Raw genomic sequence first — 72,089 nt, forward strand, 5'->3', positions numbered from 1 at the left:
ATTATTAATGATCAAACTATCAACTCATAAAACATACAATCAATAAAATCATATTAATATACATATATAGTTAATAAATCAATTAAAACAAAAATTAGAAAAAAAATATGCTTCATTAACTTAATTATAATTATCTTTAATGAATTTATTTATCACTATAAACTATATGTGTAATTGTTTTTACAACAATAAAAAAATAAACTCTATATAATTGTCTTATTCCAATGCTCGCTAATAAATTTTAATTTTGTTATATTTTTATTTTTATTTGATGTGAAAATTATATTTTGTTTTTTAATATGAGTCTAATTATAACAATTAAAAAATTTATTTAAATAAAAATTTATAAAAAACTTACTAATAATATTTTAATCGATCACTTGTAACATTTTTAAAATTAAAATTTTATTAAATATATTTTAATCAATCATTTTTACCGCTTTTGAATATAATTGTAAAAGAAAATTCATTTAAATTAAAATTTATTTAGATATTTTATTCAATTACTTTTAACACTTTTTTATTTAAGTAATTTAATTTTATATAAACTCCATTTTTAATTTTAATTGATTTCACGTAAACTTAAATAAATTAATAAAAATTATATATTTAAGAATAAATTTGTTAATATAAAAATTTATAAAAATATTTTAGCCAATCATTTTTAATGCTTTTTGAAATTTACATTTTTATATATGGATAGATAGATGATGAATACATATATATATATATATATTTATTTATTTATTTATTTATTTATTGGACGCGGTGAACTGTATTTGAAATGCTGAATTGTCCTCTTGCTAGTTGGCGTACTTGGCTCAACTAGCTACATTCTTTGAACCCCAACCACATCGACATCCAGCAGCTGAATTCCATTCTGCCCATAATGGAAAACTCTATGCCATATAAGTTCTGATTTGCCAGTTCCTGTTGAAGTTAGAGGGTTATAGCTGCTTTATTATGGTCTCAAAACCTACATTCAATCAATCTCTTGCTGGTGGGTAGGATAAACAAGACCCACTGGCAGCTTTGATTAGATCCCCAAATGGGAGAAAAGATATGCGAGGAAGATCCACATTTCTAGAAAAATTCATGCACATTATGGATTATCATATTCTCCAATTTTCTGGATCAGTTTTTCCAGGGTATATATATTGAGAAAAAAAGACAATCTGATCAGTTGGTACAGAGAAATTTAGAAATGCTGGAAAAGACCATACAAATCTACATGCTTTGGTCTTGTCACAATTCAGAAGGACCTCAAAGTGTCAAGATTCATCGCACCCCCCCCCCCTCCCCTGGAGAATGTCCAGCAGACTTCATAAAAATGGATGGGCAGCTGCAAAAGAACAAAGCTTTATTAGGCGGTTGGTTGGTCGATAATATCTGAATTGAGGCTAAACCGGCCCTTTTTGCTGAGGAAAGGAACCTGAAGTACATCACAGAATATGAGAAATGAGACGAGGGGATAAGGACTATAGACAAATTCATGCCTACTAGGCCACTAGTTAGACATAATGTGGTCCTGGCCACACAAGGTTGACATCATTTCCTCATCCTGCAAAAGCTGTTGTATCACATTTGCAATCTCATGTAATACACATAATTACAAGATTATAACTTGTAAGTACTTGGGCTTTATCAACTATACAGATGATTCTGTTAACAAAAGGATCTATTTATAATACAAATTCCAAAATATAAATGCAGATTTGCTAAAGGTATTAATTTGCAATTCACGAGAAACAAAAGGAGGGGTCTTTTTTTTCATTGACGGAAGGGAAAATGGTGGATTCATCAGTCGATTATAACAATGCTGAAGTGACTTCTTAATCACTTTGGTCGCAGGAAGCAATTTAAACTGTCTAGGTATTATATTTGGAAGCAAAATATATAGAATTTGAACTTAAACATTTGATCCAATGATTTAAGTAACTTTTTCGATTTATTTATCTCTAACTAATGAGTTACATATACATATACAATTATGTATCTGTTATATTTCTTTTATCTTATAATTTTTGTTTCTTGGGTCAAGGGCTGCGGTGTCGAAATTAAAATGGGTTTTTTGAAAGGAAACATTTATACTGTCTTAAGGTAGTGCACCATGCTTTATTGTCTATTGAATTCACTTCCAAAAACATACCCTGAGGCTAGTTCCAGGCTTCCAGCTTCTTGTGTTCCTTGTGATTTTATTGCTCCTCTTTAATTGTATATAACTTTATATGATGCTGTCAGGGTGCAGCTATGTAAGCCTAATGGGGCTTAAATGAGAAAAAAATTATTAAATTATGTGCATTCTAGATAAACTTAAAGAAAACGTCTTTGATCTTATTTATTTATTATTGAAACTAACGTTGATTTTATCGATTATTGCTGTCACAGCAAAGAGAGTATCTTCAGCAATAAATATTTTGAAGTCATTTGCGTAAGCAAATGAAAGATTAATGGTTGTACGATAATTTAGTTTAAAGATATGTTCAAAAGTATTAATAAAGAAGTTATAATGCAATGTTTTCAAAATATAAAATCGCGTGAAAGATGAATAGAAATTTTTTAACAATTATGATTGGATATATGAAAGTTATTTTTTTTTTCTTACTATTATATTATTATTATTATTATTATTATTTTATAATTTAACATATTTGAATTAAAACTCTACTAAATAAAATTCTTGATTCTGCTTCTCCATTCTGTCAGCTGAGCTGAAATTAGAGCGTAGTATTAAAACTGTGTAAATGTAGATGTAGTGATGTTCACTAGGTGACAGAAAAAGGCCTCTAACAGCAAATTGCTCCATATCTCCCCCATCTTGAGCTTTAAAACTTGAAGTATTAAATGAACCCAAGCAAGAGAAAACATATAAATCTATAAACTCCTTTGGCAAACATCCAATTTACAAGCTCCAAAATTTTTCTTGCACTTACCATGAGAAAAGCTTGCTTCTTGTCCAGGAATCAAAGAAGCCAAAGGACAAGGATGTTCTGCCTATTGTTGAGAAAAAAAGTGAAGTTTGTAAAAATTTCAGTGCATAGAAATCTTTGTACTCTGTGAAGGATCGTGCCAGAATGCGAGGAGGCCAATTTAGAAACCCTGTTTCAGTGGTCTATTGAGCTCATTATCAATTTTAAAATCACTAGTTTTTGTTCTCAGATGCCTTGCAAACTCCTATGTATGACTGGAATTATATTCCTAGTATTAACTACAATTTCATCAACAGTAAGTTTTGATTTCTTGTAACATAGGGATGACCAAGTAGACTATTATTTCTGAAAAATTAAGCATGCTAAATGTCTAGGCATGTTATCATTTGTCATTCAAAACCCTAAGAATTTTCATGCTATTACTCTTTCTGCATTTGGTTTTAAAGGATTATACTTTATTCAGATTGATTGTCTGCTCTAAAATGTTTCTAGTACAGTAAATGACTGCTAAGTGTGAGGGATCTTGTTTATGTCATTTAATTACCCTTTGATGGTCTTGAACTCTTGATTAATGATTGCCAATTCCTTTAAAACTATAATAAACAACCAATATTTTACTGTTTGCTGTAAGAAGTAGTTAATATCAATTCCCCCTTTCTTACTAGTCTAAAGAGTAAAGATATGATTACTAACAACAACAGATGATTGGCTCAAGCGGTAAAGAGACTGTGATCCTCTTTTTGTTGCTTGAATTCGAATCTGTTTGTAAATCTATTTGGACCAGTCTGGAGAAGGAATGTATTGGGTAAAGCTCTGGAATCCCTTTCCGCTTGATAAAACAAGATATGATTACTATCTAGGTTTGATCAATTCTTGTTACTGACAGCTTGAGGTAGTGCTTAGTGTTAATAAAATCTTGCTACTCTTTCAAGATCTAACAAGAAAATTCCATATACTTATGTCCAACAAGAGTTATTACAATGTAAATCAATATACAATACTATAACAAATGTCCAAAATAGATCGATGCAGCACATCACCAAAAACACACAGTTACTTCAATTTCTGTAGAATTGAAGTTCATATTTGGTAAAAGAAGTGGAAAGCATGAGCAAGTGATTAATGGTTGTTGCCCATGTCTTATAACGCTGGTAATCATCTACCATGTCTAGCTTAATTGTCCCCAAATTTGTTGTCAAGACGATTAGGTAACATGTATCAGTAGTCTCATCGGCTTCAGGATCTCTATACAACTCAGCATGCAGGTCCAGTACAATGCCTAAATTGCAGAATCCAGATTTTTATCAAATCCCATGTGATCTTAATCTTTAAAAAACTTCTTTTGTAAAAAACAAAATAAAGGAGTGCTAAATGAAAAGAAAAGGGGAGAAATGATGATGAAAATGTAAGGCTCACATTCTTTCTTGCTTTTCAACAGGCTGAGCTTCCTTAGTTTAAGAATAACCTGTAAATAGTATGAATGAAAAAAAATTATTAAGATTTGCACGCCAAGAAAGCATTCGATTAAATGCATTTAATTATTGTCAACTTTCAAAGTATGCTTGATCAGCTGACCTTTGATTCCTCATCGAGGACTATGGACACCGACCTGATCATGTATTTCCCTGTTCAGAATCAAAGCTTCAGATAAGTAAATTATGTTCTCAGATGATCTTTATGTCTGACTAGTTGAACCAAGTTCAAATGTTCAATTTTGAGATATTTGGCTTTTTTTTTTTTTTTTGTTTGGAAAAGACTAAAAAATCTACTAACCGTCTGGTGTTTCAACACCTAGCTCAGCGCCCTTTGCTAGCATTGACCTGCACTTCTGAAACTCGAATGGAAAATCATTGCTGTCCTCAATTGGCAGGACGGGGGCGCTACCATTGATTCTGTTCTTGCATCCTGTTCTTGCTTTAAGAGTAGCGGCTCCTCTTAATGCTACAACAATTATTACAAGAAAAACAGAAGTGAAAAACAAAAAAAATGATAAAAAGAAATGGTATGGCTTAGGTTTTGAAACTACAAAAAGCCTTAAGCACTACGGAAATGGTTGAGACCAGCCATCTGATGAGGTGAGCCCAATTTACCAATTTAAGATGATGGATCAATCTCCGTTGCGAAAATTGCAGAAGATGAGACATAACATGCACGTTTATACTTACATGTATTAGCTGCAGCAGTAAGTGTAAAGATATCGGCTTCACTTGTACCACTCATGGCCGAACCTATAACACTGCCAAGCTGCTCCTTCTTTGCTCCCATTGCTTCTGCCACTTTGGCGCATTGTGCTGCAACCAGGGCAGCTGCTGAGGCTACTGCAGCCTCCTTGGTTGGATTACAATCATCCCTTTTGGAGTTCTCAGCCGCAATTGCAGCCAATGCAGCTGCTAACCCTGCCACTGACATTGCTGCGTGCACTTCAGCTCTTTGTAATCTCTCTTCTTCCTTTCGCTTTGCTTTCATCTCCTTCAGCCATTTCTTTATTGAAATACCCTTAAAGGGAACTATCTTCCAGGGCATCTGAGCATATACATGAGAGTTGTGGTAAAAATTTCTCTGAATTTTAGGGTTCTTATTCTAAATTAAACAATTATAAAGACACCACCTACCCATTTCTTTCGAAAACAGCTGTTGTAGTTCAGTTCTGGATGCATTGCTTGCTGCATCCATATCCACGACTGAAAATAAAATGCAAAATTAATAATTTTAGTTCAAGATTAAGGATAATTAAAACAAGTATAGTGACTTTAACAATGCCAGTGCGTAGCATTAATGGAACAGAATGATATATGTGATTACCTTCACATCATTGGATTTCCATGGTGGCAAAGACGACTTGAAATCAGTAGCATCAATCTTTGTGCTTTTCTCCATCTTCTGCCAGTTACAAAAGCTTTAATTTAATTTTTTTTGGTCTTTAGCATATAAATTACGATATGTACGAGAATCATGATAACATCTTATAGTAGTTTGATACTCACTGGAAAAGACATTGGGGTATCACTCTCAAATTTCTTGATTGAATTGTCTAAGACAACAATCGATTGATCATGAAACTCAGGTTGGAGAGCTTGAACTGCGAAGTTACACCATGCACGCGAAAGAAAATCCATTGACTCGGGACATGCCTCGGAAGGGGATGGTTTGGAATTCAAATCCATGCAATTTGGAGGAAAGGTTTGAGGAATATCTTAGGAATGACGAAAGAGCTTAAGAGAATGATAAAAGCCTACCCTGATTCAGATATAAATAACTGTCTTAGCCAATCAACTATGCAGACTGTCAGTAGAGTGTTAAATTCTAGCGATCAAAATTTAAATCTCGATAACCTCAAATATACCGTCTTAATGTTAAGCAAATATAGGCTAAAACAGCTTCACCATAATGCTATGATGTGGCCTCATTAAACGTGGTTCGTGTGCCTCCTTATATCATAACCGTTAGTGGTGGGCTTGATTAATTTAACAGATTAAAATCAAATCAACCAAGTACATCATACGTGTTTAATACTGGTGTGAAAGGTGGCAAGGGGGTTAGGAAGTACAGCTTGTTTCTGCCCTCTCCTGCAGGCGGAAAAGTTTCTGAAAAAGAAAATCAGACAGATGGGATGTTACAGTTGGAAAGTTTATCTAAATGTTCACAAATATATAAACATTGAAGAGTTACAAACAAACTGGGACCTACTTGGAATTATAGGAGTTTTTACAGAAAATCAGATTGTGATTGGGTGGGACTGAGTTCCTCGAAAAGATTTAACGAGAGACTACACATGCTAAGCACTGTAGAGGCAGAGTAGTTATAGAAAATCATACAGGGGAATCAATTATCCCCTCCTCTTTTTCATCTTTAAATAAAAACCATATACTCAAGCCAAGTATGATTAAGTTTTAGATTGAAGTGATAGATTACTTAGCTACAGCTGTCTTGCTAGGGACATGGAATTAGGCCTCTAGGTTTAAAAAGGAAGGAGAAATTGAACCCGGAATTAGCTCATAACTGTCTTTAAAAAGATCGGATTCAATAAATTTAAAATTTAATATTTATAATATTTTTTTTTAACTCAGTCTATGGACTTTTTTTTTTTAATAATAAAAAGAAGGGGATATTAAAAAGAGATAGAAGAATGGTGAGACATTATAACCTAGGCATGCACACTCGGGCCAACATTGAGAAAAAGGAAGTAGACATGTATCATTGAAGTTAACATAGATAAAAGTAAAGCAGTAGACAAGTATCATTGAACTTTAAGCATTTGTTTGATTAGAATAAAGCTTGTGTGATTAGCAACAATGCAAATGATCTTTCTAAAGATTAACTTTTTGTATTAAATTGCGGTATGGGTGTTTGTTGGGTGGCTTTTCTATACAAAAATGTATTAAGGGGGTCACCGTTACTCCATTTCATTGAAGAAAAATTGTTAACTTTTGGAGATTTGGTTAAAGGTGTTTTCATTAGACTCATGTGACAGCATAATTCTTTATGATGAGCTATTGGATGCTTGTTTATTGTAACAAACAGAATCAGCCGACGAGTCTAGTGCCAATTCACCGGTCATCCCTTTGCTTTGCGAGGTAGCAAAGCTCAGAGAGGTTTGCTTGATATATAATGTTACAGGTTCAAACGAGTTCATGCATGAAATGTTTTTTTCATCAAATATAAAGGGTAGAAAGGTTAGACGTAGATTAGGAAATTCAGAAAATATACTTTTGTTATTAATCGTGATATCTTGATTGAGTACTAAACTTTTCGTATGAAAATGAAATCACCATTTAATATGTAAACCAAATAATGATGTTAAAAATGTTAAATAAAATTTGTTTCAATAAGAGGTGAATTAGATTGAACGAACCAACAAGTCAAATACTAGTTGACTCCCCACAAATTCTTTTGTATATCATATCTATCTATTTTGTTGTTATAGATGAATGTTTTATATATTTTTTCTTAGAGGAGTCACTTGATAATGGTTTTATGATCCAGAAACAAATTAAGCATAAGAATTGAATTAGGATTTATTCAATTAATTTATATAATTATTTTCAAAAAATAGTATTCAATAAATTTAAAATTTAAATTCTAACACTTAGTAATATTTTTTTTATTCTTGTATTGTGACTTGATCATTTGTACCGAAAGAAAATTAAGCATAAGCATTAATGGTTAAGCATCAATAATGGTTTAACTTACTCTTTTAATGCTTAATTTGTCTCTTGATAATGCTTATGCCATGCTCCATCAAAGCCTAAAAATAAAGTACTTTGATGGACTCCAGATGTTCGCATCCTATATTAGTTTCCTTCTTAAGCGGCCTCTAGCACCTTGAACGGTGGGCGGGGTGCTAGTCAAAATTTTATCAACTGGTGCATTTGTCACGGGCTCTAGGCTTTAAGCTTGAATCCGTGTGGTCTTAAGGTTTGGAATTAATTCTATATGCCTAAGTTCAGTCTTTGTAACTAGCATGTGGGCAAACAAGAACAAGAAATGGTGAAATGTGCAAGTTGGAGAACACAACAGAATGCTAGAATATGCTCTGTGTATTACAGAGATAGAATGTGTGATGCTGTACAAATGAGGGTAGGGCGACCCTCTATTTATAGTTGAGGCCCCTAGCTCTACTTATGGCTATCTCTTAAAATAAAGAAATTTATAAGATTCCTAAAAATCAAGGATTACACATTAATACATAAGGCTCATCTTGATTTTTAGGATCAACTAGATCCTGCTACTAAATGCTGCAGATCCTGGATGCTCCTAGAAGATTCTGGATCAGCCCAGCTCTCCTAGGTCCACCTAGGTGCGGTGTAGACATGTTGCGGGCCTAGTCTTGGCTGTGCGGACATGCTTGCATGTTGTATGAGTGGTCTGGACTTGCCTCCCACGCATATCGTGCCAACCTCTGCCACTGTCCCTGGTGCTCAAGCCTTGGCTCTTAGTGCTTGAGCCTGTGCACTTGGTGCGCCTACCCAGGGTGTGACATTTTTTCCCACCTGATTGTGCGATGCCCTCGTCACGTCTTTTATGTGGAACTGCTTGATCTGGTCCTGAAACTACCATAAGTCTTCTGTTGGCTCCCAGCTTGCTTCACTGTTTGAAAGTTCCTTCTAGTGTACCAAGTACTCCTGCCTTGGCTGGTAGTTCTTCTATCTCACCTCTCGATTAGCAATAATGCTATGGACCTCCTTCTTATATGAGGCCTTAGCTATCAACGGTGCATGCTTCGACTCTGCCCATCTTGGATCTCCCTCATCCTCATGAAACGGTTTGAGCATGCTAACATGGAACATCAGATGTACCTTCAACTTGGGTGGTATATCTAGCTTGTAGGCAACCTTGCCTACCCTCTTTAAAACTCTGAGAGGTCCCTTATACCTTCGGACTAGGCCTTTGTATAGCCTTTTGTGGCATACAATGGGATGTAGCTTCACCAATACCAAGTCTTCTACTTGAAACTGCACATTACTTGTATTCTGGTCTACCCACTTCTTCGACCTTTTTGTAGCTATATGTAGACAGACTCTGGCCAAGTCGACTTGCTTTTGCCAAGCCTTGACAAATTTGTATGCTGCTGGATTAGGCCCTGTATAACCTACAGTAATCAAATCGGGTGTTAGCAGTTGCTAACCTATCACAATCTCAAATGGACTATAGTTTGTTGTTTCACTTCTTTGTAAGTTGTATGAAAACTAGACGATATCTAATAGCTTTGGCCAGTCCCTTTGCGTGGCACTCATACAGTGCCTGAGGTAGACCTCTAACAGTTTATTCACTTGCTTAGTCTGCTTGTCAGTCTACAGATGCATACTAATAGAAAAGTTCAAGTCTGACCCCAATAGCTTAAACAACTCAGTCCAAAACCTACCTGTAAAATGACCATCCCAATCACTAACAATGGTATTTGGTATTCCCCAGTACTTCACCACGTTTTGCAAGAACAATCAAGCTGCCTCTTCGGCTGGGCACTATTTGGTTATAGGAATAAAAATCCCACACTTAGAAAGCCTGTCCACCACTACCATGATGCTTCTGAACCCCTTTGTCTTATGTAAACTGACTATAAAGTCCAGAGTGACACTCTCTCATGGTCACTTTGGCACGGGTAATGGCTCCAAGAGACCTCTTGGTTTCTTGAGCTCCACTTTGTCCTATTGACACGTAAGATAAGTCTTCACATATAATTTCATATCATCTTTTATGTGTGGCCAGTAATATTGGTCCTTTAACAAAACCAAAGTGCAACTCATTCCCAGATGTCTAGCCCATCTCGAATCATGGTACTCTTACAAAATTTCCCTGCGAAGCTTCCCATACTGTGGCACAAATAGCCAATTGCCCTTGGTGTACAACAAGCCATGCAGCAATCAAAATTGCCTAGTTTTACCTTGTTAAGGGTACTAGATGAGAGCCTTGGCTGTAAGATCATATGCGAGCCTTTCCTTGATGCGCAACACCAAAGACCCCTCTGGTTGGCTAATGGTAATAAGGTTCACCCTCTTACTCAGGGCATCCACCACTATGTTTGCTCACCCTGGCTTGTACTTCAACCTGTAATCAAATTTTACAAGAAAATTCTGCCAACAAGCCTGCTTAGGGGATAACTTTTTTTACGTTTAAAAGTAGATAGTTACCATATTGTCCATTTTAACCACGAACCTTGACCCCAACAGGTAATGCAGCTAAATGCGCAAGTAGTGCACCACTGCTGTTATCTTTTTCTCTTGGATCGTGTACTTGCACTCGATTTCGTTTAGCTTTTTGTTCTCAAATGAGATTGGATGGTTCTCATATATTAGCACTTCCTCTATATTAAAGTTTGATGCATCCGTATACACTTTATATGGCTTGGCATGGTCTGACAAAGCCAACACTGGTTTTTCAATGCTTAAAAGCCTTTTTAACTTATCAAAGGCCTCTTAGCACTTGGTGCTCCACTCCCACAGTCTCTCTTTCTTGAGCAAATCTGTTAAGGGTATGGCTATAGCTAAGTGGCCTTTGATAAAACGCCTATAGTAATTGACCAGCCCAAGGAATGACCTCAACTCAGTTACCTTGGCTGGTGGCTCCCACTCTAGGATGGCACAGACTTTACCTACATCTATGCGTATCTTGCCACCTTCTACTATGTGGCCTAAAAACGGTATCTCTCGCTAGGTAAATAAGCACTTCTCCTTCTTGATATACAGTTCATGAGCCTGTAACACCTAGAACACCTTATTCATTAAAGTATAAAATGTTGCTGGGACATTGGTGAGTTCGAATGGCATGACCAAAAACTCATAAGATCCATAATGCGTGACACACATTATCTTGGGCTCATCTTTTTCTGCGATCCTGACTTAGTAATAACCTAACCTCAAATCCAGTTTGGTGAACCACCTTATTCATCCAAGTTGATCGAACAAATCCACAATAAATGGGATATGATACTTGTTCTTGATGGTCAGCTTGTTTAGTGCCTTATAATCCACACACAATCGCAAGGAACCATTATGCTTGCATTGGAACAAAACCAGGGCACCGTAGGGGCTCTTCAATGACTTGATGTAGCTCGCCTCAATTAACTCCCTAAGCTACTTCCTCAACTCCTCCAATTCTGGGTATGACATTCGATAAGAGGCCTTGGCTAGTGGCTTGGCCTCAGGCACCAGCTTGATCTTGTGGTCACTTCTCTCTTTAGTGGTAGTTTGCTAGGCAGCTGTGTTAGTATTACATCGTTAAAAGTTTTCAACACCTCTAACACCTCTAAAGGGGTGTCGGTCTCTTTCTCTCTTGGTACATCATACTTTAAGGTAACCAAGAAGATGTCTTCATCTGTGCTCATCAGCTTGGCAAACTGAATGGCTGATAACACTTTGGATCCAATCTTAGACCTCACCTCAATGGTATAAGTGATTGGCATTGCTTATCCAAAATACAAATACAATTGAAAAAAGGCACAAGGAGGACATTAATCTGAATAAGAAAATCTAAACCAATCACAAACTCATAGTCATCTAAGGATATTACCTCAAAGGTTTTTTTGCCCTTTCAGCTTTCGAGTTGTAGCTCTACCCTATGAGTTACTCCAATGGTTGGCATCTCCTTGGAATTCACCATCTTAATGGTAACAATCCCTTTTTGTACCTTCAGTCTAAGCTTTTAGATTCCATCATCTGAGATAAACAAGTGTGGGGCTTTTGTGTCCATAAAGCACTCACCTTCTATCTCGTAACTAATAGATCCATATATATCAAGCCTTTTGGCTTGCGACTTCCCTTACTTTGGACAACATTGAGCATTAACAACATAAGCTTTGTTGTCCCCTGCTTTGGCTCCTCATTTGATTCCTTATCTAAAGCAGCCAGCTTGCCCCTCTATGGGTAATTTTGCATTATGTGGTATCTTCCACATAAGTAGCATGTGACTGGCTATTGGTCTTTTTTTGCCTTTCATTTCCCTACTAATGGCTTGGCTTAGACTTCTTTGTCTGAATGGTCTCAATCTCTATCATTGGACTGCTAGTCATGGTCCTTTCTTATGGACTGCTTTTCCTAGTCCCTTTTGTTCTTACCTTTCCCCTTAGGCTTGGAAGACTCAAAATTGTTTTACGACTTGAACTCCATTAAGGACTCTATTATGGTCATGGCTTTGGCCAACTCACGAACTCCACTCCTTTGTAGCTCATGCTTTACCCATGGTTTAAGCCCATCCATGAAGGCAAATAGATCATCGATCTCGCTTAGATTTGAAATTTGAAGCATTAATTTAGAGAACTTATGGACATACTTTTTTATGTCCCTCCTTTGAGTAAGTCGATGTAACTTTGCCTGTGCCTTATCATTGGCATACTTTGGGTAAAACTGTTCTCTGAACTCTTTTTGAAATGCATCATAGGTTCCAATCATGGCACCCCTATGCTTAACATCATCACACATGCGCCTCTACCATAATAAGGTGACATCAGTAAGATACATAGAAGCAGTGCTTACCTTAGTGGCATCGTCTTACATGCCTACGGCTTGGAAGTATTACTCCATCCCCCATAGAAAGTTGTCCACTTCCTTGGTAGCCCTAGTCCTCATGAACTCCTTGGGCTTGGAGATCTTTACATGAGACTTAGACATTTTCAGCGAACATGCCATTCTCAATGGCTATTTTGTAAACAGTGAGCTGTTCTTCAAACTCCTTGCGTATGGTCTTCGCATGGTTTCCACATGGCCTCCAAGGCTTCATTCGTCTAGGTGAGTATGTAAATTATCTCATTCAGGGCAGCCTGCATCTCGCTTTTGAGCTCTTCTTCCTTAGAGTCCATATCCTCAATGCGAGCCGTAATCTCGTCAAGATTGTCCCTCACTTTGGCCATGGTCACATTTATCTTGGCTAGCCTCCCATCTATGGTAGATCAGATATCTCTCGAACTGGCTTTCTTCCCCTTTCCATGACCTTGCTCTTGGGCCTCTAGTTGTTGACTAGCAACATCGCTCTAGGATACCATCTCTTCGACTGCGATCTAGCAACCTACACACAAAACACGCAAACAACACCTGCACCGAACTTGCTCTGATACCTATTGTCACGAGCTCTGAACTTAAGCTTGAATTTGTGCGGCCTTAGGGCTTGGAATTAATTTCGTATGCCTAAGTTTAGCTTTTACAATTAGTGTATAGGCAAACAAGAACAAGAAATGGTGAAATATGCAAGTTAGAGAACATAACAAAATGCTATAATATATTCTATGTATTATTAAGATAGAATGTGTAATGCTGTACAAATGAGGGTAGGGCGACCCTCTATTTATAGTTGAGGTCGACAGCTTTATTTATGGTTATCTCTTAAAATAAAGGGATTTACAAGATTATTAAAAATCAAAGATTACATAGATTATACATTAATACAAAAGGCTCATCCTGATTTTTAAGATTAACTAGATCCTGCTATGAATGCTACTGATCCTAGATGTTTTTAGAAGATTCTAGATCATCTTAACTCTCTTGAGTCCACCTAAGTGTGGTATAGGCATGTTGTGGGCCTGGTCTTGGCTGTGTAGGTAAATTTACATGCTGTGCGGGCGGTTTGGACTTGTCTCCCATGCATATTGCACTAACCCCCACCGCTATCCCTGGTGCTTGAGCCTTGACTCTTGATGCTCAGGCCTGTGTGCTTGGTGCACCCGGTCAGGGCGTAACACATGCACCTGACTTAACATGAATCACTCGTTTAAAAGCCGTACAAGTACGAATTCAAAGTGTTGAATTCAGCTTGGAAACCACGATAAACCCGCTTTCAGCTCCAAGATTGGGCCTAACTTGTAGTGAGAAAATGGATTGCCTATTTGCCTGGACGATTTAATTCCTCCAACTCCGCCCAGAACTAACCTTAGTTAATGGACCTTGAGTGACGCTATTGGATGTTTAAAAAATCCTGACCATGGGTGCGTGGCACTAAACTTTTAATGTTGGGCCTAACTTGTTACTATTCACTTTTAATTCTATTTTATATCTTTTTCTCTTTTTATCATGCAAATTTTGTTCAACGCAAAAGTCAGATTGAAACATTTTATAAAAGGTTAGCTTTTAATCTCAAAGTTTTAACTTTATTTTTAATGATATATTTTATTTTTCTTGTATTGATGAAAATATATATATATATATATATTGTTTAACAATTGATTTAATCACAATTTTAATTAAGATTATTTATTTAATGTACTATGTTTTTGTATAAACTATTTTGTGATTCATGTGATATACAGATTAATTTTACATATTTAAATATATCTATAAATACACATAAATTGACATTTTTTTTTCAAAATTATATTCAAATTTCAAAATTTATAACATATATAAAATTTATATATCTAACATCATGTTATAAGCAAATAAAACTTTTTGAATAAACTGGCAAACTTTTAAATAAATAATAAACAATATTACTTATAAATAAGAAACTAATAAAATAAGAAAAAAAATTTATTGAGTAAAATTAAAAAATTTCAATTGTAAAATTAAATTTTTTTAATTTTCATTATCTTTATTTATAACAATATTTATACACTTGCAAGTATATATAAAATAAAGTTAAGTTATTTGTATTTGAAAAAACTATGAATTTTCAATCTTCTTATACTTCCATCTCTTTTATATAAAAAACTACGAATTGATATATTCAAATAATGTAAGTGAATTTTTTTCTCCCAATATATGTATTCCGTTTGAAACTTACATCTTTGCTTATATATGGTTATGATCATTTTATCGTGCATGATTACAGGTCATGCTTTTATTAGAAAATGAATAGCTATTGATTTGTGCTAAATCAATCATATTTGAAAATATATATTGGCTTCTTAAATGATGACACATTTTAGATATTTAAGATCAAATGAATTCGTTGCATTTTATCCAAATAAAAAAGAATTGATTTAAAACTTTATAATTAACTTAATTTTGGATTGATGTTGCATAAGAATTGGGTGGTTAAGCTGTCTATTAAAAAATTGATAAAAATGTTTTTATAAGAAGAAAATTACAACAGTAATATAATATACTTTAAAAATGAAATTTTTTGAATTGTCAAAATCCTACATAAAGTTGCTTGAATTTTTAATATCTTACGTAAATTTTTTAAAACGATAAATTTTTAAATCAAGATAAAAAAGACTGTTGAAATATTTGGATAAACTTAATTTTTGTAATTTTTAAATATAGTTGAAAGATTTTGATAATTAAATAATTTTTTAAATAAGGTTATTTAGTAAACAACAAAAATTATTTATTAAAAAAATAAAATACATATTATATATTTTTAATTTAAAAAAATAAATATCTAAATTGATTTGATTTTCAGTTATAATTTGAATAATTTTGATATTTGAATAAATTTAAAATTATCTAATTTGTAATTAAAAAAACTATTTTTTTAAACTATCTTATATGTCATTTAAAAGAGTAATTCACATAAATGTTGATGTGATAAACTTGTTTATGTATGTTGTTATATATAATATATATTAGATTTGTATATCTTTATTTGGTTTGAGGGCTAAACTAATTGGGCTAGACCCAATTCAGGTCCAATTATCTAATTTTTTGTTTTTTTTTTTATGTTTGTATTTTATATTTATTATTTGTATATATTATTTATCTTACTTATCTATTTATTTATTTTTATTTTTAGTTTCTTTATCTGGTTTTAATTTTATTGTGATATAACTTTAGTTTGAATTTCATTTATCTTATTTAATTATCTGGTTATTTAAAAAAAAAAAACCTTTTTTTTTAAGAATGTCTTTTACTCTCTATTTCTCCTCTTTTTTGCTTCTTTCTCTAAAGAAAAAAAAATGGTGGTAGGACTTCAAAGCTTCGTCAGGATTTGGGTTTTGCCACCGGTTGTTGGAGTTTGGCTAAAATCTGGGTTTGGTCATTGGATTTGGAAATGATTGGAAAATTTGAATTTCGTTAAAAAATTTAAAAAAACCCGAAAGTTCATATAAAATTGCAAAAAAAAAAAATTTCTTGTTGCAAAATTAATTCTTTCAATGTTGTTTCTTCTTCTAATTCTCTCTAATTTAAAAAAAAAAAAAAACACTTCCACAGCTAAAAATCTCAACTGTATTTGTACTGTTTTATTTTCGTTCTTCTTGTCTCATCTCTTCTCCACTCAATTTGGATTAAAAAATTAAAAAAAAAAAAAACTAAGAATTGTCACAGAATCCTAAACTTTTTAGCATAAAGATTATCACTAAGCCAAATTTCAAACTTCAAGCTCTTTTGGTTTTTTCCTTTTTTTTTTTGAAATAATCAAATAATTGATTAAAAAAAAAAGCGATAAACAAAATTGAGTTAAATGAATAGATATGGTTGAGGATAATCAACAATAAAAAATAAAAAAGTAAAATAAAATAAAAGTAAATAGGATTTAAAAGAAATATTTATATAGATAAATTCAATAAAAGTAAAAATAAAAGGATAAAATAAGAAATAAACATAAAATTATAAAATATATAAAAATCTAATATTCAACAATTAGGCTTGAATCGAGTTTGAGTTTAATTAGTTTAGGCTTTAGACAAAATATGATGTCTATAATATAGATTACTTAATACATAACATAACACATATTGCACAAGCCAAACCTTCCACATTACAATAAATGATAATTATCAAAATTGTAAGAATAAAACAACAACTCCAACTTTAACATGAGAGGGAAAATTAAAATTGAAGGATTGAATATCTTAGTTATTTTTAGCATTATTTTAATTATTTTTTAATCATTATTGAAATCATGCTTTTTTTTAGTAGATTTAATTTGTAGTCTAGCAAGTAGAAAATGGTCTACCCATCCTTGATATTAAAAAAAAAATTATTGAGTTTATTTTCTTGGTTAGTTGTGTATCATAATAAAAAAATATATTATTATAGGTGGGTTATAATTAAGTAGATTTACAAAGATTGGAAAAAAAAAAAAGGTAAAAAGTTAAAGCTCAATTGATCTGATTGAATGAAAAGTGACAGGTCAAGATAAAAGCTTATGTACAGTACTTACAAAATATAAGAATAAATGTTACCATAACTCTATACTTTATAATTAAAAAAAAAATCAAAGTTAAAGACAAATGACCAATCGTAAACACTTACAAAAAAAAAAATACTTATATAACTTATATTTGTATTACATGAAGAAAAATAGGTGCAAATAAATGCGGAGAACTAAATATCAAATAAAACTTATGTTAAATAATGACTTATTTTTAAAGATATATATTTATAAATTATCAAGAGATTAAATTTGTCTTTTTGAATAATACAAGATTATTGTGAAATCTATTAAGATAAAACTAAATTTGATATTTTTAAATTTAAAAAGATAGATATCAAAATTATTAAAATATTAATTTTAATAGATAAAAAGATTTATATTTAAATTATATATATTAGAAAATTAATTTTGGATAACTAATAATTTTTTAATACTTTTATTTATTTATAAATACCATAAAATTATTAGTAAATTAATTTTAGAAGATAAAAATATATATAGTTAAATTATATATAAATTATTAGAAAATTATTAAAAAATTAATTTTGGATAACTTACAATTTTTAAATATTTTTATTTTTTGATTAATTTTAAAAGATAAAAAGATATACATATATATATTTAAATTATATATAAATTATTAAAAAATTAATTTTAGATAACTAATAATTTTAAAATATTTTTATTTATTTGATAAATTCCATAAAATTATTAGTAAATTAATTTTATGTGATAAAAAATATATTAGATTATAAGTATAAATTATTAAAAAATTAATTTTGAATAACTAGTCATTTTTAAATATTTTTATTTAGTTGATAAATACTATAAAATTAGAAATTGTCCATTACTAGAAGTGTAGTACCAGAAAATATGATTATATCTTATCAAAAAATTTAGGCATGTATGTGGTCTAAATAGTGTGTTTATGGAACTTTACCCAATAGATTTTTCATAATAATTAATTTTTGTTTGTTTTTAGTCACAATAAAAAAGACATTACCCATGGGTTATAAGTAGATTTAAAATGATTATAAAAAAAAAAAAGGTAAAAGCTAAAGCTAAATTGAGAGAAAAAATTATCTTGAGTGAAAAGTTAAAGGTAAAGATAAAAGGGCTATATACAATACCCACAAAATATAAAATAAATGTTATTATAACTTTGCACTTTATAATATATCAAAAAAGAATCAAAGCTAAAGACAAATGACTTACCGTAAAGACATTCAAAAGAAAAAAAAGGAATTAAAGTTAAAGATAAATGATCTACCCTAAAAACCTACCAAAGAAAAAAAAATACTTATGTAACTTATACTTTGTAATACAAGAAGAATAGGAGGTGCAAACAAGGTGGAGAACAAAACATCGAATAAAATCTATGTTAAAGAATGAGTTATTTTTAAAAGATATATATAAATTATCAAGAAATTAAATTTGGTCTTTTTGAATAATAAAAGATTATTCTGAAATCTATTAAGATAAAACGAAATTTGATATTTTTAAATTTAAAAAGATATATATCTAAATTATTAAAAAATAATTTTAAAAAATAGAAAGATATTATTTAAATTATATATATCTAAATTATTAGAAAATTAATTTTGGATAACTGATAATTTTTAAATACTTTTATTTATTTGATAAATACAATAAAATTATTAGAAAATTAATTTTAGAAGATAAAAAGATATATATTTAATTATATATATATATATAAATTATTAGAAAAGTAATTTTGGATAACTAATAATTTTTAAATATGTTTATCATTTGATTAATTTTAAAAGATAAAAAGATATATATTTACATTATATATCTGCTTATTAAAAATTAATTTTGGTTAATATTTTTCAGATTTTTTATTTAAAAAAAAATCTCTAGATTGATTTGATTTGCAATTATATTTTGAATAATTTTGATATTTGAAAAAAATTTAAAATTATCCAATTTGTGACTAAAAAAACCTATACTCTTTAAAAATCTATCTTATATGTCATCTAAAAGGTATCCATATAAATGTTCATATGACAAACCTTATCTGATATTTATATAAGTTGTAGTATAATATATATGATTAATGTATGAATAATAAAATTTATACGTTTTAAAGTTTATATATTTTATTTGTATTTTACTTACATATATACATATTAATAATATAAATAAATATATTATATAAAAATATTAAAATCCAATATAATAGTAAATAATTCTCTCAAAATCAATTGTGAAGATCCACCATTATATACATTAGAAAGCCTCTCAAAATTGTCTCTTCTCCATCAATATATTTCTTTCCGAAAGATGCGCAGATACCTCGAGTTTTTTTTTTTTTTGTTAGAAGAAACCTTGATTTTCCAAAAAATAAAGTACTCTCAAGACTCAGCTCTTAATTGAATTAATTTATCGAGCATTTCACTTGATTTACAATATTGGGACAGATGATCGTTGTTGGATTCTGTGAAATTTCGCAATCAAATAAGGAAAATGATTTAATAAAAGCTTTAGAGGGGCGTGGGAGGCCCCCATGGGCCTTGACAATTCTAAATTATATGTTTCAAGAAGTGGGAAATGGGGAAGAGGTAACTATAGAAGAAATGCAACAGCTAGCTCAGTCAACATGAATGATTTAAAAGAACTTTTTATCTTTAGACGAGTAGAAGAAAATTAGATGGCGAGCATAATATGAGATTAAGAAAGAAAATTTCATGAAATGAGCTAGGCTTTGTCATGATGCCAAGCCCCACATTAAGGAAAGCAAAATTATTATCATTTGCGAAAAGCGGCATCCAATCAAATGGACTGAAAGAACACAATCCGATTAAACTAGTTCTATATTTTCAACTATACATAACAGCTGTAATTTGAATCAGCTAATCAAATGCGACTACATACATGAAATCAGATCAATGTTCATGTTATGATGATGGAAATGACGTATTGAATCTGTTTTATATTAGTTTGTGTCTCATGATTTTGTCTCAAAACCCAGCATTTGAAAAGAGAAGTATTCCTCAAGCTTAAGAGTTAAAGGGTGTGATGTTGCTTAAAATTGAATTCAACATTTTCTATTTATAGTTTTGCACTAGTACTCAGCTTTATAAATTATGAATCAGTAGCTAAGAATTGTGATATTCGTGTTGTCATGGACTAGTACTCATGAGTAGAAACCTTCTCTCCATCAATCTTGTCTCGATTTTATTAAATTAATTAGTGTTTGGAAATAATAATAAATTTGGTTAATGTCTTAAATAGTTTTTAAACTATAATAAAATATTTAATATAGTATTTGAATTTAAAAACTTTTAACATGATATTTAAATTATTAATCTGTTAACATATATATTACTTGAAAAATTATTTATCTATCATATATTATTATTTGAAATTAAACACATTAAAAATAAGTATTAAATTAGTTAATAAATTTATATTTCAAATATTACATTAAAAATTTTAAAATTTAAATATTATATTAAATATTTTATTTTAATTTAAAACCTATTCATGACATTAAACCTAATAAATTTGATTTGGTAAATCATTGTAATTTATATATAACATTGGATTAAACTAAATAGAGGAATAATATACCGCAAGAGACATGATACATTCTTCTTTTTCAAGCACTTAATTTTGAACTTCATTACTAAAATGTGGTCTCTTTATGTTGACAAATTGGATAAGCAATATAGAATAAATGCGCCTTGCATTGAAGATTACAGAGCGAAGAGTCTTCGAAAATAGGTAAAATTAATGCAGACACCAATCAAATCATGGCGTAGTTGTTGTTCGGTGCACAGATTCTTAGGACAATTTGACATATCAATTACAATTTTACCGTTTCAAGCAAATCATCATTCCGCACTCTTTTCGGTTGCTATAGATGTAGGTTTGCTAGATCATTAACTTCATGAAAAACATGACATCTCATTTTCTTTTCCTCAAGTCCGAGGTGTCTCCATTTCCCTCCAAAATCATATCTCTTTCAACTTACATTCAACAAATCTTGACCGCATTCAAATAATGTAAATTTCAAGGATTAAGTTTAGGATCTAATGATACATACAGTACATATTACCTAGCCAGGTGAGTCCCATATATGTAAGTAACAGCTAGACAAATATAAGATCATAAAGAATAAGAGCAAATTATATATCCTTGCTTTTAAAAAGCAGCTTCGGTTAGATTTTTTTTTTCACAAAAAGAGTTTGAAGCTTAAAATAAGAGAATGTGTTACAAGTACTAAGAATTGAATTATGAATTTATTAAATGTTACTTTTTAAAAATTAAAAAAATAATTATACGAACTAATTAAACTAAACTTTAAATTTTTAATTAGGTGTTTCTTATTACTCCTATAGATTGTATTCTGCGATGGTGATTCGTTATTTAATTCTCAATTAAATGTTTTTTATTGCTTGTATCGGTTGTACTAAAACTCAATGTGTTAGGTTATTGGTAACTTTGTAACCTTTAGATTGATTTAATAAACTTGATTTAGAGAAAAAAAAAAAAAAACAGCAGCTTCGTTTTTTATTTTTTTTTTTTGTCAGAATCATGTCAAACATGCTTTGAAGGTGAAGATGTTGCACGAGCGTGCAGTTTTTATGGCTATCATCTGAAGCATGTCCACAGCAACTTTTTTTTTTTCTTTCTTACATATACGTCAATAATACAAAGCCATATCAGTTTTCTTAGCCAAAATAAGCAGAAAAAAGAATATCACATCTGTTTAAGAAATACTCGAAATGGTAAGCCTTTTTGATTCGAATGCATTCATCGTTTTCTCTCCCTCTCTCTCCACATGCACACCAAACATCAATCGGTTGAGTATCTAAATGTTCTTCTTTCTTATCTACACTTATTCATGATACTAATTAAAACAAATGAAAGCAAATTGCTACTCTTCAAACCATGTTCATTTTTTTCACTCATATGTATGTTTGCTGATCATAATATTTTCTGTAGCTGCTGATAATCAAACCAATCTCATTATTATTTGTCTCCTATGCTCAAGACTTATGGAAAAGTCAATAATTTTTTAAGGAAAAAGGTGAAGTTGATAGAAATTAAAGAAGCAGAAGATATTGAAGTATAATTAGTCGATTTTATTAATTAGTTGATTTTATTAATTGGTTTATTAATTGAAGTATAAAAAGTAGTATTTAATAGCTCTATCTTAGTAACCCCTTTCCTTATCTCTAGCCTCTTTTGTACTAAAAAAAAAGTTGGTTTTAGATTAATTAAGACTTAAGACATAGCAACTATAATATAAGAAATTAACTTATGCTTGGGACTAAAAATTAATGCAAGTCAAACCAACTTAAGTATTATAGAATGGTTGAAATTAAAGCCTTGATTAACTTACATATATATAGTTCATCTGTAAATGCATGCATCAACTGTTCCAGCTTCCACTTTCCTTGCATCTAGCTAGACTAGGGGTTGGGCCGAAAAACAAAAAGGAAATAAACATGTACTAAATAACTGAGAACAATTTACCATTGATGCTCTTAGTTATGATTCATTATCTCCGAAGTACTGGCAAGACTTCGCATTACATCGACCTGAGCTCGGAGAGATATGATATAATCTAGAGTTTCCTCAATCAAACAGACTTCATTCATAAATTCTCCTCCAGGGATTAGACTTTTTAAAACTTTTGTTCTTTTCCTAACCAACCATTTTGCAATAAAGCTTGCTAGAGCCACTTGGGGTGCACATTTTCTTGTTCTTCGGGTTCCCCAACTCCTTTTCAGGATCTTCTTGCTTCTGATCCTGTTGTTGCATAATGCTCCTGTCGACACCTTCTTCGCTATTAGCCTTTCAGACTCCGGACCCAATATTTTCTCAACTAGATGTTTATCACTGCCATGTTTGGAAGCATTGGCAATGATGGCTCGACTCCAACAAGTTTTACCGTTTCTTGCAGAAGCCATGGCTACATCTGCTGACAACTTTATAGCCTTTTTTCTCTCCAAGATGCTCATATTCTTCTTTACAGTGCTACATCTTTGTAGACCCATTATCCATTTCTTGAGAAACTCTTGCTTGAGTGAACTAGGAGGACGCATCCTGCAAAAACGAAATTATCAGTTTCAACGTGGTTTCAAACCATCAATATCCTTGTCATGTATATACAGAGTTCATTACATACAAAACTTTCAAATAATAATTATCTACCGATCGAATAGTCACCTTTCCCAGTTTCTCCTAATGCTTATATATTGAAGTAAAATGGAAAATAAATCCCATGAAGTAAAATTACAGGATGCAAGAGAAGGAGCTAGGGTTTCAAACAAGACAACGGCAGTGCAGACACCATAAAATTAAGAGCAATAGATCAAGATTTCGAGCACACAGTATCACTACTTAGGCTTACTTTAGGTTAAACACTAGTAGTAAAGTAAAACCAGTACGTACCTTGCTAAAACTTCTTGTATGGAAATAGAAAAAGAGTTAAAAATTAATCTTGAGCTGAGATAAGTATCAGAAACAAAGTTGCAGAGAGTGAAGCAGTTCAACAGATCCAAGAAAGTGTATCACAATCCAAGAAAGAGAGGTTCAGAAACACAGATAGAAAGAGAGAGACGGAGAGAGAATGAGAAAGGAACCCCATTTATTTGCTCAAAGGAAAAGAAGTGGTGGACCTACGAGAGAAAGACACAGCACATGCAAGCACATGGAACGCATGGCCCACCGCAGAAACCCTAGAGGACACATTAAAAATTATTATTACTATTATTATTGGATTTGTAAAGCATAATAATAAATAAAATAAAATAAAAGGTCACCTTAATATAATGCAAACCTAACATTTGTAAGTTGCTATGAATACAAACAAAATTCCCAAAATGGCCTCATCATTTCCAGAAGCCCTCTCCTCTTCCTAGCTACCTAGCTTTTCTAGTTTTTCTTGGTGATGAAGGAGAAAGCATACATAAAACTGTGAATCCAAAATTTTAAAAAGACTTTTTTGAAAAAGAAAAGAAAATAGAATATGAAAATTTAATTATTCAGAATGTATATGCCTTTAAGAGGGTATAAATTTCTGCATCAGACATATCTTTTTCCTCTAATGAAAATGAAATATGTTTGCATTGATCTTGCTAGCTGATGGATATATGTGAATTAAGGGTAAGTCTCAAATAATAGTTGGATTCCAAAAAAAAAAAAAAAACACTGTGATCCAAATGAAGGTATAATTATACGTGTGAAAAGTAAAGATTAAGGACTTTTCTTATAAAAGTTATCGAGACCAGAATTAATTAATTTTGATATTAAACTAAATCTTAGTGGAAGTTCAAGACTGAAAAAGAAGAGGGAAAAGCAAAATCGGGGCGTAGAGAAGGGGGGGGGGGGGGGACTATGTTACATTTAAGATTGATCTGCCTTTTTTAGGCTTTTTTATTTTGTGGGAAATAAAATGTATTCCTTGGAAACAAATGTGGATCTCTGTGCCATTCGCTAGTTTAGTAGATAATTTATTTTTTTTAGTTGAAACTGATATCCTTTAATTTATTCATTCATCATTAACTAAACTGTTCATAAATATGTTAAAAATTAAAATTCAACCAATGTTACATCCAAGGTTAAGTTCATGATAACCTCACCAAATCCGTGCAAGTATTTAAGAAAGGCTATAAAATTATGTTTATTAAGGATAATGCTATATATATGTGCAAATATATAAATATATATAAGATCAATTTATATAATATAAAATTAAAAAAAATTTATACATTTTTAATAATTGATTTTAGTAGATACAAGAGATAAGAAAGACAAGTAAAAATAAGAAAAAAAATAGTTTAATCTCATTCATTGGCTTTATTAAAATCAATAGTTAGAAACATGTGTAAAACTTTTTTAATTTTACATTGTGTATGTGGATCCCTTTTCATAAACATATAATTGTTTTGTGATGATATTTTGAAAAATAAAAGAATAAGACAGCTTTTTTAAAAAATTGATTATGTGCACAAAAGTCAGTTATGTGTACAAATGTGTATGTTTTTTAAAATTTATGTTTGATATACTGTCATTTGTTGTTAGTGAATTAGATGATGCTACTTTATTAATGAAGTGAATTAAATGATATCACATCATTAATGAGCAAATTTTTTAAAAAAAAATTAATTTTTTGTATATTTATTTTAAGGGTTTAAATTTATTTATTAATAAGGTAATATAATATGATTCGTTGAAAATATAAAATTTAAATATTGACAGTGCGTCAGATATAAATATTATAATACGTAACTATATAATACGTAATATATTATAATACGTAATAATGGTATCAATAATATTGGCCTTTATCATCTTTTATACATAAATAAACCAAGGCCATAAAATAAAGAAAGGCAAAATGAATGAAAGAGAATTCTTACGAATAGGTCCTTTGAACGATGAACAAATAGAGATGCACTCATTCATAAAAAATAGGATCAACCCCCACTACATATTGATACTTATTAGGTATAAAATATATCTGCTTCTCTTTTTTCTTTTGAGCCAAATTCTTCTCTTATTACTAATAGAATAGAACAAATATTAATCTTTTCTTCAAAAGAATCCACTGAAAAATGGAGGTATTTTAACATAATAAAATTACATAGTGTCTATTTTTGTTGATATTGATAAAAAGGGTATTTCCATGGGTTTGCGTATTTTTTTATAAATATATAACATTTTTTTTAAATTAATAAAAGAATTTATATTTGATGCATTGTTAGTGTATAAATTTTATACATTATCAATGAATCGGATAATATCATCCATTAATGAGGTGAACCAGATGATGCCAATTGCCACCTTATTAATGAGAAATTTTTTTTTTAATTTTTAATTTTTTGTGTATTTATTTTAAGATTTGATATTTATTCATTAATAAAGTGACATAATCTGATTTATTGATAATACATAGAATTTTATATACCAACACTGCATCAAATATAAATTCTAAATAAAAAGGAAAAAATTAAAGTTCTTTTAATGGTGTCGGCAGGCACTAGTTAATGTTAGTTAAAATACTATTTTAGGAAATAATTTTATATTAATACGCTACTATAACAAAATCAAATCATGTCACATAATTACATTATTAGAAAAAGTCAATTATTTATTACACATTACATGTAATAATTAAATGGTGAATATTTATTTTAATAGATTAATTATTGCTTTTATAATAAATAAATAATTTTTTTAATAATGTGATTATGTGGCATGATTTGAATGAAAATGATATATGTTGACATTAACGATGTCAATCATATTTATACCCAATAGATAATTCAAAGTTTTATCCTAATGGGGATGGTGATGGATATTATACTATGGGTATGAGGATAATGATAGGTATGATTTTAAATTTGTATTAGATACAGGACTGGGGATGGGTAATATAGTACCTTCCCCATACTTATACCTTACATATATATTTGTATATATTTAGTAAATAGATTTTTTATTAAATAACATAAATTATTATTTTAGATTAATTAGAATTAATATATTTTTATTGAAAAAATATATTCATACATATTTATAAAAAAAAATTTCAATATACAAGATAAAAATAAAAAAATAAATTAGTTTTTATTTTTTTAAAGCTATGGATATGAAGATTATCCATACCTATTAAATACCTACGAAGATAGGGCTGTGGATAAATTTAAAATATCTGTTAGGTATAAAAAAAAGAGATAAGTATAATATAAAAATTCGGAGATGGAAATGGAAAATGTTTTACTTTACTCATGCTCTACCCATTAATATTCTTGATTGACATGATGTACCAATATGTTTCATACAATTCTTTCTCAAAGACAATGTTGTAATTGAAATTTCTTTCCTTAAATATCTATTAATCAATGTTTAATGGCACTGATTTATATTTTCCTTTTTAAATCATATTTAACTAATTATTAATACATGATCAAATATTTTTTAATATATTACTGGTATTTTTATTATCGGGTTATTTGAAAATTTTCTTATTTTTAAAATATCACTTTTGATGCTTTTGATTCTTTTAAGAAATGACCAAAGAGGTTAAGAACATCTTGAATATTGTGTTGTAGAGTAATGATAGAGAATGACGACCAACATTAATTAATTAATTAAGAAGAGTAGTCAAATCTTAGTTAATAAATTTCAATTCGTGTAAAAGAATAGAACATTAAAAAGAAATAGATTAACCATTGATCATTGTCATTGAAAAGCATATAGATTTCAAATACTAAAAAATAGATCTTTAATTTTTGAGTATAATAAAAATTTATCAAATAAAAATATTTTAACATTGTGATATATATATATATATATATACACTTTTTCTCTTTAAAGAGATTTTATGTATGATTTTGAATTTAATTAGGCATACATGTGTGTATATATATATTCCATTGATGCTTTTTTTAAATGAATTTGCTTTGTCCATTCAACCATAAGCTATAGTGGCAACAATAGATATAATTACTTGTAGAAAATCAGGATAATCCTCTTCCCAATACATTTCTTCATTTATCAATAGTCCATGTATTGCTAATCTATGAGCTACTTAATTCTTTAATCTTGTGATATGATGTATTGTGCAGCTCTTGAAGTCAGCAAGTTTGAGTCTAGCTTCTCTGATTATTATTCCTATAGGAGACATATCTTGGTTCCCTATACAAAGCTTTCTATTAACTGTTAAAGAATCCCCTTCTCTAAAAATTTTTGGAAGCCCATCTCATTAGCAAACACCAGTGCTCGAACAGCTGCAAGGGCTTCATTAGTGAATGGATTAATCACCCATGGCATACTGTCACTATGAGCTCCCATATCTTTGTTTGTTGATAGTTTAGCATATGGTGCATCCCACATTGAAAGAAATTTTTAATTATTGATATATTAATTTTATTCATATTTTAAATAATTATGTTTGAACAGAAACATATCATATGATAAATAGTCATAACTATTTGAATATAGATAGAGTATTATTCATAAAGGTCATGATTATACAGAAGGTCATAACTATTTGAATAAAAGTTTATATTTGTTCATTTATTATAAATAAATCTTTCAATATAATCATTTTTATTACTTCTAATTAGAGAGTTTGAGACTTTATTATATCCTAAAGGCATAATTGTCTTTAAAAAAGTGTTCTTCATGCCTCAAAGCTAAAATTCTTTTCTATTATTTCTTTTCTCTTATTTATTTTTTTAACAATTTAAATGTAATTATGAGAAATTTATATTTCGGATAAGAAAGATACAAGGAAAAGAAATTAGCATGATTTTGATATCAATATTAGAAGAGGCTCAAGTTATCAAATGATTAATGTTTTCATAAACCAAAATGTTAATTTTCAAAAGATCTTCATTATATGGCTTTTAGTGAAAACCAATAATAAATTTTCAAAAGAAACATGAGCAATGTGACATGTATTTTGCTTGCTGGGTGTATAACACTAAAAGTGATTTTACAAAATAAAATTTTATTATGAACAATCACAAAGTGAAAATTATAAATAACCGTCAAAGAGTTAATCAATGATTACACAAAAGCATTGTTGCTTTTTGCATATGAAGATATTTTTGCTTCTTGTACCCAAAAAATTGGTCTTTCGCAAGTTGTTAAAATGAAAAGTGCTAAGTTTCTGAGGTTTTCAATAGTTTAATGACAATGGTAAGGATGTGGTTGGTTATACACCATATTAACATATAGACTTAGATAATAATATTGGTTTGTAAAAGCAATAAACCTTGGAGTTAGCTAATCAATGATTTAACCAACACAAATTCATCACGAGTTTTTTGCATGAAATATAAGTAAAACTCATATTATATTTATTGTTTATGCTAATTTATGAAAATGATTTTTTAGATTCATGTTTTATGACTTACAGTGATATGGTGATCTAGATATGAACATATTGATCACAAAATTATTATGAAAGTATTTAAAATTTGAGTTAAATATACTATAAACTCTTATTATACATAGGCATATTGGTCTTATGAGTAAAGTTTAAATTTATTATATAACCGAAAATGTTATGACCAATTAAAAGTGATAAATAACAAAGATATATAGGCTGCACAATGGTAGAGAAATAAAGTTCTCATAAAATTTTCAAATAAAGTTTAGAGGTTTCAATAGTCATGAACTTGGAATTGGCCATTGTGCAATTAATATATGCATTGAAAACCCATGATAATATTTGAGATAGTTGATTTTCACTAAAAGTCATCACTATAAATGAGATAATTTCAATAGCTAAATCTAAATGATTTATAGGTATGATGTGGGTTATTATGGTTGGCTTAGAATAGCCATAAGCCAAAACTGATGCCACGATCTTGATTATGTTGTGGTAATTTTTTTGTTATGTATATGGTCTAATTAATGGATTGTACAAAGGATTTAATATCCATGGTTTTATATAGTGAAAATTTTAAAGTATATTTACTTTGAAAGCCATGAATAATTCAAAGATCTTTTAAATATAAAAACTTTTATAATAGCAAAAAGAATGCTATTTGATCCATTTGGGTGATGGAAATGGTTTTGTTCATGGTAATAAAAATTATTAATAGCATCTATGATGAAATAGATTCATAATAAGTATTTATGAATTGACATAAAAAGTTTTAAAAAGAGACTATAAAAGCATGATTATATTTGAAATCTGCTCATTAATGTAAACTCTTATATTGAGGTAAAATATAAAAGCTTTGAAACTTTTATAGAAATATTAAGATATATGCTAGTTATCTTTCAATAAAGGTGGACTTGGAGGTTTTCTACTTAAAAAAAAAAAAACCAAATAGTGAAAAGATATATGAAATGACAACTTGATTAAGTATATATGATATCTTGACAACTGAATGAGATATTCTTTAATAAAAGAATGCATACTTACTATCATAGTGTTGTAAGATTTAAGTATACTTTTATAAGCAAATTAATAAGTTTAGACACTTATTAAAGTAAAATCATAAAAAGATCCTTACAAATCTTAAAAAAACTAAAATGGTATGGTTTATTCATTGAGTTTATACAATTATACTAAAAATATAATTGTATTAAAGATGTATAAAAGTATGGAAATAAAATGGTTGAAATTATGAGCATAGAATTGTGGCTACAACCAAAACCAACTATTTTTTAAAATGATAAGAATGAGGCAACAATGTCTAGAGTATATAAATGATATGTAAAATAAAAAGTTTGGATATATTAACTTCAAATCATATTAAAGATTCAATCTCAAGTAGGGGTAATTACCATAAAAAAATTAAATTTCAAGATATTTGATTAGAAATTTAATTTTTTTTTTATGGTAAGTACCTTTGTTAGGATGTTTCCATCGACCATCACCTTTTTCGTTACAATTAGAGTTTTACTGTTGCACTTAATTAAACTCTAATGTATATCTTTTTGCAAAATCAACTGATGCTTTTGGTTTTTTCCTTTGTTCCTAATTGCATTCATGGTTCTTGTCATTCCATATTATCTATATTCCTATCATAAACAACTACACTTGTTCTAGTATAAGTTTCCCAATCACCATAAAAGCTAGTGTAAAGGCTTTAATTGTTAATCACTTTCATCATCCCATCAAGAGTTAAGGTTTTACCATATCACTATCACCTAACAACATTTTTTCACCGTGTGAATCACTGTTTCATCATTGTGTCCACATTTCTAGCACGTTTCGACATTGGAAGTTATCTTTATTCCAAATTTACCATCATTGGCAGAAAACTTTTGCTTACTCTCCACATTAGTTTTTTAAACTTCATTGGTAATGGGACTGCCTATATCCTTGGCCAGACTTATTAACTTTTTTTCATATCTTTGCTATTCCTTTCTTCTACACTATTTTTTTATGATAACTTATAAAGTATTTTATAAACACTCATTACTCTATATATGCCTTTATTGTTAAAGTGCCAAGCTAAAATATTATGCTTGTCTAGCTTACTCAAAGGTAATGCACATATTGCTTCTACTTCATCTTGTGTGAAAGTTTCATGTATAATAAACTACTTCTAGTTACGTGTTTGTTCATTGATTTAACTTTGACACCGACATATTTTCATTATTGTTGTTTCGTGGAGATTATGGTTTAAATGATACAGTAAAAGGAAGTCATTTATTAGTCCAAATTTGAATAGATCTTTCATTGCCCACATACCATCTTAAACCTTGAAGTAATAACGCTTTTTTGCCCAAATGCACTTACACATTAATGAAAGTTATGTTCAAAGAACAAACTTAAAAGAAAGAACCATGTGGAAAATATTTTGCTATTAAGACTCTGTGTACTAGTATGCTTGGATTTGTTAAAATCCTCTTGTTAGGAATAATGACTCAAATCTCATACGAGATTTGTTTAGAATTGGTTAGATATTGCTTGATGGATTAGAAGACTTGTAAAAAAAAAAAAAAAAAAAAAAGAGATTCTTGTAGACACTCAATTTGGTATGGGCCCGGATCAATTGGGCTTGGTCCAAATGGGTAAGCCCAATTTGGTTTTTATTTTGTATTTTTATTTTTATTTATTTTTTTCTTTTGTATTTTATGTATTTATTATTTATTTATTATTACTATGTATTAATATATGTATATCTTTATTTATTTATTTTTTTCTGTTAATATCTATATATGTATTTTATTTATCTAGCTATATATTTATTATTATAATTTATTTATTATTTCTTTATTTATCTTGTAATATTTTTTATTTATCTTATTATTATTTTTAATTATCTGTTATATTTTTTTTTCGTTTATCTAATTTTTTTTTCGTTTATCAGATTTTTTTTTCTTTTTTTTGGGGTTAAGATTGATCTTTGAAGAATCTTACCGTGAATGAGGATTCAATTAAAATTCAGATTGGATTCAAAGATTGAATCTCCATCCAAAAAGGAATAGGGATTGATCAGAAACTTTTCTGATCAATCCCTATAAATAGGTACTGGAACAGAAGAAAGAACACACAGAAAAACAGTGAGCAAAAAGCTACTGATTGAGAGAAAAGGGGCGTGTAGAAAATTTTTGAAGGCTAAAAAAAGGTTTAGAAGTGTTAGAACAGTTGTAAGAATCGAAAAAAAATTTTGGAGATTTTTTGGCGAATTTTTTTTTTGAAAATTTTTGGAAAATTTTTGGAAAATTTTCAGATTCCAATGATTTTTTCGACGAAGGTTGAATTTTTTGACGACAATTTTGGCCAACTTTGAAATTTCCAGCCAGCTGCTCAGTTTTCGGTGAAGAAACCTAGAAACTGATCAACTTTTCGGTGAACTTTCGATGAAAAACTCAAATTCTGACGAAAAATTTTAAAATCCGATGAACATTCAATCGAAGTTCTTCGACCGTTTTAGAGAGAAGCAAGAGAAAAAAAAAAGAGAGAAAGGGGAAAAGGTTTCTATCAAAAAACAAAGGGAAGAGTCTTATATATTCTCCCAAAACGATGTTGTTTTTGCGTTAAACTACTCAGAGGATCCGCGCGTTTTATCGAGATTCGATCCGACCTGAGCATCGACCCATTTTACGACCCGCGCGTGTTCTACCTCCCCGAGCCGTGAGCCGAGTCGAGTCGACGACCCGAGCCACTTCTCCGAGCTATTTTTCTTCTTTGAGCCGAGTCGAGCCATTTTTTGAGCCGCTCCAGGTTTTTTTTTTTAATTTTTATTTATTAAATTAGGTTTATTTAATGTTCTTTTATCTTTATTTTATTTTTATTTTTGTTTTATTTTTTATTTTTTTATTTTTTTTATTTTTATTTCTCACTTTTATTTTGTTTTATTATTTTATTTTCTTTAAATAAAATCCAAAAAAATATTTTTTGGAAAAAGTTGAAAGTATCAATTTTTTTTTTAAATAAAATTTCAAAAAAGGGTTTTTGAGGAAAATTTGAAAGTATCAATTTTCCTTGAAAATCAAAGTTTTCAAAAAAATATTTTTGGGAAAAAGTTGAAAGTATCAATTTTCCTCGAAATTAAAATTTTCAAAAAAAAAAGTTTTTGAGGAAAAGTTGAAATTATCAATTTTCCTTGAAAATCAAAGTTTCCAAAAAATATTTTTGGAGAAAAGTTGAAAGTATCAATTTTTCTCGAAATTAAAGTTTTAAAAGAATATTTTTTGAGAAAAGTTGAAAGTATCAATTTTTCTTGCACAAGAATAATCATTATTTTTTTCCTTTTTATTCTTTTTTTTTTTTCTTAAAATAATCCGACAATGGAGCCTCTATAAGTGAGACAGTAGTTTTCTTGCATACTCCTGAGGTGAGAAAATTTTTTTAATTTTTTGCTAAAAGTATTAGAGTCAATTAAGAATAATTTTCAATAATTAATCACTTGGTAAATTTTTAAGGCTCATTGGATAACATAAATTTAAGCTGGTACCATCTTTTGATGGGCGTTGTGAGGGTGTTATAACCTTCCTCACATGTAACCGAACTCCCGAACCCTGTTCTGGTTAGTAGACCTGAACTTATTCTTTTAGGGACCCTTAAACTTAGGTATTACCTAAAAGGACAAATTTCATAGGTAACCAATCGTACCTAGATAAAAAAGATTGGTGACGACTTTTAAAAGTCAATGTCTAGCGATAGATCCCCGGATCTAGACGTTATGACAATTCTTAATAAGTAAGTTTGACTTACAAAAAATAAATTTTAAAAGAAAAGAGATTCTTAATAAGTAAGTTTGTATACTTATAATAGATGAAATCTCTATAAGATTAGGTATAAAAAAAGATGTAAAAAAATTATAAGATTTTATAGGATATATATCTCATAAAACTACTAAAGATTTGTATCTTATGAATGTGTATGTATGAATATTTTTGAGTAGATTAAAAGAGATTGAGAAGGTCTATATAGATATATTCATGGGTGTACAAGAGTTTATATTTTTTGGGTTGAGAATACTCTATAGGACTAGAGGAGATTGAAAAGACCTATGGATATTGATTGTTGAGTGGTTGATACGATTTATATGTTTATAATTTTTTATAACTAGTGGATCTTATTTCTCATCTCTGGACGTAGGTCAATTGGGTCGAACCATATTAATTATTGTCTTTTATGTGCTTGATTGATTGTTCAATTTTGCTTTCACTAGCTTAATTGATTGAAAGCTTTTTGTTTAACAAGTGGTATCAAAATTATGGTAATTCTCAACAAGTGGTATCAGAGCTGTGGTGATCTTTAACAAGTGGTATCAGAGCATTGTTAGAGACATAAGAAGAAGCAAGCCTAAAAGAGCTCAATTTAAAAGAAGAGTTCGAGTTCAAGCTTTGAAGATTGAAGATTGATTTACGTGAAGTGTGAAGTGTGAATACACACAAGAGAAAATTATTGTGAAACTTTCATTGCAGGTAGAGCCAAACATGTTTAGCATGAAGATAGATGATTTAATAGAATTTGAGTCAAGATGAAGATTGTTAGGAATAGTGACTCAAATCTCATAAAAAATTTGTTTGGATTGGTTAGATATTGCTTGATGAATAAAAAAATTTATAAAAAAAGAATTCTAAAAGAAAAAGAATTCTTAATAGGTGAGTTTGATTTACAGAAAAAGAATTTTATGAAAACAATGATTTTTAATAGGCAAGTTTGTATGCTTATAAATAGATAGAATTTCTAAATGGTTAGATATGAAAAAAATATATAAGAAAGTTGTAGGATTTATGGGATAGACACCCTATAAGATTACTGAAGATTTACATCTTATGGGTTTGTGTGTTTAAATATTTATGAGTAGATTAGAGAAGACTGAAAAGGTTCACATAGATATGTGCATGGGTATACAAGGATTTGTATTTATTTGGATTGAGAATACTTCATAAGACTAGAGGAGATTAAAAAGGCCTATAGGTATTGATTGTTAAATGGTTGATATAATTTGTATATTTGTAATTCTCTACAACTAGTGGATCTTATTTCTCATTTATGGATATAGGTCGATTGGATCGAACCATGTTAAATTATTATCTCTTATGTGCTTGATTAATTGTTTGATTTTACTTTTGCTAGCTTGATTGATTGGAGGCTTTTTACTTAACAAGTAGTATCAGAGCTATGGTGATTCCCAATAAGTGGTATCAAAGCTATGATGATCCTTAACACCTCTACCCTTGTTTAGCTAGCATAGCTTTGTTGAAGTTTCCCATTTCTCGAAAACCCATTCCACTATATTTTTTAACACAACATATTTTCTTCTAGCTTTGCCAATGAATGCCTTTTTTCTCATTGTTAATCGTTCACTAGTAGTTGCTAAAAAAGCTATTCATTTCTTCACACAATGTCTTTGGAAAGAGAAAAGAACACATGGCATAAGTAGGAATAGATTGTAGAACGGACTTAATGAATACTTCTTTCCCACCTAGTGATAACATTCTTTGACATCGTCCATTCATTCTAGTACTTATTCAGTATTTCAAATCTTTGAATGCCTTTTTTTATCTTTCCCATCATCGTAGGTAATGCCAGATTATTTTCAAGATTTTTCATTTCTTAAACTATGAACATATTCTTTATTTCCTCCCTTTGCCTTTCTCTTATGTTGTTGCTAAGAAACAATGCTAATTAGTCAATTTATCTTTTGGCCTAAGCTTTTTTCATTTCTCTTTAGTATGTGCATCACCCTCTCGCTTAAGCTTCTATTGGCCATAGTAAAAAAAAGTTGTCATCAGCAAAGAAAAGATGATTAACTTAAAGGCCATTTTTTTAACATTGTAGAAATACCTTTAGTGCAAAGTTTCATGGATAATAGACCACTTCTAGTTGCGTTTTGTTCATCGATCAACTCTGATACCAACCCATTCTTATAATTGTTGTTCCATGGAGATTATGGTCGGAATGATGCAATGAAAGGAAGCCATTTAATAGTCCAAATTTGGATAGATCTTCCATTACCTCAATACGATCTCAAACCTTGAAACAATATTGCTTTTGTCACCCAAATGCTATTCCATGTTAATAAATGATATGCTTCAAATACACTCAAGGAAAGAACCATGTGGAAAATGTAGTAGCCCCTATTCTTGACTTTTTTTTAACATTGTAGAAAGGCCTTCAATGTAGATTAGAAACAAATAGGGTGAAAAGAGATCTTCTTGATAAAGTTTTCTTTTTGGAAAAATCTCATTAGTGATACCACCATTAACAAAAAGAGAATAAAAAATAGAAGTGACACATTTCATCACCCTAGAAACCCCATTGGAATGAAACCCTTGTCTAACCATGATCACCTTAGGAAAATTCCACTCCACTCAACATATGTCTTGCTCATATCTAGTTTTAAAGCAACGAACCTTTTTTTATTCTTGTTTCTTTGTTTTCAAGTGGTGCACAAGTTCATGGGTAACTAAAACATTATCTGAAATTAATCTACTAAGAAAAAATGTACCCTAAGCCTCACTAATACATAAAGGGAAAATTATCTTAAGCCTATTGACTAAAATTTTCAATATAATCTTATAAATGACATTGCACATGCTAATTGGCCTGAACTGGGTAATGTCAATATATTCCATTGATGCTAATTTGCTAGCCTTTCGTATATGTTTAACTTTTCATAATTAATATGAATGTAATAAATGATAACTATATAGATAATATAGATTTATCATATAATTTATTAATAAAGTATTAAATTTTTAATTTTTTAATTAAAACGTGATTTTTGATAACGTCAAATACCAAAAATAATAATAAAATAATTTAAGCATTTCTCATCCCATTACAGGAAAAGAAAATAAAGTAGAAATATTTGTTAAGAAATAATCTGTTTATTATCTATCTACTAGCTAGTGTTAATAATAAAAAAAAATGAAAACGAGGGTAGAGGGTTGTTATATTTATGGATGTTGATTTTGGGAGAGGAGAGGGAGACGGAGATGCAAAGCGAGAGGGAAGGGGGGATTGGCAGGAACGGGAAAATATGGTGATGCTGAAAGGGCAAAATAAGGGGGGAACTCATAAAGAAGAGAAATTCTTGGGCACGGGTTTTAGCTTTGGGTTTGGACAAAAAGAAAAGAAGTCCCCCGCCCACCCCCACATGGTCTCCACATGGGGGTTTTAACACAAGTACCTACATATCACATATTATTTTTTTTTTATATCCACTTGAAGCTTTTTTGTTATTTTTTTCATATAAAAATTATTTTATATACAATTTAATTTATCACCTTGGGTTAACTAAGGATCTCAGTTATGAAGATATATTATATGATAGTAATTCTTTTGTTATCGTCCCCTTAATTGAATAAAAACAAAAATTAAAAAAAAAAGTATGAAACAGTGGCTTTTAATTAGTATTTTTTATTTAAATTATAACAGATAATCATATTATTGAAAATATGATTAATTTATTATAATTACATGTGATAGTTATTGATAAATATTTATTTTAATAAATTTATAAATGATTTTGATAATAAATTATTAATTTTTTATAATATAATTACATGTCATAATTTGAAGAAAAATACTGATGTGGAATAATCACTTTTTACAATTCTCTCTCAAATTAATCAAAATCTTAAACCAATGAAAGATCAGTTCCTTTGATAAAACGTTTGTTTTGACATTAAGTGATCTTCAGTTCGAATTTTAACAATAACCCTAATTTTTGGTACTAATCTTGAATGCTTGTATTGTTATAGGATAGGTCGCATCATATTATATATTACGAGTATATATTTCAATGTTTTTAATTAATTAAAAAAATAAAGGGATCAAAATTAAGTAATAAAATTTTTTTTTTTCTCGTAGCCGTATAGTGATGAAATATTCATAGACAAGCTTTCTGGGGTGTAGGACCAGGTTGAATAAATGGTTACATTTTCAATGAATGATCAGTTCAGGGGAAAATCAGGAGGGGCGGTGGCGCAGGCGCATGTGTTACTTCCCGTGCACATGATAATGGGTCAAGTATAACTTTCAACAATGACGAAAAAAAAATATATAACTTTCAAGCACTCACTGCTTCTTAATTAACAGGTTTTCATATCATTTTGATTCAGGAGTTTTTTTAATGATCTTTGCTGAGTAGTACATTCATTTAATTTGATTTAAAATTTTAATATTTAATGAATAAAAACTTCCCGAGTTTTAGTTAAAGATCATTTCTCTTAATTTTCCAACTGTGCGTTTTACAAAAGACTTGATTTTTTTTTTTTGGAAAATGAGGTCTGTGGTTGAAATTGATGCACAATACGCCAGGGTCAGGATTATGGAGTAAATGGTACATACATATGAGAAAGAACTGTATTATAAATAATTTCTTCTTTTTTGGATGAATTAATTATAGATAATTTCATTCAGTCTTTCTATATTGTTTTTAAATTCAATCAAAATTATTAGAGGTATGTAAAAATATACCAATTTATATATATGTATATTATGAAAGATTATATAAAATAATTATGCCACGTCAATATATATTTATTTTATTCAAATCATAATATATAATTACATGTAAAAACCTTATATAGAGTTTATTAGGTGAAATTTTCTATTAAAACCGATTCAATAAAATCTAAAATTAAAAATTAAAATTAATAAATTGAAAGTTTTTATTACGTAGTTTAAATATGCAAAATTAAAAAAAATTTAATAAATTTTGATATATTTTTTAAATAAATATTTTTAATAAAAATTTTGATAAAAATTTTATCATTAAATAAGTACTAAACAAATTTAATTATAAACTATATTTTTAATAATATTTTTTACATATTACTAATTTTCTAATTGAGGCCCATTAACCTATTAATTTAAATTTTTTATTAAAATTTTTATTAAATTATTTTTAATAAAAATTTTACAAAATTCATTAAAGAACTCAATATAAGTTCTTCCTTAATCACATTATGAGAAAAATCAATAATTTATTATACATCAAATAAAACAACTAATGATGAATATGTATTTTAATAAATTAATTAATTATTTTATAATAAATAATTCATTTTTTATAATAAAACCATGTGATATAATTCAAATGAAAATTTATATAGTAACGTAATCTCTTGATGTGATTCTTTTTCCAAAACATTGAAACATGAGGATTGAGGTCCAACCAAGCAACCCATATAAATGGATGGGGTCAACCCCGTGATTTACGGGTCTCCTTACATCTCTGCTGTCAGAAGTACACTCAGTCGCACATGAAAGTTTTTAAAGATTATTTGTGGCATTAGGCTCCACTTCCTCACAATATCTTATCAGCCGTACACTATTCTCCCACGCCCCATTGCTAAGTTGCATCCCTATTTTCTTTTTCTAAGTTGATTTTTGTTTTGCTAAATTGCTCCTAAGTAATTTAATAATTTTAGACAAAATAGAGTATCATGATTTGAAAATGATATAAAAAATATTAAAGTTATATGATTTAAAATTGACCAAAATCATATAAAAGCCAATTACACTTTTGATACCTAAAATTTGAGAAAATAAACAAAAGTAGTACTTAAAGAAATAAAATATATAATTTACACCTTAAACTTTTAAATGATGTATCATTTTAAGTTAAATTATAATATTATTAAAGATTAAATACTCATTTGTTTCTGTATTATATATTTTTTGTCAGTTTAATACTTAAAAAATTAAAATTATCAATTTTGTACTCTAAATTTCATTTCATTATTTACTTTAATACATCAAGCTAATACATCAGTTAACTTATTGACATGATATAAATATTCATAAAATACCAACATATGTCAAAAAAGTTAAGTCAATACCACATAATCAATTACCATATTAGCATTAAAAGAAAATTTCAAAAAAATTTTAAAAGTTCCAAAATATATAAATATTTATAAAAATTATAAAGAGATTCAAAAAATCTAAAAAGTTCAAAAAATATCCAAAAAATTTGAAAAATTAAAAGAATGAAAATGTTCATAAAAATAAAAGTTTCTTAAATTTGTAAAAGAAATTCAAAATTCTTAAAAAAATTTTAATTAAAAAGTCTAATTTTTGTGAATTAATTTGAAATTTTAACAAAATTTTAAAACATTCAAAAAAATAAAAATTTCAAAACTTTTTTGAAATATTTAAAAAAATTATAAAATATTGAAAAAAATTTTATGAACAATTAAAAAAATACAAAATAAAAAATAAAAATAGGAAAAAATACAAAAACTTCAAAAAATTTTGAAAATTAAAAAAAACATTTTGATTTTTTTAAATTTTCATAAAATTTTTAATTTTATAAAATTTTAAAATGTTTCAAGTTTTTTAATATTTCAAAATTTAAAAATTTTTTCTAAATCTTTTTTTTTTCTAATTTTTAGCTTTCTAATAAATTTTAGATTTTTTAAATTATTTAAAACTTTTTAAAAAATTTCTTGGATTTTATATTAATATTTAATTTTTATTTTAGATATTCTTTTGAATTTTTTGGATTTTTTTTGAAAATTTTAGATTTTAGATTTTTATTTTTTATAAGCTTTTTGATTTTTATATTTTTTAAAATTGTTTCAAAATTTTGAAAATTTTTAAATTTTAAAATCTTAGAATTTTTTATAATTTTTTTAAAAATTATATGATTTTTTTAATATTTCTTTAATGCTGATGTATCAATTAATGATATGGTATTAATTCAACTTTTTTTTATAGTGTCAGCATCTTTTTGGAGTTTATGTCACGTCAATAAGTTGATTAATTAGGTTAGTCTGAGATATCAAAGTAGATAACGAAATAAAAATTAAAGTAGTAAATTGATAATTTTATTTTTTTAGATATCAAATTGACAGAAAGTATATATTACTAAGAGAAAATAAATATTTAACCTTATTGTTAACCTAACTCATCTATATGATATATAATCAGTATAATTTGGTTATATGCATATTATTTATTAAATAAAAGTGTTAAATATTTTTGTAAAAACTATCATGTGAATATCACGTGACAAAAAATGGTTGATCGATCTTAAACATTTATTATAATTAAGCTATTTTTAATTTATATTAAAAAAGATATTGATAGGATATGTGGTAAATACATAACTTGATAAAATTTATCAAAACGTTGCATATATAAACTAATATGGTTAACGAGATTAAAGTTTAAATTAATATGATATATAATTTGAAAGATTAAAGTACAAATTATATATTATTTGAAAATTTTAGTGCAAATTATATATTTTATTTCTTTAAGTACTAATTTATATATTTTTTTTCAAAATTTAAGTACTAAAAGTGTAATTAACTCAATCAAAAAAAATATTAGACACAAATTGTAATACAATAATTTTTATATTTTATACATTTTTAATATAAAATATACACAATATGAATATATGAATTATAAAATCTACCATTAAGTACATACATAGTTTTTATCTAATAAAAATATTTAATACAAATAAGGATAAAGTTGTAAAATTTTTATATAAAAAAGTCAAACTAAAACCTAATGGGTGAAAAATGAAATTGCAGTAATTAATAGACATAAGGAGTAAAAACGCTTGGGAATGAGTGGTAATTAATTTTATTTGAAAGGAAAGGGAAGATTTTCACTCTTAAAATCAACCAGATTAATTTGATTTTTTCGATTTAAACTTTAAAATGTAGGAGGTGAAAAAAGGGTCCGTGGATGTACATGAGCGCCCACACATGAGGGTAATAGAGCCATATGTGCACTCATGGATGAAACCCATAATGTCTAACAAAAATTTACAGTCCTACAACCTTTTATGGGATGAGAAAATAAATTGGGCAAGTAAAATATCGATTTGAAATTATAGTATTTAAATTTAATTAGAATTAATTTTTATTTTATTTAATTTAGTTTAAATTAGGTTATTAAATGTTTTTATTAAAATCAGAATGAAAAATAAAAAGTTTAAAATATCTAAACTAAATTATATATTTTTATTAAATTTATATATTTTATACTTTATAAAATAAAATAATTATTTTATATTAAATCTATTTAAATATATTAAAATTATATTAAAGTAATATAAAACTTTAAATTCAAATTTAAAACTAAAATTAAAAAATCCAACTAAATTGATAAAATTAGATTAAATTAAAATATTTAAAAAAAATCGATTCAAATTTGAATCAAATTTTAAAAATTTATAATATTATATGTTATCCAATAAAATTAAATCAAATATGATCTATTCTGAAATGTTATCACTTTTATATTCAATCACTGAACATTCCACCCAGAATTTGCCCTTTTCCATCCCCTTTGCTCGTTGTTCTCGAACAAATCAAGCCCATTTTTATTTTTCTGTTTTTTTGTTCAAAATTTTGATATGAAATCAGGAGCGGTTCTTCAGCTAAACCAGACGAGGCAAGGTCCCCCGAGATTTTGAAAAATTTCCTTCACATGCATATATTTATATATTATATATATTAAATAAATTTAGATTGATCCCCCAAATTAAACAATTAAAATATATTAAAGTTTATCTATTTGTTTTACCCACTAATTATTATTTACAAACATTTAATGTTAATTGGCTTGTATCAAATATTAAGTTACAATCATGTTAATTTAACAAAAAAAATTAATTTAACTTTTTAAATTTTAATTTACACTAATTGAGTAAAAAACAAATAAATTTAAACTTTTTTTTGACCTATTTATTGGAGCTTCTTTTTTTACTACAAAAAGTTTCTTAAGCCCCTTTTGTTCTTACATGCGGCTTAACTTTACAACCTTTTAAAAGCATATGTAACAAAATTGTTTAAAGGTTGGTTTATTAGTTTATTTTTATTTTTATATAATTTATTTATGTTTGTCTTTTATTTTCACATGATAATTTTTTTTCTTATTTTTTTAATACTCTATACATAACAGTGACTGACTTGATAGGTTTTTTTTTTTATAATAATTTGATAAATTTTAATTCAACCAAAGGTTAGACAATAACCAAAATGACTTAAAATTGAGTTTTTTATTTTAAATAATGACTTGATAAAATTTAATTTTTGTTCGAATAAAAATAATTTTGGATGGGCAAGTGAAATGATCTTTTACTTTATGGATTGATTCATGGTGGAATTGGATTTTCAATTTTGGGTGATCACATAAAATTTCAAGTTAAGTAAGATTAACTTTTAAAATGGAGAATCAATTAGATTATATCATATTTGATTAAAAATATAATATTAATAATTGATTTATTTATATAAAATTTTTAATTTTAAATTATTAATTGAATTAATAAGAAAATTTAGTTCATATTAGTTATCAACATCGAAAGAGAAATTGCTAAAATATTTAATTCAGATTTAATTATTAAAGATTTTGTAAAAGATGTTACTCACAATTTTAGATAAAATTATTTATTTAATATATTTTGTTTCCTTATACTTTTATTTATAAATTGATAAAATTTATAATTTTATAATTTTATGATTTTTTATTAGTATATTACTTGCATATATGTCTTATGTTAATAAAATAATATAAGTCAAATCAAATATATATGATATTAAACTTTTACTTGGCTCCCTCGAAATCAAACATGAGATCCGCCATTGTATGAAATACTAAAGTTATTTTTAAAATAACTTAGTTATTATTACTATTTTTTGAGTTTGAAGCTAACGACGACTCTTGATATTTAGTTTTGAAAATTTAATTAAAATTATATATATTTTCATTTGTCATGTTATTTAGATTTGGGAATAATTGTTAAGTATGAATTTGTGTCTAATACATATATGTTAATATTTTAAGTTTTTTTCGAATATTTAGATTGTTCAACCTCTACACTCACATTTATGACATGTGTTGAATATGAATATTTTAAGAAAAATAAAAATAAAAACAATAGACATAATTTATTTGAGATTTTATTAAATAAAAAAATTGAATACAGTCGAAAATATGATAAGTGCAACTAGCTAAAATATATATAAATATATCTTGGTACTTGAATGAAAACTTGAAACCTTGTTGAGAAGGCTAAAAAATTAATTTATTTTTTAAGTTTATATGAGTGTGATTTACTATTTATAATAAGTCTATTACTCTTTAAGATTTGTAAATAAAATAAATAGATAAATAGTAATATGACTTTAATTAATTTCTCTTAAACTCCAATGCATAAAATTAGATAAAAGATAAAAAATAAAATTAATAAATAACAATTTTAAGGTGACTTTCAGTTTAATTCAATTTATATATATATGTATAATATTTGTAATATATAATACATAATAAAGGGTTTTCAAAATTTTTTGAGGGGGAAGGTCCTTCCTAGCTAGACTGACGGTCGGTCATTGTTTGAAGCTATGTATAAAGTGATACCAATTTAGTTAGATAAATTATAAAAAATATTAAATAAAATTCTAACAAATATAGCGATAAATATCTTTATATCTATTTCACTTTGAAAACAAAAACTATTCACCTTTTCTTCACATATTTTTTCTTCTACAATACAATTGCTTTTTTGAAAACACAATTTTTTTACACACGTTGCAAGTGTTGGAAACACCATTTTGTATTATTATTATTATTATTATTATTATTATTATTATTATTATTATTATTATAATTATATTTTTTCTTTTTTTTTCTTCTTCTTTTCTTTTATGATATGTTTGATGAAAATCTGAATATATTAAATGCACCCTCTTCGAAGTCTAAAATCTCAACCACTGTCAACTCCCAACAACCGCTTGACATATTACCTAATTTAACAGCGTGAATTTCGACCACCAAAAGTCTATCAGACCGGTTGAAAATTTAAGATTTGAATCTCAAAAAGCTTTTATAAATAAAGCTTGTAACCTGCAAGAAAAAAAAAAGAGGGAGTGATCGAAAAAAAAACCTTTTATTGAAAAAACATATTAAAAAAAAAAGAGGTTTTGCCATATTCAAAAAAAAAAAACTTTTTGAAACCTAACATAAAACAAGCCAAATAAATACAAACACCAAAATCACAACCCTAGTAGCGGGGACCTTAGCGTCAAAAACAAAAAAAAAAATTTTTGATTGAAACTTTGAGCATCGATCTACACTATTCGAGGTCGCTTTTCATAAAACAGAGGCTATATTTGAGTTCAGGGGGTCAATGGAAGTTATTTGGTGGATTTTGGTTTTTTTCGGTCATTAACGATGGTGGTGGATGATCGATTGCGATGGCAATGGAGACTGACCGACCACCCCTTGCACATTTGTATGAGAGAAAAAAAAAAAAAGAGTTTTTTTTTTTTTTTTTTCTAAAGGAAAGAAGAAATGAAGTGAAATTTTTTTTTTGGGCTTTTATATAAATTACTAAGTGCTAAAACGATGCATTTTCAATAAAGAGCAAAATGACATCGTCAGTCATGACCCGACCTAAGGTTCGTGACCCGACCTAAAGATCTGACATTCGACAGCCTCTGACCAATCTAGTAAATTTGATATTGAATTGCCAGAAACTTGATCTGAGCCCAGACCAGATCAGATCGATGTTAACCAATTTGGTTCAAGTATTTTTTTTGAATTTTTTTATTTTAAATTTTTATTATTGATATTTATGCATATTAAAATGTTTATATTTGTTAAAATAAATTTTTGTTGTAATAAATAAATAATAAATAAATAAAAATAAATGATGAAATATATAGTTAAAATTTTTGATAATTTTGTTATTTTTAAAATATATCTTATAAAATATAAAAATTAATAAAAAATGTAAAAAAAGGGAATTTTTATTTGGTGATGAGATTCGTAAGTACTTCAAGTAGTGATACTACGAAATCTTTAGGTGAGAAGATTTTTTTAAAATACTATCAGTATATTGGAGTAATTATAAAAAATTTTCAATACCATAAAAATTTTCTGTTTTACTAATAAATTAAAAATAAAGTGATAAAAAATGAGAAAAAAGAAAATTTTATTTGATAACGGGATTCTAAAGGTAATTCGAGTAGAGATGTTTTAAGAAATTCTTAAGTAAGAAATTTTTTTAAAATATTACTAATATATTGGAATATTTATAAAAAATCTTCAATATAATAAAAATTTTTTTCTTAAAAAAAAAGAAAATTAATGAAGTCAATAAAATTTATAAAAGAAAAAAATAAAATGTGTACATCAATATATTATCATTTGCATTACATGCATGACATATTTTTTTATGAAAAGTAAATTCAAACCTCCGAGGATGATATTTTAAAGTATTCCAAGAATCGATATCTAAGAAATCTCTATGTGAGAAAAAATTCTTCTAATGTTACCAACGTACTGAAACATTTTAAGAATTATTTCAATAAAAAAGTTTTATTTTATTTTTCTTGAATAAAAATGAAACAATAAATAATAAAAGCTATTAAAAAAGAAAACAAAATTTCAATAAACAAGAAAAATTAAGGAAATTATTTTTCAAATACCAAAAATAAGATTGTTTTTATCAAAATCAATGGATAACACGTAATTAATTTGTATCATTTTAAACGGACGTTGTGAGGGTGCTAATTTTTTTTCACACATAATCGACTCTCGAACCCAGATTATTTCGTAGATCATAAAATTATATTTTTAATAAATTTTAATAAATTTTAAGATTTTATTAAAATAATATGTTTTAATAAGTGATCAATCATATCTAATCAAAAAATATTAATGATGATTTCGTTCTTTATTTTTTTTTTTGTTTTCAAATTTATTGAACGGACACAAACCATTACGGAAAGTGTCAAATTCTAATTAATATAATCTATCTGATGATAATGAGATACCATAAAGCAAACACTTTAAGGTTAAAATTTGACATTCGATTTCAAAATAGAGATAAAATCGTAAGTTGAGTTTTATAAGATACAAGAGGATTATTTTTTAAAAATAAAACATAGATGATTATTTTACGTATTTAAAAATAAAATAATTGATACTCTTTACTTAGCACAAGAAAAAAAAATCATATTCCCATGTTTGCAAAACTGGACGAGTAAAGGGAAAAAGTTCTCTCCACCTCTGCGAAAATTTTCAACACTCCATTTTTTTCCACTCAAGCTTATGAACATGAAACTGAAATTCAATAAATTTGGCTGGAAAATGACATGTTGAGGGAGACTGTTGAGTCATTGTAAGACATGTGCATTAATTGAGGACAGTGCATAGCTAAAAAAAAGGTAGTTTTTTGTTTATTGTACGAACTTTACAGCCAGAAAGTGGTTCCCCATCTTTTGTTTACACATTAACAATGCTGTTTTCCGCCGATTTCGTGCCCTTAAAGCAAGGCTTTTTGGTCGCTTCTACCGTACTCCTGGTACTTCCACTTTTTGTTCAAGCAAACTCCATATCAGTAGAATAAACTAAAATTAAATTAAATTTTTAATTCAATCGAGGCTTGGCCTCAATTGCCAAGCACTCTATTGATTTTATTTTTGGTGATGACGAGCAGGTTGGTGAGTTGGAGGCTAAGCTAAGCTGATCAAAACTTGCAACATGGAAATCATGGTTAAAGGGTGTTTTTTTTTTTTTTTTTAAATGCATTTCGATGCTCAAATTAGATAAGTGTTTTAGGATTTTTTTAAGAAAAAAAAATTAAGCTATAAAGAGTATGAGGGCAACTTAAGGATGAAGGGTTCAAAATGCGCATCTGAACATTCTTTTTATTTTATATATGAGATAATGGGTAACGACATGATTAGCGTTGGTGACAATTGATTGGAAGTCTATGTGAGACTCAAGAAGGATCTATTTGAATAAGTGTGGGTTGCATTTAATGATCTTAAGTAAATTGGAGGCAAGTTGATCTCTTGTGAGATAATCTGTTGATGGATGTTAGTGGGGGTAGTTAATCGAGTTGTCTCATTGGGTAAAGAAGCACTAGTGGGCTAGCAAGTTGGGGATGAGCTTGTATTGTGGTAAAGAGTCTAGGCATTGATCTTCTTTAGTGATTACATGACGATTAGGCATTCTAACTTGGTGAGTACAAGAGTTGACCTAATAATTGGATGTAACAATTACCTTCTAGGTCTGAGGGAGTTATAAGGTGACTGCGTGAAAACCTTTATCTAGGCAAGCAATCAAGCTAGAGATGCATTGAGCATGTTATGACAAGGTGTGTCATTGGGAGGAGTATCATTATATCGAGGTCATGTTGCTGAGCCTTATTGTAAACATATCATAAGTGTTGAGAGGTTTTATTTTGGGGAATTACGACGAGATAACTTGTTTGTGGCAAGTTGAGGTAACGACATGTCATTTTTGAATGGGGTGGTTCATTTTGTTAAGCTTATATGATAACATGCCATGGCGAATAACAAGGGACAATAAGTGGGGACTTAGGAAAAATTTTCTTGGCTTGTTTGTTATGGAACGTGTGTGGTGTGAGTGAGTAGAGCGTGTCATTAAGCGCATTTGCGAAACACATGACTGCATTTTTGTTTTATGTGGTCGTAAAAAACACATGCTGTGAAAGGATTGGAGAGGTAATCGCAACATTTATTATTATTATTTTTTTAATTTTGAATGTACAATTTCAAGTGGGAATAAGATAAATTTGAAAATGAAAAAGTTAGGCTAGTTCAATAGATGTTATTAAATGAACATATTTATTTAAAGGGATAACTGAAACAATTGGTTTATTTCAATGAATTTATTTGAATCGTTTCAAAACATTGGTCTACTTAGGTTTTAATAGAACCATTTCAATTGAAATAGTTGGCTTGGTATAAATAGAGGAAAGAAAGAGATTGTGACTTATTTTACTATTTTCAAGCAAGAGAAAAGTTAGGCTAGTTCAATAGATGTTATTAAGTGAACATATTTATTTAAAGGGATAACTGAAACAATTGGTTTAGTTCAATGAATTTATTTGAATTGTTTCAAAACATTGGTCTGCTTAGGTTTTAATATAACCATTTCAATTGAAATAGTTGGCTTGGTATAAATAGAGGAAAGAAAGAGATTGGAACTTATTTTACTATTTTCAAGCAAGAGAAATTTTTTTTTTTTGTGTTTCTAACTTACGTTGATTATTCATAGCGTTTTGGGTAAGTTTAGTCAAAAATTTGCTTAGGTTATTTGCTTTTTTTGGAAGGGGTTTGGTGTGTTGAGAGAGATGACACAAAAGCGAAAAAATGTTGTGGGGAATTGACAATAAGGGCACAGTTATGCTGATTACTAGTGGCAGTGATGGTAGTGGAGCTCTGGAAATAAGTGGGAGAGCCTAAGGAGTTAATGGTAAAGGCTGAGGTAGTAGCATTGTGATTTAAGAAGGTAAGACTAGAAGACCAATGGATGTTGTAATTGTAAACAAAAAGAGAAAATGGTTGATGACGAAATATTTGGAGCTGGGAATGTGGTCCTTTGATGTGTACCAGTCAGGGGTGACAACTAGTATCATAAACTAGGCTCTTAATCGGGTCGTATACAACCCAAAGAACTTTTACTTCTTTGTTTCTTTACCTTCAAGGGCTTTACCATCAGTTAAGTAGGGGTTAATGAATGTATAGCATGGTTATTCCTTTACAACTTTTGATACATGATTCATCTGTCATTGCACTCATTCTTTCACCTGATACTAGCCACTTTCAATATGGCTGCATCATATCTAGATCCTAACGGTTAGGGTATTTTGGTGATTTACTTTATGTACTATCAATTAAGGAAATAGGTCCAACGATGAATGTGGTGTTGGCATTGTACATGCGGAGAGGATCAATGGATGGTTGTACTATTTTCAAGCTCGAGGGTGAGTTTGCATGATTGGGTTGGCTTCCTATAGTTACCCCATTTATGACAGGTTTATCATAGCATGCACAATGACTCATGGTATGCATTTTTCTTTTAAAATTAAGTGGTTTTAAGGTGCTAGAACTGAGAGATGACAAGGCTAAGTAGGTTAATATAATGAAGGATAAGAAGTTGTTATACTTGCTATTAGCCATGTGTGATAATATTTGTGACTATTGCATGATCCCCAACGAGGACTAAAACTTGGCTATTGTCCTGCAAGAATTATTGGACCAAGGAAAGCAATAGAAAAGAGTTAACAAATAAAGGGGAATAGTTAAGGGTCTAATAAGAGTTGTTAGCCTTTATGCCTAAGGGGAAAGAAGACTATAGGGAAAAGAAAGTGTTGGGATTTGCCTTGAATTTCAAAATCTCATATCGAAAATTATAAGAATTGTGAGTTTGTCTTGTATCCCATATCAGAAGTTTAGTAAAAGTATAAAGGGTTTCACCCTTATAAATAAGATGTTTTGATTTTGGTTTGGTAATCTTAGATAGTTAGACATAAAGAGAATAGCTAGGTGAGTAGGCTATTTAAAGGGTGTAATTAAGTTTTGGGTTAAGTTTTAAGTAAGAAGTTTTTGGTGACTTTTTTCATTCCAAAAGTTTTTCAATTGTAAAATTTATTTGATAATGGATTAGGTTTAGAGTAGGCCATTTTGAGTTGGGCCGAAACAAATATATTTGTATATTTTTATTCTTGATTTGAGCTTGCTATTTTGTTTGTGGGTGTTGCATGTGCATGTTAATTTCCCAACAAATAGTATCAAAGTTGTGGTGGTCCCTAACAGAAAGGTGAGTTAATTGTTTGTTTGTTGGTTTGTTGGGCTAGGCTATTTTATGTTAGGTTATATACTGATGCTTTTGTTATTCTATTTGTTATAATGAAGATGATGGTTGTTAAGCCTAAAAAATATGTTATTGGCCATAAAGCAAATACAATAACGATTGGTGGTGTACAAGGTAGTGCTAAAAGAGGTTATTGTGTATGTTTTGATTGGCGTAGGTGTTATTGAAGGGTTGGGTCTGAAAGAGAGTGTTAGGGTGATAAGGGGTGTAGAACCAATAGAAAGGGAGATTGGCGCATCGAGTGTTATTGAAAAAGGTAATTTACTTTATGTTGTGATTTTGATTAATTTGTATTGATTCTAATGTTGCTGTCTGTGTTGCAAAGATGGATCTTACTGTCAAGTCAAAATGGGTAATATAAGAGGCAAAACATAAAGGGAAAAGGCCTTTGCAGGTCTAGCTTCCTTCAACCAAGAAGCAAACTGTAGACATTACTAAGGTGCTTATTGCAATAGTAGTGAGCATTAGTTCTCCAATCCAAGTGCAATATACCACTACTTCAACATTTTGTATGCTTACAACAACTGCCTCTCTTGGTATGCCTTTTATAGCTAGCATACCAAAGATCTTTGTTCTTGCTATAACAACAAGTATTTCAGTTATGGCGTAGGTATCTATTGTAAGCCTTTCTTTTATGATGCCTGTTGTTGTGCCTTCATCTATCATGACCCTTTCAATACATATGAGTACTATAATAAGCATGCCCACAAATGAGGAGATAGAAGCCGTGTTCTAGGTTGGTGCACTAATTGTTGGGTATTACAAAAGACCAGCTAAATAGAATGTTGATTGCTAACATTAGCGTTTTTCTTAATAGGCTAGCTAGTGATTGAAATAGAGGTGCTATAGCAGAATAATGATCCCGAAATTATGGTCGTGTTACCACCCGCCACCGCTATCGAAGAAAAAGCGGTTGAAGAATTTAATTACACTTAAAATAGTGTGTAACGGTCGTAAAAAAATGACGTAACTGAAAATAGCAACAATAATGGTCTGTTATTGATACTATCCCATTTTTCCATCATCAGTGATCAGTACAAAATAATAAAAAAAAAACTTTCAACATAATCTGCCAAGATTCTCAAAATTAGAATAAAACAACTAAGACTGCAAAAACAAAAGCAAAAACAAAAGCCAAAAGAAAAGATAACTCATCATATTCTTAATTTCAACTTTCAAAATCAGTCTAAAAAAACTTAGAAAACAATATCAACCATTCAATTGGCAGGCAGCTACCTAAATTCAAATTAGTTTTAAATTCTAATCAACAAACAAAATAAAAGAAGATAAGAAAAAATTAAATTATTAATTTTTTTTTTTGTAAAATTTTTGTAGAATAATGTTGATATTTATGTTTGTAAGAATCTGAGTAAGAGAGACAAGAGTATACAAAAGAAAGAGAGATACAAAAAAAAAAAAAAGAGAAGAAGAAGACTTGATAAGCTTGGATAAATTGATTTGAAGGACGGCTAAAAGGCTGAGGCGAGGTGACGGCATAAAGAACAAGGGAAGTTTTGGGGGAAATTTAAGGGGTGTTTGAGTGTGCATCGTGGAATGGGTGGAGGGGGCTGCTAAGATAGAAGTGGAGTGGGGTGGGGTGGGATCGAGTAAGGTAGGGTGCGTTGCGGGGTAGGGTGGGTAGTTTTTATTTAATTTTTAATTAATTTTATTAAAATATAATTTAAAATTTTGTAATTTTTAAAATATTTTTAGATAAAATTTAGTTAGAAGGATTGAGATTTTATAATTAAAAAAATTAAGATATTAACAATTTAATATGATATATATAAAGATTTTAAAAATCATTAAATAAAAATTTTTATGATTATAATTATAATTAGAGATTACGCCCAGAGGTCTTATAAATCTAGACTCTAAAATAGATTTTGAAAGACTTATGAATCTTGCTTGAAGGACTTAGAGATTATACCCAGAGGTTTTATAAATCTTAACTTTAAAATAGATTCAGCTCGTAAGACTTACGAATCTTACTCAGAAGAATTAGAGATTATACCTAAAGGTCTTATAAATCTTGACTTTAAAACAGATTTAGCTCAAAATACTTATGAATCTTGCCTGAAAGACTTAGTGATTATGCCCGGAAACCTTACAAATCAAACTTTGAAAAAGATTTAACTCAAAAAAATTACGAATCTTACTCGAAAGACTTGGTGATTATGCTCAGAGGCCTTAAAAATCAAACTTTGAAAAAAATTCAACTCGAAAGATTTACCAATCTTGCCTAAAGGACTTGGTAATTATGCCCAGAAGCATTTCAAATCAAACTTCGAAAAAGCTTTTTTTTAAAACAAAAATTCAATTACTTTAAAAAATTGATATTATAAGATTTTAAAGATTATGCACAGAGGTCTTATAGATCTTGTTTGAAAGACATTAAAAAGAATTTAATAATTTGAAAGATATACTTGAAGGTTTTTTTAAGATTGATACTAAAACATTTTAACAAATATACTGTGAGGTAAAATCTTATTTGATCAAAGTTTTCTTTTTATAAAAAATTTAAGTCAACATCTCTTTCCCCTAAAAAATATGAATGCAACATATGAATTAGATGTGATGCATACAATGCATGAAATGCATAAAGGGCAATGAAAGTAATGTATGAATTCTATACCAAATATCCTTAATTGTGGTAATAGGATTCTTAAAAGTTTTTCTTCCTTCCATCTTTCCATGACATAACCTCTAAATTAGTTGACAAGTTCTTCAATGCCCTAAAGCAAACATTCTCAACATTTTCATTCTTGAAAATCATTCTTGTTGTCTAGTGAGTTATGTCAATATCAATCCCTTGCATTTGGCATTTCTTACCCCTAAAAGATCTCTTACAGTATTCACCTAACTCCCAGCATGACTATTAAGATTCAATACATTTTAAACATTTCTCAAAACTTCCTAAGAATAGTAATGGAAATTACCCAACACAACTCTTTTCCACATATGATCAAATCTCTTAAAAATCGATGATTACTACCTAGAATGAAGATGATTAATCATAACTAGGTCTTTCCAAAAGGATATAATGGTTTGGCACATTAGGAAAAATTTTAGTCACCAAAGGATTTTAGCCATTGAATGAGAATAAGAATATCTTTTCATCTGAGCTCATAAATGAAAATTATATTTTAAAGTGTAATATATTTTAGCACTCCTTTCAGTTCTTGATATGTAGTATTTTAATAAATATCAAGACCAACTATGGTAGGCTCAAAATTTTAGGTTTGAAAGATGAACAAGGCCCAATTTTGAGAGGGATTCTTCATGGTGAGATTGATCTCCTTGAGTTTTTAAAGAAACGTTTCCAACATCCCCTCAAAATGCCTTTTTGGTGCTGCATGAAAAATCATGAGTTACTTTCTTCGATCTTGCTCTAGAGTGCCTTTTTAAGTTTTCAGCCTAGGACTTTATTCTTTTCTTTTTTTTTTCTCTTTTTTTTTTTATTCTATCATGCATTAAAGCATTCAAAATTCATCTAAAATCATAATGATTTCTTAAGGAACAAGCTTTCAACTTAAGTATCCATATATGATCAAAATGGAATTTTTGAAGGACATAGCATAGACTAGGGTTTAAGATTTTGAAAGAAAAGATAAATAGGCCTAAAAATGTATTTAAATGTGATCAAATCAATGATCATTTTTTTTCTAGAGACATCTTTCTTTTTCTCATAACTTTAATTTTCACTTTTCACCTTTTTTTTTTTTTTTTTGCATGAGTTTAAAATTTTGGAACTTGTCTTTTCAAGCCTGCTTCTTTAACATAAGGCATTATTTTCTAACCCTTAACACAATATCACATGCCATCTTGATGAAATCTTTTTTTTTTTTAACTTGTCTCTAGATTTAGAAGGTGATTCTTGGTTAGGGTTCATTCAAAAAGGATAATAAATAGGCTAAAAAGAGATAGCAAATGGATATTTTCTTCTTTTGTGAAAGGAATTTGAAAGATAACCATTTTTTATTTATAGTATGGATACTTATTGAAAAGCAGTTCTTAAAAGACAACTTGTTTTCTAATTAACTTTAGGTTCATTTGAATGCCCCACATGCCTAATTTCACAATCAATTTTCTTTTCTTTTACAACTCATACTCATAATGCATTTTGATAACAAGCCCATCCGAATGTTCATCAGTCAAAATGGTAAAAAAGGTTATTTAAGACATCAAGTAAATTTGACTTTTTTAATAAATTTGCCTTAAAATAAGTATAAAGGATCACTTGGTAAATGATTCAAAAAGAAGATGAAGGTTTTTTTTTTTATAATAATTTGATAAATTTTAATTCAACTAGAGGTTAGGCAATAACCAAAATGACTTAAAATTGAGTTTTTTTAAAAATAATGACTTGATAAAATTTAATTTTTGTTCGAATAAAAATAATTTTGGATATGGGCAAGTGAAATGATCTTTTACTTTATGGATTGATTCATGGTGGAATTGGATTTTCAATTTTGGGTGATCACATAAAATTTCAAGTTAAGTAAGATTAACTTTTAAAATGGAGAATCAATTAGATTATATCATATTTGATTAAAAATATAATATTAATAATTGATTTATTTATATAAAATTTTTAATTTTAAATTATTAAATGAATTAATAAGAAAGTTTAGTTCATATTAGTTATCAACATCGAAAGAGAAATTGCTAAAATATTTAATTCAGATATAATTATTAAAGATTTTGTTTCTTTAAAAGATGTTGCTCACAATTTTAGATAAGATTATTTATTTAATATATTTTGTTTCTTTATACTTTTTATTTATAAATTGATAAAATTTATAATTTTATAATTTTTTATTAGTATATTACTTGCATATATGTCTTATGTTAATAAAATAACATAAGACAAATCAAACATGAGATCGGCCATTGTATGAAATACTAAAGTTATTTTTAAAATAACTTAGTTATTATTACTATTTTTTGAGTTTGAAGCTAATGACGACTCTTGATATTTAGTTTTGAAAATTTAATTAAAATTATATATATTTTCATTTGTCATGTTATTTAGATTTGGGAATAATTGTTAAGTATGAATTTGTGTCTAATACATATATGTTAATATTTTAAGTTTTTTTCGAATATTTAGATTGTTCAACCTCTACACTCACATTTATGACATGTGTTGAATATGAATATTTTAAGAAAAATAAAAATAAAAACAATAGACATAATTTATTTGAGATTTTATTAAATAAAAAAATTGAATACAGTCGAAAATATGATAAGTGCAACTAGCTAATATATATATAAATATATCTTGGTACTTGAATGAAAACTTGAAACCTTGTTGAGAAGGCTAAAAAATTAATTTATTTTTTAAGTTTATATGAGTGTGATTTACTATTTATAATAAGTCTATTACTCTTTAAGATTTGTAAATAAAATAAATAGATAAATAGTAATATGACTTTAATTAATTTCTCTTAAACTCCAATGCATAAAATTAGATAAAAGATAAAAAATAAAATTAATAAATAACAATTTTAATGTGACTTTCAGTTTAATTCAATTTATATATATATGTATAATATTTGTAATATATAATACATAATAAAGGGTTTTCAAAATTTTTTGAGGGGGAAGGTCCTTCCTAGCTAGACTGACGGTCGGTCATTGTTTGAAGCTATGTATAAAGTGATACCAATTTAGTTAGATAAATTATAAAAAATATTAAATAAAATTCTAACAAATATAGCGATAAATATCTTTATATCTATTTCACTTTGAAAACAAAAACTATTCACCTTTTCTTCACATATTTTTTCTTCTACAATACAATTGCTTTTTTGAAAACACAATTTTTTTACACACGTTGCAAGTGTTGGAAACACCATTTTGTATTATTATTATTATTATTATTATTATATTTTTTCTTTGTTTTTTCTTCTTCTTTTCTTTTATGATATGTTTGATGAAAATCTGAATATATTAAATGCACCTTCTTCGAAGTCTAAAATCTCAACCACTGTCAGCTCCCAACAACCGCTTGACACATTACCTAATTTAACAGCGTGAATTTCGACCACCAAAAGTCAATCAGACCGGTTAAAAATTTAAGATTTGAATCTCAAAAAGCTTTTATAAATAAAACTTGTAACCTGCAAGAAAAAAAAAAGAGGGAGTGATCGAAAAAAAAACCTTTTATTGAAAAAAACATATTAAAAAAAAAAAAGAGGTTTTGCCATATTCAAAAAACAAAACTTTTTGAAACCTAAGATAAAACAAGCCAAATAAATACAAACACCAAAATCACAACCCTAGTAACGGAGACCTTAGCGCCAAAAACAAAAAAAAAAATTTTGATTGAAACTTTGAGCATCGATTTACACTGTTCGAGGTCGCTTTTCATAAAACAGAGGCTATATTTGAGTTCAGGAGGTCAGTGGAAGTTATTTGGTGGATTTTGGTTTTTTTCGGTCATTGACGATGGTGGTGGATGATCGATTGCGATGGCAATGGAGACTGACCGACCACCCCTTGCACATTTGTATGAGAGAAAAAAAAAAGAAGAGAGTTTTTTTTTTTTTTTTTCTAAAGGAAAGAAGAAATGAAGTGAAATTTTTTTTTGGGCTTTTATATAAATTACTAAGTGCTAAAACGATGCATTTTCAATAAAGAGTAAAATGACATCGTCAGTCATGACCCGACCTAAGGTTCGTGACCCGACCTGAATATCTGACATCCGACAGCCTCTGACCAATCTAGTAAATTTGATATTGAATTGCCAGAAACTTGATCTGAGCCATTAAACTGTCGAACCAATCAGACCAGATCTGATCGATGTTAACCAATTTGGTTCAAGTATTTTTTTGAATTTTTTTATTTTAAATTTTTATTATTGATATTTATGCATATTAAAATGTTTATATTTGTTAAAATAAATTTTTGTTGTAATAAATAAATAATTAATAAATAAAAATAAATGATGAAATATATAGTTAAAATTTTTGATAATTTTGTTATTTTTAAAATATATCTTATAAAATATAAAAATTAATAAAAAATGTAAAAAAAAAGAAATTTTTATTTGGTGATGAGATTCATAAGTACTTCAAGTAGTGATACCTACGAAATCTTTAGGTAAGAAGATTTTTTTAAAATACTATCAGTATATTGGAGTAATTATAAAAAATTTTCAATACCATAAATTTTTTTTGTTTTACTAATAAATTAAAAATAAAGTAATAAAAAATGAGAAAAAAGAAAATTTTATTTGATAACGGGATTCTAAAGGTAATTCGAGTAGAGATGTTTTAAGAAATTCTTAAGTAAGAAATTTTTTAAAAATATTACTAATATATTGAAATATTTATAAAAAATCTTCAATATAATAAAAATTTTTTTCTTAAAAAAAAAGAAAATTAATGAAGTCAATAAAATTTATAAAAGAAAAAAATAAAATGTGTACATCAATATATTATCATTTGCATTACATGCATGACATATTTTTTTATGAAAAGTAAATTCAAACCTCCGAGGATGATATTTTAAAGTATTCCAAGAAGCGATATCTAAGAAATCTCTATGTGAGAAAAAATTCTTCTAATGTTACTAACGTACTGGAACATTTTAAGAATTATTTCAATAAAAAAATTTTATTTTATTTTTCTTGAATAAAAATGAAACAATAAATAATAAAAGCTATTAAAAAAGAAAACAAAATTTCAATAAACAAGAAAAATTAAGGAAATTATTTTTCAAATACCAAAAATAAGATTGTTTTTATCAAAATCAATGGATAACACGTAATTAATTTGTATCATTTTAAACGGACGCTGTGAGGGTGCTAATTTTTTTTCACACATAATCGACTCTCGAACCCAGATTATTTCGTAGATCATAAAATTATATTTTTAATAAATTTTAATAAATTTTAATATTTTATTAAAATGATATGTTTTAATAGGTGATCAATCATACCTAATCAAAAAATATTAGTGATGATTCCGTTCTTTATTTTTTTTTTTTTTTTGTTTCCAAATTTATTGAACGGACATAAACCATTACGAAGAGTGTCAAATTCTAATTAATATAATCTATCTGATGATAATGAGATACCATAAAGCAAACACTTTAAGGTTAGAATTTGACATTCGATTTCAAAATAGAGATAAAATCGTAAGTTGAGTTTTATAAAATACAAGAGGATTATTTTTTAAAAATAAAACATAGATGATTATTTTACGTATTTAAAAATAAAATAATTGATACTCTTTACTTAGCACAAGAAAAAAAAATCATATTCCCATGTTTGCAAAACTGGACGAGTAAAGGGAAAAAGTTCTCTCCACCTCTGCGAAAATTTTCAACACTCCATTTTTTTCCACTCAAGCTTATGAACATGAAACTGAAATTCAATAAATTTGGCTGGAAAATGACATGTTGAGGGAGACTGTTGAGTCATTGTAAGACATGTGCATTAATTGAGGACAGTGCATAGCTAAAAAAAAGGTAGTTTTTTGTTTATTGTACGAACTTTACAGCCAGAAAGTGGTTCCCCATCTTTTGTTTACACATTAACAATGCTGTTTTCCGCCAATTTCGTGCCCTTAAAGCAAGGCTTTTTGGTCGCTTCTACCGTACTCCTGGTACTTCCACATTTTGTTCAAGCAAACTCCATATCAGTAGAATAAACTAAAATTAAATTAAATTTTTAATTCAATCGAGGCTTGGCCTCAATTGCCAAGCACTCTATTGATTTTATTTTTGGTGATGACGAGCAGGTTGGTGAGTTGGAGGCTAAGCTAAGCTGATCAAAACTTGCAACATGGAAATCATGGTTAAAGGGTGTTTTTTTTTTTTTTTTTTAAATGCATTTCGATGCTCAAATTAGATAAGTGTTTTAGGATTTTTTTAAGAAAAAAAAATTAAGCTATAAAGAGTATGAGGGCAACTTAAGGATGAAGGGTTCAAAATGCGTATCTGAACATTCTTTTTACTTTATATATGAGATAATGGGTAACGACATGATTAGCGTTGGTGACAATTGATTGGAAGTTTATGTGAGACTCAAGAAGGATCTATTTGAATAAGTGTGGATTGCATTTAATGATCTTAAGTAAATTGGAGGCAAGTTGATCTCTTGTGAGATAATCTGTTGATGGATGTTAGTGGGGGTAGTTAATCGAGTTGTCTCATTGGGTAAAGAAGCACTAGTGGGCTAGCAAGTTGGGGATGAACTTGTATTGTGGTAAAGAGTCTAGGCATTGATCTTCTTTAGTGATTACATGACAATTAAGCATTCTAACTTGGTGAGTACAAGAGTTGACCTAATAATTGGATGTAACAATTACCTTCTAGGTCTGAGGGAGTTATAAGGTGACTGCGTGAAAACCTTTATCTAGGCAAGCAATCAAGCTAGAGATGCATTGAGCATGTTATGACAAGGTGTGTCATTGGGAGGAGTATCATTATATCGAGGTCATGTTGCTGAGCCTTATTGTAAACATATCATAAGTGTTGAGAGGTTTTATTTTGGGGAATTACGACGAGATAACTTGTTTGTGGCAAGTTGAGGTAACGACATGTCATTTTTGAATGGGGTGGTTCATTTTGTTAAGCTTATATGATAACATGCCATGGCGAATAACAAGGGACAATAAGTGGGGACTTAGGAAAAATTTTCTTGGCTTGTTTGTTATGGAACGTGTGTGGTGTGAGTGAGTAGAGCGTGTCATTAAGCGCATTTGCGAAACACATGACTGCATTTTTGTTTTATGTGGTCGTAAAAAACACATGCTGTGAAAGGATTGGAGAGGTAATCGCAACATTTATTATTATTATTTTTTTAATTTTGAATGTACAATTTCAAGTGGGAATAAGATAAATTTGAAAATGAAAAAGTTAGGCTAGTTCAATAGATGTTATTAAATGAACATATTTATTTAAAGGGATAACTGAAACAATTGGTTTATTTCAATGAATTTATTTGAATCGTTTCAAAACATTGGTCTACTTAGGTTTTAATAGAACCATTTCAATTGAAATAGTTGGCTTGGTATAAATAGAGGAAAGAAAGAGATTGTGACTTATTTTACTATTTTCAAGCAAGAGAAAAGTTAGGCTAGTTCAATAGATGTTATTAAGTGAACATATTTATTTAAAGGGATAACTGAAACAATTGGTTTAGTTCAATGAATTTATTTGAATTGTTTCAAAACATTGGTCTACTTAGGTTTTAATATAACCATTTCAATTGAAATAGTTGGCTTGGTATAAATAGAGGAAAGAAAGAGATTGGAACTTATTTTACTATTTTCAAGCAAGAGAAAAATTTTTTTTTTGTTTCTAACTTACGTTGATTATTCATAGCATTTTGGGTAAGTTTAGTCAAAAATTTGCTTAGGTTATTTGCTTTTTTTGGAAAGGGTTTGGTGTGTTGAGAGAGATGACACAAAAGCGAAAAAAATGTTGTGGGGAATTGACAATAAGGGCACAGTTATGCTGATTACTAGTGGCAGTGATGGTAGTGGAGCTCTGGAAATAAGTGGGAGAGCCTAAGGAGTTAATGGTAAAGGCTGAGGTAGTAGCATTGTGATTTAAGAAGGTAAGACTAGAAGACCAATGGATGTTGTAATTGTAAACAAAAAGAGAAAATGGTTGATGACGAAATATTTGGAGCTGGGAATGTGGTCCTTTGATGTGTACCAGTCAGGGGTGACAACTAGTATCGTAAACTAGGCTCTTAATCGGGTCGTATACAACCCAAAGAACTTTTACTTCTTTGTTTCTTTACCTTCAAGGGCTTTACCATCAGTTAAGTAGGGGTTAATGAATGTATAGCATGGTTATTCCTTTACAACTTTTGATACATGATTCATCTGTCATTGCACTCACTCTTTCACCTGATACTAGCCACTTTCAATATAGCTGCATCATATCTAGATCCCAACGGTTAGGGTATTTTGGTGATTTACTTATGTACTATCAATTAAGGAAATAGGTCCAACGATGAATGTGGTGTTGGCATTGTACACGCGGAGAGGATCAATGGATGGTTGTACTATTTTCAAGCTCGAGGGTGAGCTTGCATGATTGGGTTGGCTTCCTATAGTTACCCCATTTATGACAGGTTTATCATAGCATGCACAATGACTCATGGTATGCATTTTTCTTTTAAAATTAAGTGGTTTTAAGGTGCTAGAACTGAGAGATGACAAGGCTAAGTAGGTTAATATAATGAAGGATAAGAAGTTGTTATACTTGCTATTAGCCATGTGTGATAATATTTGTGACTATTGCATGATCCCCAACGAGGACTAAAACTTGGCTATTGTCCTGCAAGAATTATTGGACCAAGGAAAGCAATAGAAAAGAGTTAACAAATAAGGGGGAATAGTTAAGGGTCTAATAAGAGTTGTTAGCCTTTATGCCTAACGGGAAAGAAGACTATAGGGAAAAGAAAGTGTTGGGATTTGCCTTGAATCTCAAAATCTCATATCGAAAATTATAAGAGTTGTGAGTTTGTCTTGTATCCCATATCAGAAGTTTAGTAAAAGTATAAAGGGTTTCACCCTTATAAATAAGATGTTTTGATTTTGGTTTGGTAATCTTAGATAGTTAGACATAAAGAGAATAGCTAGGTGAGTAGGCTATTTAAAGAGTGTAATTAAGTTTTGGGTTAAGTTTTGAGTAAGAAGTTTTTGGTGAATTTTTTCATTCCAAAAGTTTTTCAATTGTAAAATTTATTTGATAATTGATTAGGTTTAGAGTAGGCCATTTGAGTTGGGCCGAAACAAATATATTTGTGTATTTTTATTCTTGATTTGAGCTTGCTATTTTGTTTGTGGGTGTTGCATGTGCATGTTAATTTCCCAACAAATAGTATCAAAGCTGTGGTGGTCCCTAACAGAAAGGTGAGTTAATTGTTTGTTTGTTGGTTTGTTGGGCTAGGCTATTTTATGTTAGGTTATATACTGATGCTTTTGTTATTCTATTTGTTATAGTGAAGATGATGGTTGTTAAGCCTAAAAAATATGTTATTGGCCATAAAGCAAATACAATAACGATTGGTGGTGTACAAGGTAGTGCTAAAAGACGTTATTGTGTATGTTTTGATTGGCGTAGGTGTTGTTGAAGGGTTGGGTCTGAAAGAGAGTGTTAGGGTGATAAGGGGTGTAGAACCAATAGAAAGGGAGATTGGCGCATCGAGTGTTATTGAAAAAGGTAATTTACTTTATGTTGTGATTTTGATTAATTTGTATTGATTCTAATGTTGCTGTCTGTGTTGCAAAGATGGATCCTACTGCCAAGACAAAATGGGTAATATAAGAGGCAAAACATAAAGGGAAAAGGCCTTTGCAGGTCTAGCTTCCTTCAACCAAGAAGCAAGCTGTAGACATTACTAAGGTGCTTATTGCAATAGTAGTGAGCATTAGTTCTCCAATCCAAGTGCAATATACCACTACTTCAACATTTTGTATGCTTACAACAACTGCCTCTCTTGGTATGCCTTTTATAGCTAGCATACCAAAGATTTTTGTTCTTGCTATAACAACAAGTATTTCAGTTACGGCGTAGGTATCTATTGTAAGCCTTTCTTTTATGATACCTGTTGTTGTGCCTTCATCTATCATGACCCTTTCAATACATATGAGTACTATAATAAGCATGCCCACAAATGAAGAGATAGAAGCCGTGTTCTAGGTTGGTGCACTAATTGTTGGGTATTACAAAAGACCAGCTAAATAGAATGTTGATTGCTAACATTAGCGTTTTTCTTAATAGGCTAGCTAGTGATTGAAATAGAGGTGCTATAGCAGAATAATGTTCCCGAAATTATGGTCGTGTTACCACCCGCCACCGCTATCGAAGAAAAGCGGTTGAAAAATTTAATTACACTTAAAATAGTGTGTAACGGTCGTAAAAAAATGACGTAACTGAAAATAGCAACAATAATGGTCTGTTATTGATATTATCCCATTTTTCCATCATCAGTGATCAGTACAAAATAATAAAAAAAAAACTTTCAACATAATCTGCCAAGATTCTCAAAATTAGAATAAAACAACTAAGACTGCAAAAACAAAAGCAAAAACAAAAGCCAAAAGAAAAGATAACTCATCATATTCTTAATTTCAACTTTCAAAATTAGTCTAAAAAAACTTAGAAAACAATATCAACCATTCAATTGGCAGGCAGCTACCTAAATTCAAATTAGTTTTAAATTCTAATCAACAAACAAAATAAAAGAAGATAAGAAAAAATTAAATTATTAATTTTTTTTTTTTGTAAAATTTTTGTAGAATAATGTTGATATTTATGTTTGTAAGAATCTGAGTAAGAGAGACAAGAGTATACAAAAGAAAGAGAGATACAAAAAAAAAAAAGAGAGAAGAAGAAGACTTGATAAGCTTGGATAAATTGATTTGAAAGACGACTAAAAGGCTGAGGCGAGGTGACGGCATAAAGAACAAGGGAAGTTTTGGGGGAAATTTAAGGGGTGTTTGAGTGTGCATCGTGGAATGGGTGGAGGGGGCTGCTAAGATAGAAGTAGAGTGGGGTGGGGTGGGATCGAGTAAGGTAGGGTGCGTTGCGGGGTAAGGTGGGTAGTTTTTATTTAATTTTTAATTAATTTTATTAAAATATAATTTAAAATTTTGTAATTTTTAAAATATTTTTAGATAAAATTTAGTTAGAAGGATTGAGATTTTATAATTAAAAAAATTAAGATATTAACAATTTAATATGATATATATAAAGATTTTAAAAATCATTAAATAAAAATTTTTATGATTATAATTATAATTAGAGATTACGCCCAGAGGTCTTATAAATCTAGACTCTAAAATAGATTTTGAAAGACTTATGAATCTTGCTTGAAGGACTTAGAGATTATACCCAGAGGTTTTATAAATCTTAACTTTAAAATAGATTCAGCTCGTAAGACTTACGAATCTTACTTATAAGAATTAGAGATTATACCTAAAGGTCTTATAAATATTGACTTTAAAACAGATTTAGCTCAAAAGACTTATGAATCTTGCCTGAAAAACTTAGTGATTATGCCCGGAAACCTTACAAATCAAACTTTGAAAAAGATTTAACTCAAAAAAATTACGAATCTTACTCGAAAGACTTGGTGATTATGCTCAGAGGCCTTAAAATTCAAACTTTAAAAAAAATTCAACTCGAAAGATTTACCAATCTTGCCTAAAGGACTTGGTAATTATGCCCAGAAGCATTTCAAATCAAACTTCGAAAAAGCTTTTTTTTAAAACAAAAATTCAATTACTTTAAAAAATTGATATTAGAAGATTTTAAAGATTATGCACAGAGGTCTTATAGATCTTGTTCAAAGGACATTAAAAAGAATTTAATAATTTGAAAGATGTACTTAAAGGTTTTTTTAAGATTGATACTAAAATATTTTAACAAATATACTGTGAGGTAAAATCTTATTTGATCAAAGTTTTCTTTTTATAAAAAATTTAAGTCAACATCTCTTTCCCCTAAAAAATATGAATGCAACATATGAATTAGATGTGATGCATACAATGCATGAAATGCATAAAGGGCAATGAAAGCAATGTATGAATTCTATACCAAATATCCTTAATTGTGGTAATAGGATTCTTAAAAGTTTTTCTTCCTTCCATCTTTCCATGACATAACCTCTAAATTAGTTGACAAGTTCTTCAATGCCCTAAAGCAAACATTCTCAACATTTTCATTCTTGAAAATCATTCTTGTTGTCTAGTGAGTTATGTCAATATCAATCCCTTGCATTTGGCATTTCTTACCCCTAAAAGATCTCTTACAGTATTCACCTAACTCCCAGCATGACTATTAAGATTCAATACATTTTAAACATTTCTCAAAACTTCCTAAGAATAGTAATAGAAATTACCCAACACAACTCTTTTCCACATATGATCAAATCTCTTAAAAATCGATGATTACTACCTAGAATGAAGATGATTAATCATAACTAGGTCTTTCCAAAAGGATATAATGGTTTGGCACATTAGGAAAAATTTTAGTCACCAAAGGATTTAGCCATTGAATGAGAATAAGAATATCTTTTCATCTGAGCTCATAAATGAAAATTATATTTTAAAGTGTAATATATTTTAGCACTCCTTTCAGTTCTTGATATGTAGTATTTTAATAAATATCAAGACCAACTATGGTAGGCTCAAAATTTTAGGTTTGAAAGATGAACAAGGCCCAATTTTGAGAGGGATTCTTCATGGTGAGATTGATCTCCTTGAGCTTTTAAAGAAACGTTTCCAACATCCCCTCAAAATGCCTTTTTGGTGCTGCATGAAAAATCATGAGTTACTTTCTTCGATCTTGCTCTAGAGTGCCTTTTTAAGTTTTCAGCCTAGGACTTCATTCTTTTCTTTTCTTTTTCTTTTTTTTTATTCTATCATGCATTAAAGCATTCAAAATTCATCTAAAATCATAATGATTTCCTAAGGAACAAGCTTTCAACTTAAGTATCCATATATGATCAAAATGGAATTTTTGAAGGACATAGCATAGACTAGGGTTTAAGATTTTGAAAGAAAAGATAAATAGGCCTAAAAATGTATTTAAATGTGATCAAATCAATGATCATTTTTTTTTCTAGAGACATCTTTCTTTTTCTCATAACTTTAATTTTCACTTTTCACCTTTTTTTTTCTTTTTTTTTTTTTTGCATGAGTTTAAAATTTTGGAACTTGTCTTTTCAAGCCTGCCTCTTTAACATAAGGCATTATTTTCTAACCCTTAACACAATATCACATGCCATCTTGATGAAATCTTTTTTTTTTTAAACTTGTCTCTAGATTTAGAAGGTGATTCTTGGTTAGGGTTCATTCAAAAAGGATAATAAATAGGCTAAAAAGAGATAGCAAATGGATATTTTCTTCTTTTGTGAAAGGAATTTGAAAGATAACCATTTTTCATTTATAGTATGGATACTTATTGAAAAGCAGTTCTTAAAAGACAACTTGTTTTCTAATTAACTTTAGGTTCATTTGAATGCCCCACATGCCTAATTTCACAATCAATTTTCTTTTCTTTTACAACTCATACTCATAATGCATTTTGATAACAAACCCATCCAAATGTTTATCAGTCAAAATGGTAAAAAAGGTTATTTAAGACATCAAGTAAATTTGACTTTTTTAATAAATTTGCCCTAAAATAAGTATAAAGGATCACTTGGTAAATGATTCAAAAAGAAGATGAATGTAGAACAAGCCAAAATATTGAACAAATTGAGAAAATATGGCTTAAGAAATTTAGGTGGTGACTTGTTTGAACTAACCTTGACATTTATTAAATCGTCAAAATCTAAAAAATTTAGAAGAGTGCCTTAAAAGATTTTTTAAATTAATCGACCATCTTATTACTCATGGCCCAAATAAAGATCAATAATTTTTAAGATTCTTCATGGTCAAATGGGGTGAGGCTCTGTAACTCTTATCCTTAGAAATTTTTAAAGTTTTTAATCTTTCAATTAAAAAGAATAAAATGTTCAAGAAAATGGCTTAGGATGCTCATTCTTAATAGTACTAACCAAAATTTTGAGATTTTTCACATGCATTTGTAGGAGCCCTAACAACCAAAACTCATCAGAAACTAATGACTTCATGTTCAAGAAATCAATATACAAGAACAATTAACCTATGATAAAGCAACTTCCCATTGCTCAAAAAGCTCATGGGTCAATGTGCCACTATGGACTTTCAATATTCTCTTTCAATTGCTTGTATTTATCAGTCAAGTGCCCAATTCTCTCATGTAATAATCTTATTTACCATTTGGATTATAACTCTTAACTAATGGATTTGGAATTGCTTTCAAAGGTATTAGGTTTAGGTACTAGTACTTTACTAATAAAGGCAAAAGATCAAAAATTGGAATTAAAATTTTTTTTAAATGTTTTTTGATCTTTTTTGACTGCTCAAAAGTTGAGCAATAGACTAGAATAAGGACTTGCATGAGGAGCTGACTGTTGGGCTGATTGGTAAAATAAGGATTCTAAGAAAGATTATTCATGGTAAGGTAGCAAGATTGTACATCGAGTGTGGGATAAAACTTCAAACCTATTTTTTTTCATAATTCAAAGCTTGAATATCTTTTCTTTCTGTTCTCTATGCACATCTTTCATTTATACTACCCATATCATTTTATTTAAGCTTCTTATTTTTTATGACATTCTCTATTATCTTTCATGATATGACCATATCAATAAAATTTTTTATTATATTTTTTATCATTTCATAGTATGAAGCTTTAAGAGTGTTAACAAACAAGATTATAATTTTTTTTTTGTTAAAGAAGGTTACACCTAGGTAGTAGCATATTTCCACCTTTAAGCATATTTTTTGAAGCTCTCAACATTTTTTTATCCATATTTTGTAGAGACAATTGATTTGGGGCTAACTCTACAATGTGCTTGTACTAAGCTATGAATGTTCTAGTCAATTCTTTCCATGAAATGATTCGAGTTCTATCTAACTGAACATATCATCTAGCAGTAAATCTTGTAAGACTGTCTTAGAATACATGAATCAAGAGTTTGTCATCAAGGGCATAGACAATCATCTTTCTACAGTACATAGTAATATGGGTCATTAGGCATTCAGTTCCATCATATTTTTTAAAATTTAGAACCTTGAACTTAGGTAAAATAATCACATTTGGTACTAAGCAAAGCTCTGATGCATCCATATATCCATAGAAATCTATTTCTTCAATAACTTGATGCCTCTCATTTATGAGATCCATTTTCTTTTGAGCATTTGAATCTTCTGTTGCTTCAAATAAACTTTTTTTCAATCTTTGTAACTCTTTAGAATTGTCAAGGACTAAGGTTGAATAAGATTTATCTCCACCAGGAACAGTGTATCCCTGAGGTAGTCTTTGTGTAGCTACTGAAGGTATTCCAAGATAAGAGTATATTCCAAAAAGTGATACTTGTTGTGATTGTATCGTTTAAGATACTTGTATATGGGCTTCCTCTACTTTTTTCTCTCCATTTTAATTTTTCAACGTTTCCATTATTTGGGCCAGATCTTCTTTCATTTTATCTTGAGCTTTCTTAAATTTCTCAATTTGGCTATATTGTTTTGGCTCTATGAGTGGTAAGTAAATTACCTTGATGATCAGACTTTTAAACCTTGACTATTATAATTAAGAATTAGGATAATATCTATTGTAAATTTATGCAAAAAGAAAGAAAAAAATTTATATATGAATAAATGGATGCATGCATGCATTGAGTGCCATCACATAATAAGAGAGAAAAATCTTTAATTAAAAATTAAAAATTATTTTTACAATAACACCCAAAAACATTCCTAAATAAAATCATAAAATCTTAAATCCATTGCATGGTTTTATTCTTCACCTTCAAGATCCTAGTACTACCACAGATAAGTTCATTAACTATTATGATTAGGCAATGATCTCTTAACAATCTTGGGCTCTTTTTTATCCCTAAAACTCAATGCACTAGTTTTGATTAAACCCTGCACCTTATGTTTAAAAGCAATGTAATTTTTTGTTGAATGGCATGTATTCTTAAAATGATAATCACATTAAACTTTAGCATCAAACTATTTAGGATAAGAAAGTTTTACTGGCTTTAGAGGAAACAGTGCGATTAGATAATTTTTGAGGAGTAATGGGAATAATTTAGTATAAGTCACAGGGATTAGATTAATGAGGGCTCTCTATTTCATTTTACTCAATGATTTTTTGAGTTGAGTAGTTGTTTGAATTAGAGGTGTAAGGTTTGGAGTATAACTAGGTGTATATGCAAATGATTTATCTAGAAACTTGATTGCTGGATGGGTTGATAAGCACCGGGGTTTTGAAAAGCCTAATTCATAACTGAGTAAGTATATAGGTATAGGCCAATCTGTGGAGGTTGAATATGAACAGGTTTTATTTGGGATGCCAAAAGAGTTTGTTTAAGAACAACTGGTTAGGGGTTTTGGTATGAGCCAATCTACGAAATCGATGCAAGGTTATAAGGCCTTATCTCTTCAGCTTTTTTTCTAACTTTGTCTTTTTTTGGGCCATTTGATGTATTAACATGATTTGGACCAGCATCAATATTGTGAGAGACTTTTTTATCTTGACAAGGTGGTTGCTTAATACACACATGAATTGGAGTTGATGAGAATTTTCGAGAATAGACCACTTCAAGATTTTCCAACCTTTCCACTAGCTTGGTAAGTTACATTTTTATTTCTCATAGGTTATGCCAAAATTCCTCTTAGTTGAGTTTCAAAGCTTGGATCCATGCTTCTAATGGATCTCCTATCTTTTTTAAACTGTTGTCCCAAATAAACAAAAGATTTCTATTATGCAATGACATGAAGAATGAATGATAATGATTTATGAATATATGAGATGCACAAAATGAATGAAAATAGATAGACAAACAAATAAATAAATAAATAAATGCGAACTTAAGGAAGTAACAAGCAATAACAAAGTTAGCATCCAATATAAAAAGGGAAAAAAAAAACAACTTAGTGCATAACTCAAAAGGTATGTGGCCTAATTTGGATTATTTCTACAAAAAGGAAAGACATGGCTTTACCTATGAGTTAAATCCATTATGGCTCACTATATGTGGTTTAAGATTGACTCTACAGGTTTCCAAACTATTCCTTACATCATTATTTTTTACAGACTAATAAGACACCCCAATCTTCACCTATTATAGGTTACAAGCGAAAATGGATTAATTTGAAAGGAAGTGTTTCATTATCCCATGTGGAGATATGAAATCTCACGAATGCATAGATACTTTACTCCCTCATAAAAGACAAAACTTAGGTAAGCTCATATTAGGCATATGCAAGTGAATGACAGATAAGATAAATAAGTAAATAAATAAAATATAAATAATAAGAAAAATAATAAAATAATTTTTAAATTTATTAAGTTAGACTTGGATAATAAGAAATCATTTACTGAGCCAACCCTCAATATCCCCAATGAAGTTACAAAACTATTATAACATATAAATCAGTAGACCTATCACTAGATATAGATTAAAAGAGTTACCACTAATCTTTTTTGCTTAGATACGATTGGCCACCTAACGTAATCTGTCCCATTTTAAAGAGAAGTCCCAAGCTTGACTTAGGTATCTTTAAATGATAAATTCTAGTCTACGAAACTAAATTTAAGTTTGGGAGTGCGATTACACTTGAAAAAGGCTATAGCAACCTCACAACGCTCATTCAAAAGATGGTACCAATTTGATTTCAAGTTATCCGAGCCTAAAAATATTTTTATAACTTGCCAAATAATTTAATTATAAAAAATTAATCCTAAAATTACTCTAATAATTTGGTAGTAATTTAAGATAATTTTCTCATCTTAGTAATATTCATGGAGACTAGTGTTCCACTCTGAAGAGGTTCTATCATCGGATTCATTTAAATTTTATTTAAAGAAATAATCAGTAAAATCTTTCAATAATTGGGTAAAATTTACTTTGATGCAAATCTCTCAATAGTTTGGTAGGATTTTATTGTAAATATGAAATTTATTTTAAGAAATTTCATTAAACCTTTCAATATTTTGGTAAGATCTAATTCAATATTTAAATCCTCCAATAGTTTGGTAAGATTGAAAATTTTATTATTATTTTTTTACAAAAAAATTATTAAGTTCTCTAATATTTTTATAAGACTTAATTCCAAATTTAAATCATTTAATAGTTTAGTAGGATTAAAAATTTTATTATTATTATTATTATTTTAAAAAAATTCATTAAGTCTTTTAATAGTTTGGTATGACTTAATTCAAGATTTAAATCCTCTAATAGTTTGGTAGTATTGAAATTTTTTTTCAAAAAATTCATTATAAAATTCTCAAATAGTTTGGTAGAATTCATAATTTTAAATTTATAAACTCATGAAATAAAAAATTCATAATTTAAATCTCACAATCTTTAAATTGTATTTTAAACATACATAAGAAAAGTGAAACAAAGGAATAAATATATAAATAAACAAAATGTGAAAATTACATTAATGGATGGAGATACGCCTAGGTGGAAGTATCCC

General features: G+C 28.7%; 1 protein-coding gene and 1 pseudogene across 2 annotated transcripts; both read right to left on the reverse strand.

The window, feature by feature from the left end:
- Positions 1-3,896: 3,896 nt before the first annotated feature.
- On the reverse strand, positions 3,897-6,226 carry LOC111300262 (auxin canalization protein (DUF828)). Its single transcript, XM_022895897.2, has 8 exons — positions 5,915-6,226; positions 5,733-5,810; positions 5,543-5,611; positions 5,096-5,453; positions 4,704-4,871; positions 4,506-4,555; positions 4,347-4,395; positions 3,897-4,209 (listed from the first exon to the last, which is right to left on the reverse strand). Exons 1-8 carry the CDS (start codon positions 6,092-6,094, stop codon positions 3,989-3,991), a joined length of 1,173 nt encoding a protein of 390 aa, XP_022751632.2. The 5' UTR covers positions 6,095-6,226; the 3' UTR covers positions 3,897-3,988.
- Positions 6,227-22,763: 16,537 nt separating this feature from the next.
- Positions 22,764-24,161, reverse strand: LOC111300263 (transcription factor IBH1-like 1 pseudogene; annotated as a pseudogene). The gene is made up of 2 exons (XR_016329491.1): positions 23,880-24,161; positions 22,764-23,531 (listed from the first exon to the last, which is right to left on the reverse strand). The product of XR_016329491.1 is annotated as a transcription factor IBH1-like 1 pseudogene (transcript).
- Between the last annotated feature and the right edge of the window lie 47,928 nt (positions 24,162-72,089).

The sequence above is a fragment of the Durio zibethinus genome, chromosome 18, assembly GCF_047325235.1.
Source record: "Durio zibethinus cultivar Kanyao isolate XHJ-2024 chromosome 18, ASM4732523v1, whole genome shotgun sequence".
Lineage (NCBI taxonomy): Eukaryota > Viridiplantae > Streptophyta > Magnoliopsida > Malvales > Malvaceae > Durio > Durio zibethinus.

Excerpts from the sequence above, each read along its gene's own strand:
- LOC111300262 (XM_022895897.2), bottom strand. The coding sequence starts at position 6,094 with ATGGATTTGAATTCCAAACCATCCCCTTCCGAGGCATGTCCCGAGTCA. Across the intron at positions 5,612-5,732 it reads GGAAATCCAATGATGTGAAG|TCGTGGATATGGATGCAGCA; the intron begins GTAATCACATAT and ends TTTTATTTTCAG. Across the intron at positions 5,454-5,542 it reads GCTGTTTTCGAAAGAAATGG|ATGCCCTGGAAGATAGTTCC; the intron begins GTAGGTGGTGTC and ends GTATATGCTCAG.